General features: G+C 39.6%; 1 pseudogene; it reads right to left on the reverse strand.

The window, feature by feature from the left end:
- Positions 1-14,001: 14,001 nt before the first annotated feature.
- LOC135270231 (putative fatty acid desaturase 2-like protein FADS2B) lies at positions 14,002-57,825 on the reverse strand (annotated as a pseudogene).
- Between the last annotated feature and the right edge of the window lie 14,264 nt (positions 57,826-72,089).

Raw genomic sequence — 72,089 nt, forward strand, 5'->3', positions numbered from 1 at the left:
TGTTCCACAGGTTTCCAGATAATCAAGATCCCATAGGCAATACTGTGGCTAAGGAGAGATCAGTTAGCCCTGGGAATTTTGGGGAATGCTTAGTGATAACTATGCTAGGAGAATGTACCTTGCTTCTGAACTTGCTTCCTGATAAGTGTGGAAAAAAACACATTTCCAAATTAGTGCCAGTGCATAGTTCTATCTATGATCTCAGAGCAAAGTCAGTGCTAAGTCCAGGGGCTATGAATGGCAGCAGGATGCAGCCAGATTCCTGGGCAGAAGAGTGTGCCCCATGTTGAGGCCAGGGAGGGCCAGAAGGCTTGGGCAGGGCTGCGATTCCCACTGACCAGAGGGGGAACTTGTGGCGTAGTTTCTGGGCCTACCCATGGTTGCCTATGGACCAATCAGCATGCACTTTCTCCCATCTGAGGCCCATAAAAGCCACAGGCTCAGCCAGAGCTTGGCAGATGATGGGACAACCAGCTGCAAAGAGCAGCTACCCTCTCTGCTGATCGCAGGAGATGTCAGAGTGGCCACCAGCAGAGGGAAGCTTCCCACTCCAGGGTCTCCTCTGTGTTAGGATCTGAACACTCATTAGGACCCCCTGGCTGCAGAAAGGAGCGACCCCATGTAAGTCTGTTGTGAACTGTCATATTGCTCAGTAAAACTCCTCTGTAGCTTGCTCACCCTCCATTTGTCTATGTACCACATTCTTCCTGGTTGCAGGACAAGCACTTGGGACCCACTGAATGGTGGAGCTAAAAATGCTATAACACAAATGGAGCTGAAACATGCTCCTTACTTGCCATGTTGTGGATGAACAGAAAGAGCTCCAGCCTCTTTGTTAGCACAGACTCAGGAACTTCCTGAGCCAGGGCTGTGGTTCCCTTTATGTGAGCCTGTGGTGCCTGGCATCTCCAAGCTTCTGGGTGCCACTAAGTTCCCCGGTGCCAGCCAGGGAAGCTGCTTGCAGTGTGCCTGGTCCAGCTACAGCCTCACAGAGAGCCAGTTCCTGCACCAGCTCCTGGAGTTTCTTGTCCTGCTGTGGCAGCTGGCATGTCTGATTGCATAGTCACTGGACCCCATGCTTGCTCACATATCCCTCACCACCCTATGCCTGATTTGCCCTTGGCAGGAGTGGGATCCAGGCTGGTAGCATAAGCTGAGTGCAGCTTGCCAGGCTGAGTTGGTGGAATGAGCCCAGTGGGTCTAAGCAAAACTCAAAGGCGCCACTTGCCAGATGTTTCAGGCCAGAAAAGCAACACCCCAAGGATCCTGTAACAATATGATGAGGACTACCACCTAATCTAAGTCTTATAGAGTGGCACTATTCCACTCCATTCCACTCCACCTGGACTAATTCTGATGTACTGTTATGTTTACCATCCCCTAAAATGACTTCCCCATTCACTGTAGTGATAGATAACCACTATCTTCCACCTCACAGAAGATAATATTCTTGGCAGTATGATATTGGCAGTAGGATATCACAGCACCAATATTCTTAGAAGCAGCCTGACTTCTTTCTTAACTGTACTGTGAAGTTATCTATGCAAAGAATTGTGTCTCAAGTGTTGAGGAATAATCTGTGAAATGTGTAATTTTTCTAGTGGGGAATGATGGAGACATCACACACGCATCCACTGCAGACATTGCCCACTACTCCTCTAGGTTAAGTGACAGCTCTGCCCCTCCTCTTCTTGGTATCTATAATTCCTGCATGCCATCAGATCCTTCTGCCCGTGTGTCTTCTGTGGCACATACATACACCAAAGACACTCACAAACTTGACCTCAAAAATCAAAAGGAAACATTACTTATAAAAACCCAACAATCCTTGGAGATTCCTGATAGCTTGCTCAAACTACCTAGCTGGTTTCACATATTTTATTCCATGAACTGTGCATTGAAAAACTGACAATGTTAAGACATTGAGGAGCTGGGGAATTGACCTGCTCACCTTTATCTTATTGCTCTTTTATTCTACCCTTCTGCATATAAAATTACAGACAGGTGCTTTCTGTGTGTTTATTTACAACACTGTTCAATGTTGTTACAGGCAGTTGCTTCATGCAACTTGGCAAAGCTCTTGTTGCTGACTTACTTTTCAACCCACAAACAGCTGTGCTGGACTGCAGCTGACTCCTTTCAACTCCCATGAGAGTGCTCTGTCTACATTTCTGGTCTTTCCTTTCCACTTTCACTTGCCTATTTATTTCTTCAACAAATGTTTATTGACCAATACAATGTGGTAATAATATGCTGGATGTTGGGAATCCAATGTTGAGCAAGTATTTTCTTCAGCTTCGGGTTCCATGTTGGTGAGGACATTCATCTTTCCTGGTTGCAGGATGAGTCACACCATTGTTCAGAGCCAACGAAGAAAGAAATTAACCACCCATAATATCTAGATAGTACCAGATAGCATCTAGAAAAATGTTACAGCAGTTCCTGTGTGATTTAGCATCTCCCTAGCATCTTTACAGACAGTATTTCATTTACTCCCTTTCCGCTTGAATGGTGAAGTCAGAAATCTTAAAAGTAGTGTTGTGTCTGTATCTCTTGGGAAGCAATTTTTAGCCCCAGGAGATATTTCTATTATATTTTCCAATATTAAAGAGCTTATCTATTTAAAAAAGTAGCAATGGTTTATAATGTGAATATGTTCCCTATTTTATATTGCTGTTTAATGATTTCAATTTCTATTCTAGATTCAAGGTTTCATGCACAGGTTTGTTTTATGGGTATGTTGCATGATGCTGAGGTTTGGGATGTGAATGATCCCATCACCCAGGTAGTGAGTATAGGGATATGGACAGAAGACAGAGAAATACTGGGTAGAAGAGGGCAGTTCACTGGCAAAGTCCACCCCCCAAGGCTGGAGACCTGCAGACATAAGTGAAAACAGGAATTTCTGTTATTATACCCCAAAAGTGGCCTTCTGGTCTGCTATGCTTCCCTATCCTGAATCCATATTAGTTCTGAAACCCAGACTCCAGAGGCATACAAGGAGATGAGGAGATGACAGAAGACAAATGGAAGAAAGGTGAAGCAAAGAGAGAGAGAAGAGAAGGAACATCTGAATGCCCAGAGGAATTCAGCTGGGGGCAGTTGGAGAGGAGTTCGGCCACTAGATGGCCAAGACTCCAGGGAAAGATCATCTTCCCATTCCATCGCCCTTCCAGCTCCCCATCCATCTTGCTGAGAATCACCTCCACCACTCAGTAAAGCCCTGCATTCATTTTTCAAGCTAGTGTGTGACCCAATCCTTCTGGGATGCTGGGCAAGAGCTTTGGATACCGAAATCTGTCACACTGGCCCTCTGCCCTTGAGAAAAGGCAGAGGGTCCATTGAGCTGGTTAACACTTAAGCAGTCTATGGATGTCAAGCAAAAGGTGGTGAAATGAGTTGGTTGCCCATTAGGAAAGACAAAGAAATAGAGGTAACTCTCATTTCCCTTCCTTCTTTCACTGAAAACTCAGAGTGTGAGGGAGAGAGAAAACAAGTACCTCTTTTTCTCTTCCATCTTTTTGTCCCTGAGTCCTGGTGACCTTGGCAGGTACCACCCCTGAGTGCAAATACAACATGCACCCATGAAGAAGGAAAGGCCCAGAGAATAGGAATTATTTGCCCTCATCTATGCCTCCATCCTCTCTACTGCTGGCAACCTTTGAGATCCCTGGGCCTCATTTATGTTATGGAGCATGGCTTTCTTCCATGTGGTGGGGGGTTTAGTTAGCAGGAATTGGTCCTGCCCATTTACATTGTGACTGTTGCCTGGCTATGGATCCCTCAGATCTTGTTTTCCTTTCCATTTGGAAGCTTGGAATCTAATTTGAGACAAAAAAGGTATTTCGAGGGCCGACTGTATCTGTTTAGATTGTCTCAAATGAACCCTATTGAATTTGCAGTTATCAGCCAGCAGGGGTCGCTTCTCCATTATTTTTCCTATCCTAAGCAAAGTGCTGGGGATAGGAACCCTCTCATTTAGAAAAGAAAAAAAAAAAAAGTAGTTTAAGGGACAAACGTGGGAGATCCTGGAGGAAAAAACACCTTGCTCAGTGCGAATAGGTTCCTTTATCATTGTATCCTTCACCTGGTTTAGACTGGGGTGACCTTCTTGCCCAGGGGAAGAGAAGTTCCATTGGCATGGCAGGTGGGAAGTGCTGGCCAGCTGGCCACATGAGGCCCTAGCAGCAGTAGTGGTTTTCTGCCACTCCTTGTGGCCATTGGGCACGGCATATACATGCTGTGGACACACCCAGGCACCAAAGCCAAGAAGGGAATGGGTAATGAGAAGATATGTCATGTGCTGTGTGTCTGTGGCTGTCAGGTTGAGGATAAGGATGGCACCTCTAGAATAAACAGAAACCACATTGTTCTGAATTCACATATGGCATCACGGAAGGGGGTTAAATCCTCTAACTGGAAGTTAAGCTGTACCAATGGATGACTGTAAATGAGATCTCAATGATGAGATGGGAGACTGGAAGAGGAGACACACACACACACACACACACACACACACATATATATATATATATATATATATATATATATATATATATATATATATATATATAATATATATGGCAATGTGGTTTGTTGCCAATATTGATTCTTCCTAACCATGAGCATGGAATGTTTCTCCATCTGTTTGTGTCCTCCCTTATTTCATTGAGCAGTGGTTTGTAGTTCTCCTTGAAGAGGTCCTGTACATTCTTTGTTAGTTGTATTCCTAGGTATTTTATTCTCTTTGTAGCAATTGTGGCTGGCAGTTCGTTCTTGATTTGGCTCTCTTTAAGTCTGTTATTGGTGTATAGGATTTTTGCACATTGATTTTGTATCCTGAGACTTTGCTGAAGTTGCTTATCAGTTTCAGGAGATTTTGGGCTGAGACGATGGGGTCTTCTAAATATACAATCATGTTGTCTGCAAATAGAGACAATTTGACTTCCTCTTTTCCTAATTGAATGCCCTTTATTTCTTTTTCTTGTCTGATTGCTCTGGCTAGAACTTCCAACACTATATTGAATAGGAGTGGTGAGAGAGGGTATCCCTGTCTAGTGATGGATTTCCAAGGGAATGCTTCCAGTTTTTGCCCATTCAGTATGATATTGGCTATGGGTTTGTCGTAAATAGCTTTTATTGTTTTCAGATATGTTCCTTTGATACCTAGTTTATTGAGAGTTTTTAGCATAAAGGGCTGTTGAATTTTGTCAAAGCCCTTCTCTGCATCTATTGAGATAATCATGTGGTTTTTGTCTTTGGTTCTGTTTATGTGGTGAATTACGTTTATAGACTTGCATATGTTGAACCAGCCTTGCATCTCCGGGATGAATCCTACTTGATCATGGTGGATAAGCTTTTTGATGTGCTGTTGCAATTGGTTTGCCAGTATCTTATTGAAGATTTTTGCATGTATGTTCATCATGGATATTGGCCTGAAGTTTTCTTTTCTTGTTGAGTCTCTGCAGAGTTTTGGTATCAGGATGATGTTGGTCTCATAAAATGATTTGGGAAGGATTCCCTCTTTTTGGATTGTTTGGAATAGTTTCTGAAGGATTGGTACCAGCTCCTCTTTGTATGTCTGGTAGAATTAGGCTGTGAACCCATCTGGACTGGGCTTTTTTTGGTGGGTAGGCTATTAATTGCTGCCTCAACTTCAGCCCTTGTTTTGTTCTATTCAGGGTTTCAACTTCTTCCTGGTTTAGGCTTTGGAGGATACGAGTGTCCAGGAATTTATCCATTTCTTTCAGGTTTACTGGTTTATGTGCATAGAGTTGTTTGTAGTAATCTCTAATGGTGGTTTGTATTTCTGTGGAATCTGTGGTAATATCCCCTTTATTGTTTTTTATTGCATCTATTTGGTTATTCTCTCTTTTCTTTTTTATTAATCTGGCTAGTGGTCTGTCTATTTAGTTGATCTTTTCAAAAAACAACTCCTGAATTTATTGATTTTTTGAAGGGTTTTTTGTGTCTCTATCTCCTTCAGTTCTGCTCTGATCTTAGTTATTTCTTGTCTTCTGCTAGGTTTTGAGTTTTTTTGATCTTGCTCCCCAAGCTCTTTCAATTTTGATGATAGGGTGTCGATTTTAGATCTTTTCTCTCTTCTCTGGTGGGTATTTATTGCTATAAATTTCCCTCTCGACACTGCTTTAAAGGTGTCCCAGAGATTCTGGTAAGTTGTGTCTTCATTCTGGTTTGTTTCGAAGAACATCTTTGTTTCTGTCTTCATTTCATTGTTTATCCAGTCGACACTCAGAAGCAAGTTGTTCAGTTTCCAAGTGGTTGTATGGGTTTGAGTGTGTTTCTTGATCCTGAGTTCTAGTCTGATTGTGCTGTGGTCTGATAGACTGTTTGTTATAATTTCTGTTCTTTTGCATTTACAGTGTTAGTGAGAGTGTAAATTAGTTCAACAGTGTGGCAATTCCTTAAGGATCTAGAACTAGAAATACCATTTGACCTAGCAATCCCATTACTGGGTATATACCCAAAGGGTTATGAAACATTCAATTATAAAGACACAGTCACATGTATATTTATTGTGGCACTGTTTACAATAGCAAATACTTGGAACCAACTCAAATGACCATCAATGATGGACTGCATAAAGAAAATGTGGCAGATATACACCATGGAATACTACGCAGCCATAAAAATGATGAGTTCACATCCTTTCAGGACATAAATGAATTTGGAAACCATCAATCTCAGCAAACTGATCCAAATATCGCATGTTCTCACTCATAGGCAGGTGTTGAACAATGAGAACACATGGACACAGGGAGGGGAACATCACACACCAGGGCCTGTCAGAGGGTGGCGGTGCCAGGGGAGGGATAGCAGGGGGTGGGGAGATTGGGGAAGGATAACATTAGGAGATATACCTAATGTAGATGATGGGGGGATGGATGCAGCAAACCACCATGGCATGTGTATAGTTATGTAAGAAACCTTCACGATCTGCACATGTACCCCAGAACTTAAAGTATAATAAATAAATAAAAATAAAAGGGAAAAAATTATTTCAAATGCTGTCAAAAAGCTAAGGCCAATAATACTCATGGAGGAATGAAATTCAAGTGATAGTGAAGAAACCACCTGGCAAACGGGTCTAGGTCACACAGGCCTCCTACTCTGTTGTCTGCACAGAAGTTTGTTCCTGTCTTAAGACATTTGCACTTACCTCTGATGATTCTGCTTCTCAGGATGTCATGGCAACCTCCTTCAATATTCTCAGATTCCCCTCTGCCTGATCCCCATGAACTCATCTAGTCCTCTGCTTATCAGTCTCTCTCACATCATCCTATTTATTTTCTTTAAATGTAATCATCTTGATTTTTCTTCCATTTACTTGTTTATTGACTGCCTTTTGCACTAGAATATAAACTCCTGGAGGCAGGGCTTCTGACTCTTCATTCACGTCACCTAGATCAATGCCTGATATATGGTAGGTGCTTAATTAATGTTTCAAATGAAAGAGAATAATGAAGATATATATGAAGAATCATAAAGAGATATCTATATCTCCATTGTAACTATGTAGACATATTTTTATGTAGAGAGATCTATTTATCTGTATATCTATCTAGACAGATAGATATTTCTCTCTATATATCTCTCGATAGATACATAGACATTTCTCTCTACATATCTCTCTTATATAAGAGATATATATGAATATCTCTATATATTCTCATATGTATCTATGTATCTCTCATATGGATATATAGATATATATGATATATGGATATATAGATATATATTTATTTACACTGACCAGGCAACAAATATTATACTTATATCTAGATATATATGGATATCTCTCTCTACATACATCTGAAATTTATGGATATCTTTCTATATTTGAGGTTTATTCTGTGGGGAGTTAATAATTGATTTTTCAGAAATGATGACTACATTATGTTCTCTTAGAGATGCAGCTGCTACACAATTGTTTACTCATTCATTTTTCAACTTGTATTTTCGATTCTGGGGTACATGTGCAGGTTTGTTATAAAGGTATATTGCATGATGCTGTGGTTACTGGTGGAGTATTCTGTAGGTGTCTATGAAGTCCAATTGGTCAAGTGTCAAATTTAAGTCTAGAGTTTCTTTGTTAGTTTTTTGAATTTTTACCAATTCTTTACTGAAGAGGAAAAAGATACTTTGTTGTCTGACTTAGCTGATGTTTAGTTTTAAAAGTACCCTCAGATGAAGAGGAGGAAGGCAGCAAATCACACTGCCATGTGTGTACCTATGCAACAATCTTGCATGTTCTTCACATGTACTCCAAAACCTAAAATACAATAAAAAAGAATAAAATAAAAGTACCCTGAGAAAATTTACTTTGAAGTGCATAAAAAATGGAATAATGGATATACTGAGAGGTGGATAGATGAATAGACATGAGATGGAGCAAATTTACCGGAATAGTAATGTTGATATAAAGTGATGGCCATATAGATGTTCACTATAAAATTATTTCAACATTGCTGTATTTTCAAACTTTCATAAAGTGCTGGGAAAGAAATCATAACTGAGTATATCCTTGCCTTCAATAGAACTCAAGTTTAATCTCCTGTGCATTCTGCACTTTTCAGATTGTACCAGAAGTGTCTCTGACTAGCGAGGAAGCAGACAAAAACGTCCTTTTTTTATACTGACTAGGCAACAAATATTATATTTATATTATATGCCATTGGTAAGATTTCCAACAACAAGAACTGTGCACTCACATGGTTAATCAGAAGTTTGGGTGAGTAGTATCTTGGCTTTCTCCTACCTGCCCCACAACCTCTGACATATGCAGGCTGGCACCAGGGGATTAATTACAGTCAGAGGTGGAAGATGACTCATGGATACTACTTGTTGCAACAGGAGAAATCATTTTTTCATTTGTGACTCATAAGCCTCTGGGGAAAGGTACTGTGTCATTGCTCAAACGATTCAATGTCTTTCTATCCTGTAAGTCTCTGTGACTCTGTGGCCTTTCGTGGTTTTTGTGGATCTAGGATGGGAGGAACCCTCATTATAAGAATAACAGTAACTAGAATGTGAACAGGTGTTGCCGGCCTATAAAACCATTCCATTTGCCTTACTTCATGTGATCGTCGCAACCATCCTATGATGCACATAAGCCAGGAAATATGAAGCATCACACCTATACAAATGTGGAAGCTGAGGAATGTAGTGTGTAAGTGGCATGGCCAGCTTCGTTGTAGGATACTAAGTGAATAAACTGAAATGAGAATCTGGGTTTCTGACTTCTCATCCAGGCACTCTTACTTAATGCCCAACTAAAAATGCAGGCAAACTCTCACTACCTGATTTTGCCAAGAAGAGTAAAGCTTTAGAGGAAACAGGATCAGGGAAAGCTGTGTGAAGATAGCTATAAGGAAGATGAATATTTTCTCTGGCTTAAATACATGCCATTTCCTCGTCTTTTTACTTTGGATTTCCTGGCCTGGGAATTAAAGAGCGTTGACTGTGGAGTCAGATATTCCTGGGTCTGAAACTCTACTCCACCAATTTCTGCCTGCAATATCAGGCAAATTGCTTGGCCTTCTTAGGCCTCAGGTTTCATATCTGAAAAATGAGGTTTAGTTGTTGCACCTATGCCCAGTGGGCCTGCTTTAAAGATTAAATGGAATTATGCCCATGAAGGGTGTATATCGATACTTATTGATGGTAGATCCTTACATGTATTGGTAAGAATTTTATCTAGCAATCCTACTTCTGGGTATTTGAAATCAGAATCTCAAAGATATATCAGCATTCCCATGTTCATTGCAACATCATTCACTATAGTCACAATGAGGAAACAATCTAAATATCCGTCAAAGGGTAAATGAATAAAGCTGTGGTGTATACATACAATGGAATATTATTCAGCTCTAAGAAAGAAGGAAATCCTGCAATAGCAACAACATAAATTAAACTTAAAGACATGATTCTAAGTGAAACAAGGCAGTCATAGAAGAACAAATCCTGTATGACTCTATTTGCATGAGATACCTAAAAGAGTCAAACTCATAGAAACAAAAAACAGAATGTTGGTTTCCAGGGACTGGAGGAAGGGGGAAATGGGAAGTGCCAATGAACAGGTATAAAATTTCAGTTACGTGAGATGAATACGCTTTAGAGATGGACGTTACCGTATCATGCCTATAGAAAACAATACTGTATTGTACACTTAAAAATATGTTAATAGGATAGATGTCATAATAAGTGTTTTCACCATGATAAAATAAAAAAGAATTTTAATAATTCAAAAATAGAATATGGAATTATTCTGATATATCTAATAAAATTTAAGAATTCCAATTGGAAGAAATTACATTAACATGTTTTTGGAATCAGAAAATTCTTGTAATAAGAAAACTTTAAATGGTTTTCTAGGTATGCAATATAAGCTTAAGGGACAGACATAAAAATTAAAGAGCAGAAATTTCTTTTGGTGAGTTGTTAAACCAAAGGAAGGATTTCCATGAGAGACGTCAAGGAGGACTTTTTTTGCTATAGCCCCTTAGAATTAGCATCCATCCATGCATTCATTCCTTCCTCCGTTTAGCACATCTCTACTGAGTGTCTCTAACATGTTGGGAAATCCCTGCTTCATGGATACCGTAGGCTAGAGAGGGAGACAAACAAATTAACACACCACATATATTAATGTAAAATTGTACCCATGGTAATTGCTACAGAGCATATCACAGGAAGCTTTGACTTAGTGAGGAAGTGCTCTGGGATAGTGAGAAAAGCTATGCTGAGACGTCGTAATAGTGCTGAGATCTGAAAGCGAGCGGAAGCTTGACCAGGCGAGATGGAGTGAGGGCAAGGAGTTGACAAAATGGTTCAGCCATTGGGATCAGGAGCAAAGAGCCTGTGGCACAAAACAGTGTGGGCTGAAACAGAGAGAGCAAGAGCCAGAGTGGTACAAGGTGGGGTAGTGCCCATGGGGCAATCTTGGGGTTTGGACTTTATTATAAGAGTCATGGGAATCCATTGAAGAGTTTCAGATGGGGCTCTAACATAACTGCCAGGAGTCATTTAGTAGAAAGAAACATGAGCCTGGTTGATGAAGCCACTTTCATTCTAGATATGCCCATAAAGCAGAGCCCAATAGCCTGAAGGGTAGAAATAAAATAACCTGCAGGATCTGAATTTAACTCAGTGCTCAGTGGGATTCAAAGCTGTGAAAGCAGTAGGCTTTGGTTCTTCTCCTCTGGAAAGTGTATTGAACAAGCAATAAAAATACGGTTAATGCTTCACCAAGTGCAAATACCAGTCAGCACAGGTGAGAGAGAGACGTCAGTTGAGATAGTGAATTCAGAAAAATAATGATTTTCATTAACTAACAACTTACTAAGCAAATTAAAATTTACCCCACGGATACATTTTCCTTCTTACCGAGCACCTTTCCCCCCATGGTCCTCATTTTTGTATTTACTATTCTCTTGGTTCTCTTTCTCACGTTACTACATATTTATGTATTCTTAAACAACACATTGTTTAGTTTGCACACTTTTGTAAACCATAGAAATACAAAGGATCATAAGAGCCTATTGTGAGCAATTATACACAAATGAATTGGATAACCTAGAATACATGGATAAATTCCGAGAAACATACAACCTACCAAGCTTGAATCACGAAAGAAGAACATCTGAACAGATCAGCAGTGATTAAGGAGATCGAAGCAGTAATCAAAAACCTCCCAGCAAAGAAAAGCCCAGAACCAGATGGGTTAGCACCTTTTTGAATTTTCAATTTTATTTATTTATTTATTTACTTACTTACTTATTTTAGAGACAGAATTTCTAATTAAAAGAAACCTCTAGTTGCTCAAAAGTCTCTATGTTGCCCAATCTTGAACTTCTGGGTTCAAGAGATCCTCCTGCCTTGGCCTCCCAAATGTTGGGATTACAGATGTGAACCACCTGCCTGGCCCAACCATCTTTTTTGAACTGATTTCATGTGTCCTTATATAATCTGTCTAAATTTCCCAACTTTCTTCAAGTTACACAGTAATAATTCTGTTTGGAGATTTACAAATGGGCTATTTTTAACACTGAGGGAAGAATACATTTTAGATAGTAAATTTGCCCAAAGAGAGTCTGGTTGCTATTTCTAAATAATCAGGAGAACAAGCAGTGCTTGAGAAGCTCTCATTTGGACCAGGGGAGACAGAAAAAAACAATCAGTGAGCCCACTCCCACTTGCAACCCTGAACTGAGGCAGGAGAAATTATCTAGACATCTACCAATGGAAGGAATATGGTCTCTTGCCTGCCTATTATGAAGAGTCCTGAAGTCTAAATAGCTTTATTCTTTTCATCTCCTGCCTAACTTCCCTATTTGACATTAGCCATTACGATTTTAATAACACCTCTTCCTCCCAGACAACCAGTCTTTGTTTTCTTAACTTTGACATGCGTGACTAAGTCCCCAGGAGCTATGAGTGATTTAATGTGTTATTTTCCAGTAGGGGTTTAATTGAGAAACAAACAAAGCAAAAAGCATTTTACAGAGCTTGGAGTAAGGGAATGAATGCATACTGGTAGAATTTCAGGGAACAGATAATCCAGTAGCGCTGACTCTCTTGGAGCTGGGGAAGCAAGCTTGCACTATCGTGCATTCCCTCCCTGCAGCTAAGGTAAGCTTTAATAAAGGTATAGACACTAGAGATCAGTATGTTATCAAAGGTGTCCACTTATTCCTCTAGCACTAAAACTCTCTCTTGTGAGAAAGCCGTCTTGTCCTAAGACATGCTTACTTTGGTGTCAAGCTTAGAAAGTGCCTTGTCAATGCCTGGGATTTCCATTAGAGAAAACGAAGCTCTTTCTTTCACCAGGGTAACTTAATTACAAGGTACAGTAGTTATGCTCTGGTGGGTAGGGAGTAGGCAACAAAAGCTTACACTTAAAACACAGTATTTTCCTGTTTTTTTGTTTTTTTTTTGTTTAAATTATACTTTGGACTCTGGGGTACATGTGCACATCCTGTATCCTGCAGGATTGTTGCATAGGTACATACATGCCATGGTGGTTTGCTGTCTCCATCCCCACCCCCGCAACCCCCTGTCACCTACATCAGGCATTTCTGCCGGTGTTATCCCTTCCCATCCTCCCTGCCCCTCCACTATCCCTCCCCTCCCCTCCCCTCCCCCCCTCCCCCTACCTAGCCCAGTGAGCGTTGTTCTCTTCCCTGTGCCCAAGTGTTCTCGTTGTTCATCACCCGCCTATGAGTGAAAACATGCAGAAACACAGTCTATTCTTTAGGCAAACACAAGACATCTTTAAATATAGAACATTAACCTGCTTGATCTGTTGCTATTAGGACTAGATGTAGGAAGTTCTTTTAAGATATTTCGTAGGCATTTTAATTTTTCCACTTGGAAAGAAAATGTATATAAACATTAATGACACATATGCAGTTACAAGAATGAAGATCTGAAGTCAACATTGAAATATTTGAAGAAATTTTAATGTTAATTATATTCAGTTTTTAAAGAAAAATAAATCCACATATCTGAAAAGAAAAAAGTAAGAAAGTTTGTGCTTCAACAGGAGCTTCTTAAACATGTTTTCCTTTTCTAAGATCAATTGCATTAATTTCCAAAGTACTCCATTAGATGGTTCTCTTTTGGCCCAGTCCCTATGTCTACTTCATTCATAAAACATTTGCCTGGTTTTTGTACTTCTGGCCCTTGACTGAGATGACCTGACTAAGGTCTATTGGGGGGACTGAATTTAAGGTCCTAATGAAAAAATGTTGGGCTCCATTTCCCTTTTGTCACCCTGGTCAATGTCATCTTGTGTTTCCTATTTGCAGAGAAGACTTTTAGGGAAGGGGTTATCACATGTGATTGGGATTCAAGTTCCTAGCACAGTCAGGTATACCAATGGTGATAATTAAGTCTCAGTTAAGCAGGGAAGAGCTCCTGCACGTGCACCCACCCTCATCAGAAATGCAATTACATGCGTGTCAGGGATGACATTCGGCATCATTTTTCATAGTAAGCGTCCTCCCACAGGACTGCAGATTTCTTCAAGGCTCTGTGGAAGGAATAAACAAGATAATCAGGAGGTGAGACTGTAATGTCAAGAAAACTCCTACATGGAATTTGGTTCTCTGCCTGGTTCAGAACAATGTTGTCATTTCCAGCTATATCTGACAAATGTCATCCCCTGTTGACCAGTGGAGGGGGATGAAATACACTGAATTGTTTTTAGTGGGTAAATTCACCTTTCGTTTATGGAGAACACTGAGATTTTCTTTCATTGTAATCTTTTCTGAACCCATATACCTGTAAATCCGCCCGTCCTATATCTACCAATCAACCCTATTTTATAATATGGAGGACATTTTTCTAGGCTCTGGTGGTACAGCAATGAATAGGATAGATGTGAGTCCTGTCCACATGAAATTCCTGGTCTAGCTTGGGAGACACAGTAAATAATTTATTGGGTGGGCGCGGTGGCATATGCCTGTAATCCCAGCACTTTGGGAGGCCGAGGTGAGTAGATTACGAGGTCAAGAGTTTGAGACCAGCCTGACTAACATGGTAAAATCCTATCTCTACTAAAATTACAAAAATTAGTCAGGCATGGTGGTGTGTATATGTAATCCCAGCTACTCAGGAGGCTGAGGCAGGGTACTCGCTTGAACTCGGAAGGTGGAGGTTGCAGTGAGCCGAGATTACGCCACTGCACTTCAGCCTGGGCGACAGAGTGAGATTCTGTCTCAAAAAAAAAAAAAATATATATATATATATATATATATCTGTTACTTGAATACAATTGTGATAAAGTTCACAAATGAAGAGAACCAGGTACTGCAAGAGCATGTGACTAATTTAGTTTTTGGGGTCAGAGGAGATAGACATGAGGAAAAAGCATTTGAGTTGAGCCTTGGAGAGAGAATGCCAATTGGCAAGGTGGTGTCGGGGAGGTGGAGGTTTGGAGGGACATTCCAGGCAGAAGAAAAAGTGGCAAAGGGATAAGACAACTAGGGAAAGGAGTTTCACAGTAACTGAAGGTAGGGCCGTTATCTGGAGGACAGACAGAGAGGAGGAGAGTCGTGGAAAGTCTGAAGCTGGAGCACTGGTCAGGGATCAGATCAGATCAGGCCTGGCCTTGTTGGCCTCATTCAAGATAGTTTTTTTTTTTTTTCGATCCTAAAAGAAAGAGAAAGTTATTAAACCTAGATTATTGGCTGTTAATTTAACCAGCACAATGTTCTTTAGGCAATTGCATGTGAGGGCCTAAGATGAGTATGGATTTTCAGTTTCTGCATGCCTCACTACTCTTCATTCATCACCCCAGCCTGAGTTGCACATTTATACCCCACTGGACCTTGCAGGCATCTAAATTTGCAACACTAGACCAGATGATCTGACAGTTCCTCCCGCTACTTAAATTCTAACATATATAGGAAGCTCTGTGGGAGATAGAAAGGCAAATAATATACAGCCTTGATTTTAAGAAATTTGAAATCTAGTAGGACGGTAAAGCACTTTCACTAAGCAGCACCTAGAAGTAAAAGGTCAGTATTAATTATTATTTTGTTGTTGTTGATACTGTTCCTTATGGTGCAGTGTATCCATGCTGAGCACACAGGTGACCCTTAATAAATGGTTGTTAAGTGAATGTATCACAAGCCACTGAATAGTCTGGGGAATGGCAGAAAAGAAATGAGAGCTGTGAGCTGAGAGAAATTATTTTATTACCTGTGAATATCTCCAAGCACCCTCCACATGAGTTTATTCACATACCGCAATCCGTGCTTGGCACACAGAGACCTCATCAGGGGTGCCACTTTGTGATAATTATGGCGTGGCATTGTGGGGAACAGACTAGGGAAACAGATAAGAGATATAAAAAAATTTAGACCTAAAGAAAAACTCTGAGTTTTCTTCCTTCTATTACCAAATAAAACCATATCAGCAACGCAGACCCAACCTTGACCTTGCACAATACTGCTGTTCTGGAAAGTTCAAAAACTCTTGTCAAAATATCCTTATCTCCTAACACCTCTGCAAGTCAAGTGGGTGGTGAATGTTTGGGAAATGCAAACAGAATATTATCTTCATCAAATATGTTTATTTTTGGCCAGGTCAAATGAAGATATGGGTTGTCTATTACTTTGAATTACCTAGGGGTGCTGAAGATACCCTTCTCCTCCATCTCTGTCTCTGTTTTTGTATTTTGCTTTCTCTCTATTTATCTGATACGGTTTGGCTGTGCTTCTGCCCAAATCTCACCTTGAATTGTATCTCCCAGAATTCCCGTGTGTTGTGGGAGGGACTCAGGGGGTCCATAATTGAGTTATGGGGGCTAGTTTTTCCCATGCTGTTCTTGTGATAGTGAATAAGTCTCATGAGATCTGATGGGTTTATCAGGGGTTTCCACTTTTGCTTCTTCCTCATTTTCTTTTGCCACCACTATGTAAGAAGTGCCTTTTACCTCCCACCATGATTTTGAGGCCTCCCAAGCCATGTGGGGCTATAAGTCCAATTAAACTTCATTTCCTTCCCAGTCACGGGTATGACTTTATCAGCAGTGTGAAAACAAATTAATATAATAAATTGGAACTGGGAATGGGGTGTTGCTGAAAAGATACCTCAAAATGTTGAAATGATTTTGGAACTGGGTAACAGGCAGAGGTTGGAACAATTATGGGAAAGTTTGAAACTTCCTAGAGACTTGTTGAATGGCTTTGCCCGAAATGCTGATAGTGATATGAACAATAAGGTCCAGGCTGAGGTGGTCTCAGGTGGAGATGAGGAACTTGTTGGGAACTGGAGTAAAGGTGACTCTTGTTATGTTTTAGCAAAGAGACTGGAGGCATTTTGCTCCTACCCTAGAGATTTGTGGAACTTTGAACTCGAGAGAGATGATTTAGAATATCTGATGGAAGAAATTACTAAGCAGCAAAGCATTCAAGAGGTGACTTGGGTACTGTTAAAGACATTTAATTTTATAAGGAAAGCAGAGCATAAAAGTTTGGAAAATTTGCAGCCTGACTATGCCATAGAAAAGAAAATCTCACTTTCTGGGGAGAAATTCAAGTGGGCTGCAGAAATTTGCATAAGTAACAAACGGCCTAATGTTAATCCCCAATACCATGGGGAAAATGTCTCCAGGCCATGTCAGAGGCCTTCATGGCAGCCACTCCCATCACAGGCCCAGAGGCCCAGGAGAAAAAAGTCTTTTTTGTGGGCTAGGCCCAGGGACCTTGGGCTGCCTGCAGCCTAGGGGCTTGGTGTCCTGTGTCCCAGCAACTCCAGCCATGGCTAAAAGGGGCCAATGTACAGCATGTACACTAAGAAAAATTGGCAGAGTTTAACTGGTACATGACCTTCCTTTAGGAACACTCAACTGGCAAGGGAAAAATGCCTCAAGTGAGCATGCATGCAACTGTAGTAAACACACTGTGTGTGTGGCGCCTCCCAAGTGCTGGTGGGCCACTGTGCATGTGGACAGCTCACCCCAACGAAAGACTTGGGGAGAAGAAACACAAAAGCTGGAGTCATACCAGAGTATAAAACCCCTAGTGAAGGACAGAACAGTGAACTTGGCTCCTGCAAGTCATTTGCTTGGACCTCTTCCAAGTGTACTTTACTTCCTTTTGTTCCTGCTCCAAAACTTTTTAATAAACTTTCACTCCTGCTCTAAAATTTGCCTTGGTCTCTCAGTCTGCCTTATGCCTCTCAGATAAATTCTTTTCACCGAGGAGGCAAGAATCGAGTTGCCGCAGACCCGTACGTATTCACTGTGGCTAACACAATGAAATAAGATTTCCAGGGTACTTACAGGTATAAAATTTATTCTGTACTTCTAAGAGTCTCAGATTCACTGCAAAGTCTGTGTTCCATAGGAGTTTAGAGCAGGGGTCACTACAATTTTTCTGTAAAGTGCTAGTTGGTAAATATTTTAATTCTCTTACAACTACTCAATTCTGCTGTTATAGCATGAAAGCAATCATAAATAACACATAAATGGATGATCATAGCTGTGTTCCAACAAAATTTTATTTATAAAAACAGGCAATGAATTTAGCCTCTGGAGTGTAGTTGACTTGGCTTAGAGCAGGGGTGTCCAATTTTTGGCTTCCCTGGGCCACACTGGAAGAAATGTCTTGGGTCACACATAAAATACACTAACACCAATGATAGCCGATGAGCTAAAGCAATCACACAATAATCTCATAATGTTTTAAGAAAGTTTATGAATTGTTTTGGGTCACATTCAAAGCCATCCTAGGCTGCATGCAGTTTGTAGGCTGTGGGTTGGACAAGCATGGTTAGAGCAAAAGGCTCTATAATCAAACTTCCTAGGTTTAAAAGCTGCTTCTACCACTTACTAGTTATGTGACTTTATATGTTACTCAGCTTCCTGTCTCAATTTTATCATCTGTAAAGTAAGACTAAGTACAGTGTCTATCTCACTTAGGTATATGCAAAGCGCTTGATGGTGCCTACCCACAGGCAAGTCCTTTCTAAGGGTGAGTTATTATTATTCGAGATAACTAGGTTCTACATCAGTGTGATTTGAAAGATTCTCCATCATTACCTGACTGCTGAACCAGTCCTGGTTATCCTCTTTGCTCATTCTCATTGGTATGTGGTTCATCTGGGTAGCATACAGAATCCAAGGACTTTCAAGTAACCTTTTGGATGAATAAAAGGAGGAAGTGATGACTATTTGGGATGTTTCAGTAGCAAGCACTGGGCTTGCATAGCCCCTGGTAGAGCTGGTTGAGCATTGGAGGAAATGAAAGCGACTTAAAGGTTCCAGTAAAAAGGTGATCTTTCTTTTTCCTCTTTGAAAGACCTTTATATCCAGAGATGACACACTAAGCATTCAGCCACATGACTGCCAAATGTATAGGAGCAAAACCTCTAAAGATTTCTGTAGCTCTAGTGCGAAGATCAAAACCACTACGAGAATTTAAGGGCAGATGCAAACTGGTTGGCAGCCTGGGCTTTGTCCTCAGATAAGAGTTGGATTCAAGTTCTGTTTTGGCATTGGCCTTTGCTCTTACTTGCTCTTGCAGCCCCTTGGGCATGTAGGATCCAGGAAGTGGGCAAAAAAGGAGATTGGGCAAATTTTCTTTTTGCAAAGAGCTCGTCTTATTCAACTATTTCAGCTATTTTTTTTTTGCACTTGCTTAAAAACACCTCAATTGCAAGAAATGGGACATGATGTCATAATATAATCTGACAAAATCTAATGACAAATAGCTCTGATAGGGAAGGTATGAGGGTCATCTGGGTTACTGGAATAAAATAGTATTCTTACTTGACCCAGTATATGAGCAACACAGTCCTGAAGATTCCATAGTAAGGACCAAATGTGATGAAATGGTGGATGTAAAAGGTACTAATCCAGGCGAAGTCCTGCAGAGAAAATCACTTGAAAATTATATGCCCTCAACATGATTTCAATTCCTCTTCATTGGCCTGGGGTCCCTTCATGTTCTGGCTAAATCTTATGCCCTGTTATTCAAGGAAGCTACGTCTGGAAGGGACACAGCATTTTCACTTTCCCTCTTCTACTTTGTCTATCTTCAGAGAATGAGACACATTACTTACCACCCAATATCTTTGAAGGTACACCATTTGCATGGATTTCAGGCTGAAATACACCAGCATGAAAAGTGGGGCCCCAACTGAAATAGAACAAAAATAATGCTGAATAAATAAACAGAATGTGTTCACGTGTACTTAGTGTTTAGCTCCCACTTACAAGTGTGAGAACCTGCAGTGTTTGATTTTCTGTTCCTGCATTAGTTCACTTAGGATGATGGCCTCCATCTCCATCCATGTTGCTGCAATGGACATTATCTTATTCTTTTGAATGGATGTATAGTATTTCATGGCATATATGTACCACATTTTATCTATGCAGTCTACCATCAATGTGCATTTAGGCAGATTCCATATCTTTGCTATTGTGAGTAGTGCTGCCCCCGAGAGATACAATTTATCTATATAACAAACTTGCACATGTACCCCTGAAACTAAAATAAAAGTAAAAAAAAAAAAAAAAAAGAAAAATCACCTATAATCTTACTACACAGAGATTACCATAAACATTTTGAATATAGTCAGATATATTAATATATGTTCTAAAAAACTGGGATTATGCTACATGTAATACTGTTTTGTATACTACCTTTAAAAAGAAAATGTATCATGACCATCTTCCCATTTCTCTAAATATTTTCCAGCATCTTTTTTTTTTGTTGTTATTATAGGTTAAGTTCTGGGATACATGTGCAGAATGTGCAGGTTTGTTACATAGATAGACATGTGCCATGGTGGTTGGCTGCACCCATCAACCCGTCATCTACATTAGGTATTTCTCCTAATGCTATCACTTTCCTTGCCCCCGACCCACTGACAGGCCCCAGTGTGTGATGTTTTCCTTCTCCTGTGTCCATGTGATCTCATTGTTCAACTCTCACTTATGAGTGAGAATATGCAGTGTTTGGTTTTCTGTTCCTATGTTAGTTTGCTGGGAATGATGGTTTCCAGCTTCATCCATGTCCCTGCAAAGGACACTAATCCTGTTTTATGGCTGCATAGTATTCCATGGTGTATATCTGCCACGTTTTCTTTATCCATTCTATCACTGATGGGCATTTGGGTTGGTTCCAAGTTTTTGCTATCGTAAATAGTGCTGCGATAAACATACATGTGCATGTGTCTTCATAGTAGAATAATGTATAATCCTTTGGGTCTATACTGAGTAAAGGGATTGCTGGATCAAATGGTATTTCTGATTCCAGATCCTTGAGGTATTGCCACACTGTCTTCCACAATGGTTGAACTAATTTACACTCCCACCAACAGTATAAAAGTGTTTCTATTTCTCCATGTCCTCTCCAGGATCTGTCATTTCCTGACTTTTTAATGTTCGCCATTCTAACTGGTGTGAGATGGTGTCTCATTGTGGTTTTGATTTGCATTTCTCTAATGGCCAGTGATGATGAGCTTTTTTTTCATATGTTTCTTGGACGCATAAATGTCTTCTTTTGCGAAGTGTCTGTTCATATCCTTTGCCCACTTTTGAATGGGTTCGTTTGAGCCTTAAGGAGATCCTCTGGCTTTTGACAAAGGCTGTCTCTCTGGCAAAACTTTAGTTAGGATCCTTGGAGCCCTCTTCTCGACTAGGCCTCAACCTTAGCCTATGAGAACTGCAGACTCTCAGCACAAATGATTTCACCCACTCTCTATACTCAGAAACTTGAACAAACACTAGCATAGTTCCCCAAACTCAAGGCCATCTCTCTGGGATAACCCCAGCGTCCTTGAAGTCTTTGCCCAAGAAAGCTCAATGCTGCCAAAATAATTTACTGTTTATTCTGGCCAATATCTGACTATAGATGCCTGACCCCCCTTTTCTTAGACCATTTACTGTAAGACACTGAAAATTGTAAATCCTCTGTGTCTTCCTTTGAGATGTAGCTTCAACACTCCAGAAATGAACTTCTCAAGGGCCTAGAAACCTTTGAAATGTAGTCATCAAGAAGGATGAGACTCTCATATTTCAGTCTATTTGGGAAGATAGGAGCCTAACTTTGATAAGCACCAGTTAGCAGACACAGACAGCCTGGACAAATCTCATCAACCAACCCCTCTACCCTGACTCCCATCCTCACCCCATCTCCCAGTGTCTTTCAGTACTTCTCCTTCAGTATGTGCCACCATTTGAAAAGCCTCTCTCCCACTTATGCATCAGCAGAATTAAGCTCAGTTTATGATGAAGTCTCTCTCCCCTAGTGCAGTAGCCTGAATATAATTTGTCTTGCTGCCTTTAACAAATGTTCGATTTTGCTTCTTTTTGGCAGTTTGAGTATGACTCATTTGCACCCAAGATGTTAAGCTAGCATTTGCAGGGAAAGGTCACAATAAAACAGCTCTTGGTGGTGGCAGTGTGGTTTGTGAGGTGGGCATTTTGCAGTGAATTCACACCATTCCCCTATTTCTCATAAGCTAAGGGCATATTGCACCACTATAGACAGGAGAGGTAAACACACGCTTCTCAGGAAAGTTCAGAGAAAAAACTCCAATAGCGTTTTCTTTTGCAAACACACGTCTAGTTAGGGTGGGAACCAGCTACCTTTCAAAAATGGGGCACCAATGTTCTCATTCCTCTTTTAGGTTATACAAGAGAAGCAGGGCAGGTGATGAGGGCAGGATGGGGGAGGCTGAATTCCAACTGTGGAGGAGCCAGCAGCGATGTCAATCTCATATTTCAAATAAGTTGCCCCCTGCTATCCTCCTCTGGAGTGATGGAGTGGCCACTTGTGGCTGACACGTGGGCAAATCAGATAATCTGCAACTGTGTTTCTCAACCCCAGCACTGCTGGCAATTTGGGTGAGATGATTAATTTTATGAGGGACTGTCTTTTGCATCGCAGAATGTTTAGCAGCATCCCTGGCTGCTACCCACTGACTGCCAATACCATCCCTCCTCCTCTGTTGTGATAACCAAAAAAATGTCTCTAGACATTGCGATACATCCTCTGGGAGGCAAAATTGCCCTGGTTGAGAACAACTGGACTACAGGAAATGATTGGTTCCTTCCCTGATTTTGGTTTATTCCCCAAATGTATGAGTATGTTTTAGTTGGGCAGATTTGGGGGTTTCTTGAAAACTTTTTTTGTGAGCTGCCATGGGTTTGACATTGGTTAAGAGCAAAGGCTCTTTGCTTATGATGTTCTTTTACTGGTATAATATTTACTCAGCTACCTTTATTTTACTTTAAACTTAACCCACATGCTCACACTCAGATGTATATGTCTCATGCCTTCCATAGCTGTATGCAGGTCATGGGAGCAGACAGTTTTCTTCCACACAAGGAGCACTGCAGGTGCCTTTTATTCCTGGGCCTCTCCATTTTCTGGTGTCACACTGTAAATGCTTCGGAATTATTTCCCCATCTCTACTTTCTCCCTGCCCAAACATCATTATTATTTTCTTTTGATGGATGTTTAGTCTCTCCAGAATGAGGGATATGCAGGCCCCTTGACTGGCGGCCTGCCTTCCCTCCCTTGTTGGGTATCTTTTTCCTTCCCCATCTGCCTCTCGGAGTGATGAGGTGCCATTTAAAGTCTGTTTGCTTTTCCATCTCCCTTTGCAGATTTCCACCCCAGTGAGTCTGAAATAAGACATGCTGCTTTGCTCAGTAGCAATAGGGCATGGGCTTCTCTCTTTGAGAGCATTCCAATCGTGCCTTCTGCCTTGACAAGTATTTGCTTCAAAGAAATGGGATATAAGGAATGTGGCTCTGGGAGACCCACCCATGTGGAAGTACAGGTGCTGCTTTTCATAGTTGATGTATTTGATTTTTTCTGGCCGAACTGAATGAAGAAAGAATAAAACTAAAATAAGAGACCATACTTCTGGTCATCACACTCAAGGATGTTTGTGTTTGTGTGTATGTGTGTGTGTGCACATGCATGTGTGTGTCTAAAATCTTTCTGGAAAGAGCCATCTGATTAGTGTTCATTGGCTTTCAAGTCTGAGGCACTAGAAGAACCAGAATCAGGATGGGAGGAACTATTGTGGCGTCTTTTTGCTTTAATTAAATGTGGGTAATTCTTGCACAAATGGAATATTTCATTTGGCTATAGGAACTGTGATAATTATTTGTTCCTATGGAAATAATTTTGAATTTTTTTCTCTTTATGTGAGATGGAATGGTCACTGTAAAGGGACATTTCTGAGTTTTTCTTGTGTTTCTTCAATTATGATATTTAGGATTTTGCTCCATATTAATTTATTCATCCAACAGATGTGTGATTCATTCATCACAACCAAGAACTTTCTTTTAAATTAATTCATCCAACAGATACTAGATGGTAATATGATAAAAGATATAGGCATGGCCCCTCCTATCTGTCTCATCTTTCTTCTTTTGTGTTCTCATCATGGATGTCACACTATCACTTATTATTTTGGCACATGATGTTAGTACATATAATATTTATTATACATTATGTATAATTACTATATAATAATGCAATTATAATGTTATATTCACTACTGAGAATTTGATTCATTTTTTAGGAGTCTCCTTAGTTAATCTAGTGTACGTTCAGGGCACAAAAACAGCAAATGCTATGACAGGAGGATAGAAGTAATGGTTGTATCTCTAGTATCTAGCAGACACTCAGTAAGTGTTTACTGGAGAAATTAATGAATGAATGATTGAATGATCATTCACACTCACTCTGTATTTTTGCCTGTGTTTACTCAGTTACAACTCTGAGCAGTGTTTGACTCTTGCTTTCTCCTTTCCTTTGATATCTTTCCTTCTATGTATGTGTTTCTTTTTTTGTTGTTGTTTTGAATTGTATGGTTGGTCCTTCCCTCTCTTATTGTCAAGAATGACAAGAAATGTCATAGTGATGAAGTAATAATAGCTATTTGCAGTTATTCCCAAACCTCTAAATATTTTAGTAACAAGAAACATGGAAAAAGGACTAGTTGGAAATGCATGGGAGTGGACAAATCGTAATGGACTGATTTTGAGTGTCACCTCAAAGGAGGATTCTGTCTTCCAGGATATGAGCACAGAACATAAAAGAATTAATAAATGCTTGCTGAAGAAACTTAACATTTGAATAAAGTATTAGAAAGGCAGACAGTAAAGATGGAAGAAAGGAAAAACTCAGGGCCGAACAGATATTTTTGATGTGAAACTACTGAATTTTAGAGTTTAAATAAATAATTTCAAATAATGTCTTATACAGTAGCTTGGAACTTATATAGAACTGTAACGTTTTAGGGATGTCTCAGGAGCAGCTTCAGAACTTGGAGAGGTGGCCTCCATCATTTGTGAAGAGGCAGCCTGTGTACTGAATATAGCTCTATAGAAGGCATGTCTGAAGTCAAGCTGCTTCAAGAACTTCCCTGATACAAACTCCCTTCTCTCTGGGGGAAGGTGAGATATGAGGGACCAATTGGAGAAATCAATACCTTACAATTCTAATGATGACCATAGAAATCCACAAACATCAGGGAAGTCCAATGTGTTCGTGGAACTATTGTCAAAAGCAACTGATTTGTGATCACAGCATCAAGATTTTTTTCAAAGCAAGAAACCTTGTTTTCTATTTCAGTTAGGGAAAAGGGTGAGTCTCCCAAAGCTGAAAAAAACCTATTTTCAAAAAGTTGCACATTTTTTGGTTAAGGTACCAGATAGACAACAACTGATGAGGCTATACTGTTTTATTTTGATAAAACTCCTAGTTTTTCTAGGAGATAGCAACCTCTTCCCAAGTACTTGACTCTCAGGTACTTCACTTGAGGAGAGGCACTTTGCTTTGGTTATCCTTATATCTCCTTTGCTTAAGAGAGACTCTCTCCTAAAAATCTTGGTAATTGACATTGTCCTTTACATAATGGTTTTAAATTGGAGTTTAAAAAAGTAATCATTAACTAAGAAATTCTGAAGATGACTTTACCCCTCCTTTTTCTGTTGTTTAAGAAGTTCAAATTAGAGGTGAGATCTCTAGCTCTCTTCCATGGCATTTGGGCTATGGTTCATGTATAAATGCACCAGAATGAACATGGACTAAATACAACAGCATAGTCTCTTCTAACTGGGCTAGAATTAGTTGAGATAACTACGTATGGGAATGTACGTGATCTGGTGTTTATTGAATGTATTGACCTATCTTCTCTCAGTGAATGTTTCTCCACACCCTGGTTAAACCTTGGACAATCATTGCAACCCCAGTAATCTGGTTCCATGATCTAACATTGGCTTGTATTGCCTCAGAGAAAATGACAGGCACTGGGCAGGGACCCATCTGTCATTATCATTGCTCAAACAGAGTAATGTGAATTCCCATATTTCTTGCTGTGGGAGGTTGGACTGGGTGACCTTTAAGGTTACAGACTTAAAGGTCATGACTCTAAATCCCCTTGTATTCTTACAACCCCAGATTCAGTTATTTCAAATCTATATTTTAAACCTAAAAGAAGGAGAGATGTTCTCAGATTGTGTGTGAAGCCAGAAAGAACTTCCAGCTTGATCTTTCCAAGGCGAGTCTGTAAGCCTTTCCAGGAACCACTTCCAGGAACATTTCCCTGATGCCCAAGATTTCTAAGTGTACCTGGACAGGTTGTAAATCTCCAAGAACAAAAAGTGAGCCCATGTCAACAATATCTGGGTATTTGCGATAACTGTTCGGTTTTGCATGATGTTGAAAGTGCTGGTAATTCCACCAGTTTGCTGAAAAGCCCTGAGGAGAACAGAGGGCTCGTTACTTGAATTAATTCTTTCCTGAAATACCCTTCACTGCGAGAGTTTTCTGCATGCAGCCCCAAAGTCAAAATAAGATATTTGTGTTTCTCTAGCTTGCCTCCACTGCTGGGTCACAGTATGACTCATCAGACAGAGCTCTCATAGCTTACAAAGAAGTAATTCTCTGATCCAGAAACACAACTTCAGGCTAAAAGTTTGGTAATAAAAATCATAAAAGCTGGTTGAAAAGAAATGCTTTCTCATCCTTCTCTTATTTGATCTTCATTAAAAAAAAAATCCGAGGGTAGATGAGACAGAGAGTATTGTTTCTATTTTGCATATGAAGTAGATTTAGCTCTGAGACTTTAATTAGTTCTGGGGGAAAAAAGCGGCCCCAGGTAGTCTACTTCAATGAATGTTTCAAAGAATTAAGGATCTGAAGTGATCTCCTTGGGGGGCTTGGCTCAGATCCTTGCATGTCCTGGCTTCAATGCTCTCATACAAAAATAAATGAGAATACAAAGATTTTAGCTGATGCCAAGCTTGAGTCACCTCTGATTAGGTTGTTTGTGATTTTTTTTTCTCATAGAAAGTCTGAAATTTTAGTAGAGGAAAGAATTTGGAGTCACATCAACCAAGTTACATATGCTGGAGGTACAAATGTGGCAGCATGGTTTGTGCAGATTACCCACCCTCTTTGAGGCTCAATTCCATCTCCAGTAAATAACATGAGGATATTTACCATCATAGGTGGGCTTGGGAGTTATGAGATGATGTATGTAAAATGTTGGCATGTTGGGATATTTAGTTTTTCCTCCTTTATGTTAATTATTTACAGAAGAATGAGCAGCAGCAGTAGTTTTTTGGGTTTTTTTTTTTTTGTAGCTGGCTTTCTATTTTTTTTTTTTTTTGTACTTTAGGTTCTGGGGTACATGTGCAGATCATGCAGGATTGTTGCATAGGTACACACATGGCAATGTGGTTTGCTGCCTCCATCCCCCTGTCACCTACATCTGGCATTTCTCATTTCTCCCCATGTTATCCCTCCCCGACCTCCCCATCCCCACCTCTGTCCTGCTCTTGGCCTTCCCGCCAACAGACCCCAGTGTGTGATGTTTCCCTCCCTGTGTCCATGTGTTCTCATTGTTCATCACCCACTTATGTGTGAGAACATGCGGTGTTTGATTTTGTGTTCTTGTGTCAGTTTGCTGAGAATTATGGTTTCCAGATTCATCCATGTCTCTACAAAGGACACAAACTCACCATTTTTATGGCTGCATAGTATTCCATGGTGTATATGTGCCACATTTTCCTTGTCCGGTCTATCGTTGATGGACATTTGGGATGATTCCAGGTCTTTGCTATTGTAAACAGTGCTGCTATGAACATATGTGTGCATGTGTCTTTATAATAGAATGATTTATAATCCTTTGGGTATATGCCCAGTAATGGGATTGCTGGGTCAAATGGAATTTCTATTTCTAGGTCCTTGAGGAAGCTCCAAACTGTCTTCCACAGTGGTTAAACTAGTTTACACTCCCACCAACAGTGTAAAAGTGATCCTATTTCTCCACGTCCTCTCCAGCATCTGTTGTCTCCAGATTTCTTAATGATTGCCATTCTAACCGGTGTGAGGTGGTATCTAAATGTGGTTTTGATTTGCATTTCTCTAATAATCAGTGATGATGAGCATTTTTTCATATGTTTGTTGGCCTCATATATGTCTTCTTTTGAAAAGTGTCTGTTCATATCCTTCACCCACTTTTTGATGGGTTTGCTTGTTTTTTTTTTCTTGTAAATCTGTTTTAGTTCTTTGTAGATTTTGGATATAAGCCCTTTGTCAGATGGGTAGATTGCAAAATTTTCCTATTCTGTTGGTTGCTGGTTCATGCTAATGAGCTAATGATTGTTTTTTTTTTTTTTTTTTTTTGCTGTACAGAAGCTCTGGAGTTTAATTAGATCCCATTTGTCTGTTCTGGCTTTTGTTGCTATGGCTTTTGGTGTTTTAGTCATGAAATCCTTGCCTATGCCTGTATCCTGAATGGTTTTGCCTAGGTTTTCTTCTAGGGTTTTTGTGTTGTCAGGTCTTATGTTTAAATCTTTAATCCATCTGGAGTTAATTTTAGTGTAAGGTGTCAGGAAGGGATCCAGTTTCTGCTTTCTGCACATGGCTAGCCAGTTTTCCCAACACCATTTATTCAACAGAAAATCCTTTCCCCATTGGTTGTTTTTGTCAGGTTTGTCAAAGATCAGATGGTTGTAGATCTGTGGTATTGCCTCCGAGGCCTCTGTTCTGTTCCATTGGTTGATGTCTGTTTTGGTACCAGTACCATGCTGTTTTGATTACTGTAGCCTTGTAGTATAGTTTGAAGTCAGGTAGCATGATGCCTTCAGCTTTGTTCTTTTTGCTTAGGATTGTCTTGGTGATGCAGGCTCTTTTGGTTCCATATGAAGTTTAAGGTGGTTTTTTCCAGTTCTGTGAAGAAGGTCAGTGGTAGCTTGATGGGGATAGTGTCGAATCTATAAATTACTTTGGGCAGTATGGCCATTTTCACGATATTGATTCTTCCTAACCATGAGCATGCAATGTTTTTCCATCTGTTTGTGTCCTCTCTTATTTCCTTGAGCAGTGGTTTGTAGTTCTCCTCAAAGAGGTCTTTTACATCCTTTGTTAGTTGTATTCCTAGGTATTCTCTTTGTAGCAATTGTGAATGGGAGTTCACTTTTGATTTGGCTCGCTGTTTGTCTGTTATTGGTGTATAGAAATGCTTGTGATTTCTCCACATTGATTTTGTATCCTGAGACTTTGCTGAAGTTGCTTATCAGTTTAAGGAGATTTTGGGCTGAGATGATAGGGTCTTCTAAATACACAATCATGTCATCTACAAATAGGGACAATTTGACTTCCTCTCTTCCTAATTGAATTTCCTTTGGTTTTTTTTCTTGCCTAATTGCTTTGGCTAGAACTTCCAAAACTATATTGAATAGGAGTGGTGAGAAAAGGCATCCTTACTAGTGCCAGATTTCAAAGAAAATGCTTCCAGTTTTTGCCCATTCAGTATGATATTGGCTGTAGGTTTGTCATAAATAGCTTTTATTGTTTTGAGATATGTTCCTTTGATACCTAGTTTATTGAGAGCTTATAGCATAAAGGGCTGTTGAATTTTGTTGAAGACCTTCTCTGCATCTATTGAGATAATCATGTGGTTTTTGTCTTTGGTTCTGTTTATGTGGGATTACATTTATAGACTTGTGTATGTTGAACCAGCCTTGCATCCCTGGGATGAAGCCTACTTGATCATGATGGATAGGCTTTTTGATGTGCTATTGCAATCAGTTTGCCAGTATTTTATTGAAGATTTTTGCATCTATGTTCATTATGGATATTGGCCTGAATTTTTCTTGTTTTGTTGAGTCTCTGCCAGGTTTTGGTATCAGGATGATTTTGATCTCATAAAATGATTTGGGAAGGATTCCTTCTTTTTGGATTGTTTGGAATAGTTGAATATTGGATGCCACTCTCTTCTGGCTTGTAAGGTTTCTGCAGAGAGATACACTGTGAGTCTGATGGGCTTCCCTTTGTGGGTAATCTGACCTTTCTGTCTGGCTGCCGTTAGCATTTTTTCCTTCATTTCAATCCTGGTGAATCTGACGATTATGTGCCTTGGGGTTGCTCTTCTTGAGGAATATCTTTGTGGTGTTCTTTGTATTTCTTGGACTTGAATGGTGGCCTAGCTTGCTAGGTTGGGGAAGTTTTCCTGGATAATATCCTGAAAAGTGTTTTCCAACTTGGATTCATTCTCTCCATCACATTCAGGTACACCTATCAAACATAGGCCTTTTCACATAATCCCATATTTCTTGGAGGCTTTGTTCATTTCTTTTTACTCTTTTTTCTCTATTCTTGCCTTCTCCTTTTATTTCACTAAGTTGATCTTCAATCTCTGATATCTTTTCTTCTGCTTGGTCGATTTGGCTATTGATACTTGTGTATGCTTCGTGAAGTTCTCATGCTGTGTTTTTCAGCTCCATCAAGTCATTTATATTTTTCTCTAGGCTGTTTATTCTAGTTAGCATCTCATCTAATCTTTTTTCTAGGTTCTTAGTTTCTTTGCATTGGGTTAGCACATGTTGTTTTAGCTCTGAGAAGTTTGTTATTACCCACCTTCTGAAGCCTGTTTCTGTCAATTCATCAGATTCATTCTCCATCCATCTTTGATCCCTAGCTGGTGAGGAGTTGTGATCCTTTGGAAGAGGAGAGGCATTCTGGTTTTTGGTGTTTTCATCCTTTTTGCTCTGGTTTCTTCCCATCTTAGTGGCTTTATCTACCTGTGGTCTTTGCAGTTGGTGACTTTTGGATGGAGTCTCTGAGTGGATGTCCTTTTTGTTGATAATGAAGTTATTTCTTTCTGTTTCTTAAGTTTTCCTTCTAACAGTCAGGCCCCTCTGCTGCAGTACTGCTGGAGGTCCACTCTAGACCCTGCTTGCCTGGGGATCACCTGATGGGGCTGCAGAACAGTAAGGGTTGCTGCCGGTTTCTTCTTCTGTTGTCTTCATCCCAGAATGGTACCTGCCAGATGTTGGCTTGAGCTCTCCTTTATGAGATGTCTCTTTGGGTATACAGGGGTCAGGGAGCTGCTTGAGGAGACAGTCTGTCCCTTATAGGAGCTCAAGTGCTGTGCTGGGAGCTCTGTTGTTCTGTGCAGAGCTGCTGGGCAGGTACTTTAAAGTCTGCTGCAGTGGAACTCATAACTGCCTCTTTTCCCAGGTGCTCTGTTGTGGAAGGTCAGCTTTATTTATAAGTTCCTATAGTGCTGCTGCCTTTTTTCATAGATGTCCTGTGCTGCATGGAGTAGTCTAGTCGCAGTCTGCCAGCAGAGGTGTTGCTGAGCTGCTGCAGGCTCTGCCCAGCTTCTGTGTGAACTGCCTTAGTAGTGGTGGACTGCCTCAGTAGTGGTGGTCACCCTTCCCCCCACTGAGCTGGACTGTCCTGGGTCCAGCTGCACTTGCTGCGAAACTCTCAATCCATAGTGTTTCAGATTGCTTGTTTTGTGAGAGTCGTACCTGCCCAGGCAGATCGCCTGGCTCCCTGTCTCTGCCCTCTTCCTTTTGGTTGAATGGGTGGCTCTGTCTCCCAGGTGTCCCAGGCACCAGTTGAAATGGCTGCCTAGATTTGTGTGAGTTTCTGTGCACCAACTGGCACCGGCTGAAACTGCCGTGCTGAAAACTTATGGTGCTTTTTGGCCTGGGAGTCTCCTGGTCTGTGGGCAGTGAAAATTTGTTTGGAAATATGGTGGGCACTCACCCTCTGCTTTGTTATTGCTGGGAACTGCACTCCTGAGCTGTTCCTATTCAGCCATCTTGGATCCAGTAGTAGTTTTTATTGCTTATTTGACATAGTTCAGTAACCAGTCTATACATGTTCTAGTCCACTCTGTTCAATGCAATAGTCATTAACACATGTGGCTCTTGAGTACTTGAAAAGTGACCAAATAAAGACAGGCTGTAAGTATAAAATACCTACTGGATTTTGAAGATTCAGTATGAAAAAAAGGAATGGAAAATATTTCATTAATAATTTTGTGTTGATTCCATGTTGAAATAATACTATTTTGAACATATATGGGGTAATAAAATTGCCTTTTAAATATGATTATTAGAAAATCTAAAATGCATGTGTCATTTTAATGTAGTGCATTATATTTCTGTTGGAGCATGCTGGTCTGGATACTATACATCTATAGCAGAAGTGGATGGCTTTATTTGAAAATCCCTAAGCATTAGCACTGCCCTTCCAAAGTCTTCTTTGCAGTTCTTCCTTAGCAACCCCCATCTCATCCCCAGTTAGCACTCCTAACCGTCTCACAATCCTCTGGCCTGAGTCTCTATCGTGAATCTTATGCCTGAAATGGGCACTTTCCAAATATATATACATGTAAAATATATGTAAATATATATAATACATTATACATAATATATGTAAGTATATATAATATAATATATATAATATATGCAAGTATATATAATATGTATAATATATACAAATATATACAATATATACTAATATATAATATATTATATACAATGTATAATATATACTTAATTATATATATATCCAAGGCAGATGAGTCTTAGCTTTCCTCTGAAAGGAAGGAAATATGTATAATATATAGATTACATATATAATATATATGGGCACTTTCAAAATATATATATATTTTACATATATATCTGTATATATAGAGCATATATAATATATACTTATACATGTAATATATAAAATATATATTACATGTATAAGTATGTATATAATATATATTTATATATGTAATATATATATTACATATTATATATATATTATATATGTAAGTAAATATATATATTTATATTTATTTATTTATTATAATATATATATTTTTGAAAGTGCCCATTCAGGCATATATATATTTGGATATCTCATGGTACCTCAAGTTCAACCTTTCACAAAGTATACTTAACAATTTCTGTACCCCTTTCTAGGGCCCCATCAGTGCTCTCTGTTTCTTCCATTGAATTGCATAAGATGGGTACAAAGTTCTAGTTAGACAGGAAAAATGAGTTTGGTGTTCTATTACATGATAAGGCAAGGATCTCCAACCCCTGGGCCATGGACTGGCACCAGTCTGTGGCTTGTTGGGAACTGGGCTGTACAGCAGAAGGTGAGTGGCAGGCAAGCAAGGGAAGCTTCATCTATATTTACAGCTGCTCCCCATCATTCTCATTACTGTCTGAGTTCTTCCTCCTGTCAGATCAGATCAGCTGTGGCATTAGATTCTCATAGGAGCACGAATCCTATTGTGAACTGCACATGTGAGGAATCTATGTTACATCCTCCTTATGAAAATCTAATGCCTGATGATCTGTCATTGTCTCCCCTCATCCCCAGATAGGACCCACTAGTTGCAGGAAAACAAGCTCAGGGCTCCCACTGATTCTACGTTATGGTGAATTGTATAATTATTTCATTATTACATTGTAATAGTACTAGAAATAAAGTGCACAGTAAATGTAATGTGCTTGAATTATCCTGAAACCATCCCCCCCACACTAGTCCATGGAAAAATTGTCTTCCACGAAACCAGTCCCTGGTGCCAGAAGGGTTGAGGACCACTGTAGTAGGGTGACTGTAGCTAATAATCAGGTATTATATATTTCAAGTTAGCTAGAAGAGAGGATATTGAATATTACCACAAAGAAATGATAAATGTTCAAAGTGATGAATATGTTAATAACCTTGACTTGATAATTACACAACTTGCATATGTATTGAAACATCACGTTGTGCCTCGTAAATGCATACAATTACTGTATGTAGATTATAAATAAAAATAAAATAAAAATAAGAGCTTTTTAAAATTGCATATGACCCACTTACTCTTACAATTGTGCATTTATTCACACATTCATCATTTATTTTGAATTATGTCATAGGTGTCAGATACTTACTGAGCTAGGCATTTGGAACGTAAAGATAACCATGATAGAACAGGGTTTTCATGTTTATGAAACATACAATCTATTGGGAACAGTAGACAACTGAACAAAGACAATGTGATAAGAAGAGATTCTCCTTTTCAATTAAGTCCCCTGAGAACCAACATTTTGGCCTCTTCTGCCAGCTGACTGTACTCTTTTAGCCAATGACTGTCTGTGGTAAGTAGTGATGTGGGAGACTGGTTTTGATCCATGATATGATGGGGAGCAGATCTTAACAGATAAAGCTTAGAAAAGTGGTCAGAGTAATTATGGGTGTGATCCAAATAAGTACCTTCCTTTGACTCCTCTTTCTGAAAGCCATTATTGCCAGAGACAAGGGAAAGAGAGGATTTGGCATGCAGCTAATAATCCTCACTTGCCCTGGAATCCTCTCTTTCCCTTTCAACAAATTCTAGGCAGGAACCACGCTGTCATTCCTCATTTCCACATTAGGTCTATTCTCATTAGGTCTATTCACAGTGCAGCAGAAAGAACCCAAGCTTTGGACTGAAACCAACCTGAATTTAATACCTGCTTGGCCATCCATTTAGGTGTGTGACCTTGGGCAATTTCCTCGTCTGTAAGATGGATGAGGTTGTTGAGAGGATTACAGAAAATAACAAGCTTGACACTTTCCTTTTCCTCACCAAAATGAAATGTTTTAGGATGTCATCATGGAATCAGTATAGGCCCAATTTTCAAGGAAAATCTTAATTTCAAATGCTCGGAACCATTATGCCTATAATGAGACTTGATTCTTAGTTTTTAAAGTGTGCATACTGAGGATTATCAAAAATATGCTACAAGGAGTCCATTTTGATTTTAGCATTGTATAGTAGTCCAAAATGTATGCAGACATTTCATGATTTATTTTGGGAAGTGCTCCTTTATTGTACAAACACTGCAAAGACCAGAGTATGTATATTTTTGCACAGTTGGTGAATGAACATTCTGAACAATCTCCATATTGGTGCCTTTTCCAGGAGGTGGTGGGGGAGATAATTGACAAGAAGTTAAGTTTTAAACTTTAAAATTATGATGTATATCTAAGGTGGGGATGTTGCTGTTTATTATTTTCTTTGTCACATCCTCCCTGCCCACCTTTCCTCTCCACAGATAGTTTTCTCTCCTGCACATAGTTGAAGCCTATGTTCATTTTGCTCATGAATCACTGTTTTTGCCTGCAAAAAAGGCAGAGTACACTTGATTTCCTTTTAGAGCCATTTCCTATTTTCTTACTCAGCTCACAAGTCATCAAGGTTATATTCATTTTGACTACTGCAAATTTATTTCTGGAGACAAGCGTATCTAGAAATAGCTGTGCATAAATCTGAATCAATGGGAAAGCAGTGATTTTTTTTTTAAAGCGCCAGCATGGGTAGGGCTGATCTGAAATATTTCACATATTGGCACTGAATCAACTGCCAGTTACATCCAAGGCAGATGAGTCTTACCTTTCCTCTGACTCCTCAGAACAGAGGAAGAAAAATGTGATGATCTATTACCTGAAACTCACAATAGCTTAATAAACTGCCTCTCCTTTATTCCGTGGTAAGTATCCCTGAGTAAATCCAGAAACACCCTCATCTATCTTACACTGGTGGATAGAGGTTGGAATAGAATGCCCATAGGAATGTTCTGGTCAAATGTGACCTATCACATGAAATAACAACTTATTATTCATTCTAACTATTTTGGGCAACACATCTCCAATAAGAATCAAAATCCAACTCTGTGTTATCTGATTGACTTAAGCCTCGATCTGCTCAATGGGAGACAGGACAGATAAAAGTAGGTGATTCCAGGTACCTTGCAACTCAATGATGCTGTGATTTATCCCCATCTTCTTAATACTGCAGTGATTAAACATTTTTCTTATTAATTCTGAGTCTTCATTTTGATTATGAAAGACTGTTGCTAATATTAGTAACAACTAACAATTATTAAGCATTTCCTGTATACCAGGCACTATGTTAAACATCACACATGAGTGTTGCATATAATCCTAACAACATCTCTACCAGGTTGAAGCCTTCATCTATCCCCATTTTACAGTCGAAGAAACTGAGGTTCAAAATTGGTAAGTAATTTGTTCAAGGTGACCCAGCTAATGAGTGCCCGAATTGCCACAGAAGGCAGGTTCATTGTTGCAGGTTAGAATCACCTGGGGAACTTTCAAAAACACTGACATCTAGACTCTACCAGAGATAAATTTAGAATATCTAGAGATGGTGCTTAGGCACTAGGGCTTTAAAAAAGAAGTTCTTCCCTGTTGGGGAGAGATATCACGGGGAGAAATGCCAGATATAGGTGAAGGGGAGGAAGGCAGCAAATCACACGGCCACGTGTGTACCTATGCAACAATCTTGCATGTTCTTCACATGTACCTCAAAACCTAAAATACAATAAAAAAAAAAAAGAAGTTCTTCAGGTGGCTCCAAATGAAAGCCAGCATAGAGCAGCACTGCTCTGGTGCCTGCCCTATTCAGTATTGTGCTATGAATTCTCCACTGACCAGTTTATGGCCATTGGCTTAAATAGTTAACTCCTCTGAACATGAATTTTTCTTTTTTTTTTTAATTGTAGTTTAGGTTCTGGGGTACATGTGCAGATCATGCAGGATTGTTGAATAGGTGCATACATGGCAAGGTGGTTTGCTGCCTTCATCCCCCCATCACCTTTATCTGGTATTTCTCCCCACATTATCTCTCCCTACCCTCCCCAACCCCCACTGTGCCTCCCCTAGCACCCCCCAACTAACTGCAGTGTGTGGTGCTCCCCTCCCTGTGTCCACATGTTCTAATTGTTCAATACCCGCCTATGAGTGAGAACATGTTTTCTGTTTTGTGTCAGTTTTCTGAGAATGATGGTTTCCAGATTCATCCATGTCCCTATGAAGGACATGAACTCATTGTTTTTTATGGCTGTGTAGTATTCCATGGTGTACATGTGCCACATTTTCTTTATCCAGTCTATTGTTGATGGACATTTGGGTTGGTTTTAGGTCTTTGCTATTGTAAACAGTGCCACAATGAACGTACATGTGCTGAAATCTAGGGGTTCTATGTCCCCATGTCATGACAATTACTTGAGACAATAGCCTAATGGGGCTAGTTCCGAACCTGGCACTTGTCAGACTCACAAAATGTGAGTGCCCATCTGTGTTTCCTTATCGTTTGCTGTAAGTAGTTACTGGTCACTACTCTCTGTGGGGCTGACTCCAGCATTGTCTTCACCCTTTTATGAGTTGGCTACTTCTAAGCCACTACAGGCTGGGGAGCCAGTTAACCAGAAAGAGATATATGTATAATATCCCTATGTTAGGGAAGAACAAGTAGGCTCTGAGTCAGTGCCCATGGGTTTTTCCTAAGGGGCCTGATTTGAATGCAAGGATTTGGTTTAGTGGAAGGCTCAGAGGTATTTGCTTCCCTTCTAGGCAAGAGTAAGTAGTCACTAAACCCTAGAAAGTTCTAGAAAAGCAGATATTAAGTTTAACCCCTAATACTACTGATGGGAACACAGAAAGCCAGAGATAGAATGTGATTTATTAAAGATCACAGGATGAGCACTGTCAGAGCCAGGGCTGGAAGCCACGCTTGAAAGTCCTGCACTGTCCACTGGTTCACTCACTCATTCATTCATTCCTTCATTCAACAAATGCTTATTGAAGGCCTCCCATGTGCCAGGCATTCTCCTAGGTGCTGCACTGCAGTGGTGCATAGGACAGGGTACCTGCTTTTTGGAGGCCAAGTAAGCGGGGATAAGACCAGCTGTCATATCTCTACCTGCTTTTTCCAGCAGTCTGGATTTTGCAATCCTCCACTCTTGAACAGAGCCATCTGGCTTTTCCTGATAAGTCTTTCTCTTCACTTCTATCTGGTCTATATCTTTCCCTTTATTTCTTCATAGCCCCTCACCCCTCCACCCCACCCCTAGGACTAATCGGGCTTGCTGGTTTCCCCTCGCTTCCCAGCAATAAATCTTCAAATCCTTTCTAAGAATATTCCCACTTATGATTTTACAAAGCACATCTTCATTTTTCAAGGCACACACTTTCTTCTGCGAGGTGGTTCCTTAGGGCAGGGGGTTGCCAGGGATTTGGCCAAAGAGTGTATCAGGTTAATACAAGATATAAGAGCTTCTTAAATAGAACCAAATGTATCCTCATAAAAAATTTAAAATTCTCATGTTAGCACCTATTTTATAATGTGTAATATATTAGAATATATATTGTCTACATTGTTAGTACACTTACATTTATTTGTGGGGTATCATAAACATTTTTTTTTTTTTTTACTGATATCAATGTACAAACATGGAATCACTTCCTTAGGAATTCATGTTCAGGAATCCCCCTCATGTTCCCTGATGTCCCATACCTTGAAATGGCCGATGACAAATTTATGCATCATGTGGTTCCACTTAGACTTCTTAAACATGGAAAGGTGTGCCGTGTCATGCTGCAAATATGAACTCTGAGTCTAGCAGAGATGAAGTTACTATTAGAGAAATTGAGACCCTAAGAAGAAATCAATAAATGAGTCCCATAGTAGATTCACAACCTTATTTGAGAACACTGGGCCCAAATTCTTACTCGACCTCCAGCCAAAATTAGTTTTTATTTCTTACACATATCCTGTTGTTTCCAACTTTTATGCCTTTGTTCTCTCAGCCTGGAATGCTCTCCTTGTCACTTTCAAAGGTTTCCAGTATGGAGTGCAGAAACCAAGGTCTTTGGTGTCAGACAGATTTGAATTCTAAACTATTCTTCACCACTAATGAGCTTCACGACTCTGGGCAATTTACTCAGCAGCTCTCACTTTCAGTTCTTCATCTGATAAAAGAGGATACTAATACCTAACTCATGGGGTTGTTGTGCTACTTACATAGCTATAAAGTGCCCAGCTTATGTTAAGCACTAAACAAATAGTTATTTCCTTTCTTGTTTCCAAAAGTCACTTTTCAATAAATAAAAAAAGATGATTTAAGAAAAAAATTAACATACAGAATTCTGCAATGTAGAAACACATTGCAGTTAATTCTCTATGAAACCTTTTCCAATGATTCTAATGAGAATTAAATGCCCCTTTCTGCTCCAACAGTACATGCTGGTTCCTCTCCTTGGCATTAATATGATTGAATTGGGCCAGGCAGTGTGTTTAGCTGTTTGTGACAGACTGTCTCCTCCATTAGATGACTTCTTTCTCAGGAGCAGGGAGCATGTTGACTTTTCCTTTGTATCCACAACATGGTATCATGCTCATTCAGAGATTCACACTTCATTCAACAAGGATTTATCAAATGCCCTGCTAAGTGTCAGTTGTTATTTGTCATTTATGGAGGAACTCACATGTTCTTATTCTCATGCAGGATATCATTTCTGCCCTTGAAGAATTCAGGGTCTGATGTATTGATATATGTTGGTTGGATGTGTGTTGCATGGCTAAGGACAGAACTTTAATCACTGAAACGGTGGGGATAAACCAGGGCAAATAGCAGCAATTGTCGTTAATTAAACATTTACCATAGGCCAGACACTGTGCATTGTATTTTACACATTTGCCTGATTAGTCCTCAGAATAATTCCACATTACTTATTATCCTCACTTTACAGAGGTGAGAACCAATGAAATTTGGTAACTTGCTGGTAAGTGCCTGACATTGATGAGTTCCTTGCCAGGAAGTGTCAGGCAGCCGCTGATACCAGTCTAAAGAGAAAGAAGAAATTCTGAGTCTTTCTATGAGGACGCTATCTGGGCTTAGTATATCAGCTTACCTGAGAAATTGTGAGGATAAAGGAAATGAATATCGTAACAAGCCAGCCATTGCCAAAATGATACAGTGTTAGCCATTCCAGCACTTCCAAAATTAAGATCTGGGCAAGGTGAAGGAAGAAGAACCCCAGGTTGGCATTGAACATGTTCATAGCCTCTACAGTCCTCTGCAATTCTCAGAAATCTTTCACCAACTGGGACTATGAAATAAATATTCAAAGAGTAAATTAACTCCTTCAGGGGAAAGGGAATACAAGCAAGCATAATTAATAATTTTGTATACATGTCCTTTATTAATAGAATTTTATTAATAAATTTAATTGTCCAGAATTAAAACCCCAAAACAATGAACCAGCATATAAAATCTTTAAAAAAAGTGTATGAAATTTATTGTTGTTTTCTGCAGAAGTGAAAGATGAATAATGACTTGTAAACTGTCCTAAAACTGTTATGGAATTCAGAATTAGATTTTTGCAGGGGAGAGGGAAGGAGAGGAGGGTGCAGTAGAGAGATACATACACCTAACAGTCGCCTTTTAAACCATCAGGTGTTGAGTGAGCTCTGGTTCTGTTTTGGGGAACTTGGTCATCTCTATGGATCCGTGTTTCCATAGTTTACAAGGTGCTTTCCAGGTCTTCAGTTGCTTAATGTATAGAAAGGGTTATTTTGTAGAAGATGGTGATTAATTGAAGAACAATGTAGTTCACTTAGATTAGTTATCAGGATGAACTTTCTGAGAGCTGCTTAGTGAATCCCTAGAAACAAGGCAGGGTTTCCAGTGGCATTAGTGTGTGTGTACTTGGTGGAGAGGTCTCGTATGAGGGCACTGTGTGTATGTGCATGTGTGAGTGTTCATGCACAATATTAGCATTGGTTTACAAGCTTGACACATCGTACTGGGGAGCACACAAGAATGGAAAGAAGTATCTCTTGGCTTACTGACTACAGTGGATTTGAAACTAGGACAGTTGGGAAAGTGACCAGGTTATAAGAAAGATAACAGGGTTGTTCAGATGTAAGAAAGGAGAAACATTAGGGAAAAAAAAGACAAGAGCTATGAAAATAATTCTAGAAGCCCAAAATTTCAAAATTCACAGAAGTTTCATAACTTTCAAAGGATCCATTGCCTGGCAGAAGTGTTAGATAGGCTCATCTCCCAAACCCCCATCAACCTTAGAATTATTGTAGCCACAGATTATTTTAATAATTATCTAATATTAATTTGTTATCTCTAGGATGCCTCCAGCCTGGTCATCTTTTGCAAAGCATTTATTGCAGAGTTGAGGGAGTTCATCAAAACCCAGAAGAGGGACTGGCTTGAAATCAACAAGTCAGTGACAGATGGTGGACTTAAGCCCACACCTGACACCCAATTTTATGCTCAAATACTAATTTTCTATATATAGCAACTTGAATATTCACATAAATGTATTAAAGAAAACTTATGGTAGACCTTTATCTCCAGGGACCAAGTCTTAGATAATGATTATCTGGTAGGTCTCAGTCATTGGTGGGATTTTACTTTTCTTACAGAAAAAATTTAGGCAAAACAATAAAGTTTTGCATCACCTTCCCTTTTAAATGTAGGGCCACCCGACTCAAATAATGGGGACATATCTGAAAACTTTAAAACTACTAGTACCTTCATAAGTTCATGATTATGATAATATGTAGAATTTATTTAACATTTACTATGCTCCAGACACTGTTCTAAGCACTTGAAATGACTTTACCTCCTTCAATTGTTTTCCCAATAATTCTCATAAGATTGGTACCATTGTTTTCAGTCTTATATAGGGGGAGAAACTGAGCCACAAGAGGTTTGGGAACTGGCCTAGACTCACGTGATTTGAGAATGGCAGGGTTGGGGCATGAGTGCAGGCTGGATATCCTCACAACCCACTCTTTGGAACAGAGCTGTGTTGTGGGATAAACACAGGCCTAAAGAGTGAGCTTAAGGGTTAGTCTCAGATTTTCACGCAACCAGTTCCATGTCCTCAGATTAGTCCTGCTTCCTTTGTGAGTCTGTTTCTTCATTTTTTTAAAAAAGAATAAAATCCTTGCTCCCTCTGCTTCGCAGTGGTATATGAATTCATACACTATACAAATTATTTTGAAGGGCTTAAGAGTCAAGCAAATGTAACTGTTACAAAAAATAAATTTCAAGAAATGGAATTGATCCAAGATGGCTGATCACTAGCAGCTCGGGCTCGTAGTTCCCAGTGAAAGCACAGAGAACGAGAGGACGCCACACTTTCAGACGAATATTTGTTGCTCATGGACCAGGAGATTCCCAGCAGAGGAGCCCCAAGTGTCGCCAGGGCGACTCTTGTGGCCGGCGTGGCGGTTTTGCTGGTGCCTTAGCGTGCCAGTTTTTGGTGCAGAGTCCGGAGATTCCCAGGCAGAAAAGCACCATCAATCTTAACACCGCTGTTTTGGCCGGTGCAGTGGATTGCTCAGATTTCGGCGCTGGGAATCAACAAGTTGGACGTCTGCTCAGAGACCTAGTTAGAAAGTCGGTAATTACAAAGACAACAGATGGATAAATATATAATGAAGGGAAGAAATCAGCCTAAAAAGGCAGAGAATACTCAAAATCAGAATGCCTCTCCCTCTACAGGGGGTCGCAATTCCTCATCAGTAACGGAACAAGGCTTAATAGATTACGAGTGTGTTCCAATAACAGAAGCAGGTTTCAAAATGTGGGTGTTAAGAAACTTCTGTGAATTAAAAGAACTTGTTCTAACCCAATGCAAAGAAACTAAGAACCTTGAAAAAAGGTTTGACGAATAACAAGAATGGACAATTTAGAGAGGAATATAAGTGAATTGATGGAGCTGAAAAACACAACACGAGAACTTCGCGAAGCATGCACAAGTTTAAACAGTCGAATTGATCAAGTAGAAGAAAGGATATCAGAAGTCGAGAACCAGCTCAGTGAAATGAAATGAGAAGACAAGATTGGAGAAAAAAGGATGAAAAGGAATGAGCAAAGTCTCCAGGAAATATGGGACTATGTGAAAAGACCTAATTTACGTTTGATAGGTGTACCTGAATGTGACGAAGAGAATGAATCCAAGTTAGAAAATACTCTTCAGGATATCATTCAGGAAAACTTTCCCAACCTGGCAAGGCAGGGTAATATTCAACTCCAGGTAATACAGAGAACACCACAAAGATATTCTTCAAGAAGACCAACCCCAAGGCACATAATTGCCAGATTTATTAGGGTTGAAATGAAGGAGAAAATACTAAGGGCAGCCAGAGAGAAAGGTCAGGTTACCCATAAAGGGAAACCTATCAGACTTACAGCAGATCTCTCAGCAGAAACGCTACAAGCCAGAAAAGAGTGGGGACCAATATTTAACATCCTTAAAGAAAAGAACTTTCAACCCAGAATTTCCTATCCAGTCAAACTAAGCTTTATAATCGAAGGAAAAATTAAATCCTTTGCGAACAAACAAGTACTTAGAGAGTTCACCACCACCAGGCCTGCTTTACAAGAGCTTCTGAAAGAAGCACTATACATATAAAGGAACAACCAATATCAGCCTTTCCAAAAATATATCAAAAAGAAAAGAACATTAACACAATGAAAAATTTACACTAACTAATGGGCAAAACAGCCGGCTAGCATCAAATGCCAGTATTAAAGTTATATATATTCTAATCGATAAAAAGCCAAAATCCATTTGTATGCTGCATCCAGACCCATCTCACATGCAACGATACATGAAGACTCAAAACAAAGAGAAGGAGGAAGATTTATCAACCAATCAGAGAGCAAAAATAAACAAATAAATAAAAAGCGGGAGATGCAATTCTCGCCTCTGATAAAGTAGACTTTAAAGCAACAAAGAGCAAAAGAGGCAAAGAAGGACATTACATAATGGCAAAAGGATCAATGTAACAAGAAGCTAACGATTTTATAGATCAACGAGACAGAAAATTAACAAGGACATCCAGGACTTGAACTCAGACCTGGAACAAGTAAACTTAATAAACATTTATAGAACTCTCCACTTCAAATACATAAAACATACATTACCACCTCACACCTATTCCAAAAGTGACTACATAATTGGAAGTAAATCACTCCTCGGTAATCGCATAGCATTTCATGGGTTTAAATGAAATATTGGTTGGCTGCTCGTTTGTTATTTTCTTCCCTTATTCCTTCCTGTTTACATCAAGTATAATTATTGGTATAAAAGAGGTTTTCAATACCCATTACTAAACTGCATTCTAGCCTGGGCAAGAAAGCAATACTCCTATTCTCTCTCTCTCTTTCTCTTCCTTTTTCCTCTTCTTCTTTATTCTTTTTCTTTCTTTCAAAAAAAAAAAAAAAAAGAAATGGAATCACTCAATATTGAGTAAAATTCCTCTCAGTGTTATGTAAAACCATCCCAGTGAATTTTTAGTCCTATAGAGACTCTGTCCTTTAGAAGACAGTATTCATGTAGCCAAAATATTAAAGAAAGAATGGCATTCATGCTTGGGAGTACCTAAGGGATTGGAGCCAGAGAAAAGTGATCTGGAGTCTCAGCTCTTTGATACAACAGCTGTCGGACTTTTAGAAAGTAATTTATTTTCCCTGAATGATAATTTCCCCAAATGTAAAAAGGCTGTAGTTAGGATACAGTTACATCTTTCAATCAGTAGCTATTTTTGGAGTTCCTACTACATGTTGATCCCGTGCAAGTAGGTCTTCAGGACACAGGGGTAAGAAAAGTAGACATAGTCTCAGCTCTTATGCAACTTAGTTGGGCTGGGAACATAGACACAGGCATAACACATAATTACAAGCAGTCAATGAAAAGGAAATTATTATATCTGTAAGTTGCCTGGCATGAAGTAGGTGCTTAGAGACATGAAATTACTGTTTGATGAAGGGCCAAAAATTCCATTCTTTTGCTTCACAAAGGTTTAAGAGTTCTGATGATCCAAAGAAAAAGGTTTTGTTTGGAAATACGTGGAATCCACCCATTGACTCTAGTGTGTGCCCACCGTGCATGACAGCGTCAGAGAAAAAAGTTAATTGGCTTTAAAATATGCCTTGTTTCCATCCTTCTACACCCCTGGATCCTGACACCTCACTCACATTTTTTGTGTCTTTCCTGGCTGGGCTCTCCTGGGGCAAGCTCTCCAATGAGCAGTGGCTTCAGGTACAACTGCACAACATCAAGCTCTGGGTGCATGGCCCTGAAATCCTGTAAATCAGAGAGACCTGTTAGAGGCTTCGAAGAGATATGCTTATCCACGAATTAGTCCCCTTTCTTATTTTGTCCTGTGCTCAGTCTGGGAATCAGCACAGGCCTCATTGTAGAGGATTTGCTTGTAACTCCAAGTTGATGTTTCAAGTTAATTGATCAAAATTATCCCTGGAAACTACCTCTGTGAAAGCTTCCTGCTGGAGACCCACCTACTACATGCATTGCTTCTCTAGGTATGACCAACACAGTCAGGTGATCCTGGAGCATTGATGAGGTCACTATTTTATTTTATCACCAGAAGAAATAGTTGAGTTTATGGGTTGGGATGATTCTGTATAAAAGACCAGCATCAGCCTTAGTGTGAAAGTTGCTCACACTATCTGAGACAGTGTAGCAACCAAGATTGACTATGCAAGTTATATCTTCCATTGAGGGCTCTCTCTGGGTTCCTGGCCAACACCCAGGGGAATGAGACCCCTTGGATTCGTTAATTCTAGAGAAGGACAGCTTAAACTTGATGATTGCTTAAGGCAAAGGCATGTGAAATCATAACAGCACAGCCCTAGAGACCTGGGTGGTCTAAAATAGTACACCTTTGGCTAAGTTTGTCACTGAAAGAATCTCCTCACTCTCTATTAAAAAAAAAAAAAAACTTTGGTGGTCTGTGCAGGGACTTGGTGACAGCCAGGAGCAGAATAGAGGTGACAAACTATATTTTTCCATCTCAGGTGCATGTTAAGTAGCAATTCCATATGGCTATGAGAAGCAGTGATGCTTCCTATATCCTGCTTATGTTTGGAAGAAAGAGAATCTTCTCTTTCAGGAATTTAAATTGTTTTCAGAAAGAAGGAAAATTCTCCAGGAGGGAGATGCCAGACTTGGTGCTATTATGGTTTGGGGATGGGAGTAATTAAAAATGAAGAAAAATAACCAAAGTTGTAAATTGTATATATGAAGGTCATACAAATTACTCTGCAGTGGTGGTGTTGCATAATACTGATTATGAAAGTGGACCCTGGAGCCAGCTTTCCTATATGTAAATTCTGGCTTTGCTACTTACTAGCTAAGTAGTTGTAGGCAAGTCTGTTGAGTAGCCTGTGATGATGCTTCTATATTCTTTTCCCTAAATGGGGGTGATGATAATAGCCACTCAATTCATAAAGTTCTTATGAGGATTAAGTAAATTAATAATAATACCAAGTGGCATTTACTATGTTTTAAATATACATCAGACGTATTTCTTACATGTATACCTCTGCTGATAAGAACTCACTATCTACCTTCTCTTCAATACAGCGGTTCAGAGATTTCCTTCCTTTACCTCAATACCTAATGTAGACCGAACTCTGAATTATATTAGTGAATATAATGAGTGCTAAATCTTCAAATACTGAAGCAACTTCAGATATATCTAAGTACATATGAGCCTACTTATTTTTATAGTATTATAATATTATATTATAATATAATTACTTATTATAGAAGTAAGAAGGTGTTTTTATAATGAACAAGATTAGTTAGAAGGGTACAATATCAAGTCTTTAGACTCATTTCACCTCTGGTTCCCCAGATGTGATGATGTAAAATGGACTTTTATCTGTTAGAATCAGTTCAGGCAGTGATGTTCCAGTGCTTCTTTTGTACAGATGATGTCACCAGTGTCCATTCTTCTTCTGTACACTCCCCCAACTCCCTTGGGAAATGCTGGACTAAATAATTTCAAAGGTGTTTAGATTTTTCACATTTATGATACTAAAGCTTAAGTCCCCTAACCTGGAAGAGCGAGTCAGTGAATCAGAGGGTGATTAAAACATCTCGTCATGCCCCATACTGAAAAATCATGCGCTGCTTGTTTCAGAGCGGGTTAGGATGGAACACATCCTGATGGATCAAGACCAAAGTGTAGAATGTAATCTATTGCAATGTCATTGTACTCTGAGCAGCTATCTAGAGTCCTAGCACAGTGTGCTGACAATAAAATTCTTCTGTGTTCATTGTTTCTTCAAATACCCAGGAAAGTTCGTAGGTTAAAACTGTGATGATACATATGGGAATGCTGCAGAGATTTTCAGAATAGTAAATACTGGCCTGCTTTGTGGAACTCTTTCCTGCGTTAACGGGGCAATACAACAAAGGAGTGGGTAGTCTTAGAATAGTCTATTCGAAAGAATTTTCAAACAGAATCTAGATGCTAAGTTGTGAAATCCCCTTTGCAAGAGATCTGCAAGAATGAGTCCTGTTACTAACATTCTTGGGCAAAATGTGTTTCTGTTGAAGGAGGAAAGGGGATACAATGAAGAGGAGAAGGGATAGTGTCAGTGTTTATGAAGCACGTCCTGGGTACAAGGCATTCTATGGGCCAACTCATAGTCATCATTTTAGTTCTGTAAGGTTCTACCACTTTCATTGTACAGATAAAGACACTAAATTTCAGAGGAAAGAAGTATCTTTCCCCAAATGCCACACTCAATAGCAGAGCCAGGATTTGAATTCAGGGTTACGCAATTCTAAAGGCTTAAAGCCCAAAAGGTCCATTGCAGCCTTAAAGTCCTCCCAAGAAAGGAGTGATGACAGATTGGGGATGATGCTAAAATCAGTATGTATCGATCTGTTTGGCAGTTGGTGGTGGCATCTCCCCACCTTAGGTTTGAGTCATGTAAAGCACTTTGCCTCTAGCTCCAACCTGCCTCCCTAGATTCACCTTCTCTATACCGTTCATGGATCATCTTCTCTACTGGAGCCTCCCCATTCAGTATGCATTCCATGGCCTTCTGTAGTCCTGGGGCTTTACACTTCCTGCTCTCTTGGCCTTCACTGTCTCCTTCATTTTCTTTCTATAAAAGCTCCTCTCATCCTTCAAAACCCAGATTAAACATTGCTTCTCCCAGTCACTCAGGAAAATAATTCATGGTTACTCCTGGGTTCACACGACACTTTGTTCCTAGAGCTTTTCAAATTACACTATAATGAATCTGTGTACTCACCCCTCTGTTTTAGTGGTTTGTGAATTTTTTAAAGATGAACCATGTACTATTATTGGTCAATGTATACCTAAAGTTGATCACCGTGCCTGCAGTATAGCATGTGATCAATAGATGCCTGATGAATAAGGGAAAGGGTGAATGAATGAATGGATATAGCATTTCTGTAACAAGGCATTAGGATAATCAAAGTGTAACACTAAAAGTATACAGGTGTGAAGTGCTGCTGTTCTTCCTATCCATGGCATCTCTGTTTTTGGACCTTTTTGTGACTTCAACATCTCAAATTTTCATGTTAGCCTTTTTCCTTCTCAATCATCATCATCTTTACTATTTAAATTATTCATAAATTTGTGCCATAGCTCATCTCAAACTGATTATTTCCAAAATAGTAACAGCATGGAGAAGATGTGATGATTACTTTGCTTTCACAAATACCTTGGATAAACTGCTAAGTTTTTGCTGTTATTTGGTGGGAGATGGAGTCATGTGCTTTCCTGTAAAAGCAGTATGATCCCCAGTGGAAGAGAAAAGTATGTTAAATCAGAGGGTGTGAGACACAATTCTGTTTTTACAACTTAAATGGTGTATACAGGCTGTGCCCTGTACAAAGGCACTCGGCCAAGATGGTAAGTGTGGCCTGACTTCCAGTGGACACTCCGTTTGCTGAACCTTGTTCCTATAAGGCTGCAACCACCCAAGGAGTGTGCCTTTCCTAATTCACACTAAGGCATAGTTTAGGTAGCAGAGGAGTAGAAAGTAATTTCACACACAGAAATTACTCAATTTCTCCTAAATGTAGATAATACTACCTAATCTTTTTCATGAGCTCATTAATTCTTTCATTCATTTATTCAGTCATTCTAAAACCTATGGAAGACCCAGCCTAGAGGTTAAGAGCTTAGATTTTGGAATCAGACATTAATAAGTAGCCATGATTGTATATGATTATTACTTAGTTCATTTGAGGTGGGTTGAAATTTCTCAAAAGAAATTTACTAAAGAACAAACATGAATTTAGAAACCATCCATGGAGAATGTTGTATATGTAGTCATAAAACAAGATAACTAGAATATAGACCTTGATGTACTCACTACAAAAAAGCTCACGAGACTGTTCTATATCCAGCTATAGATGAAGACCCCTGCTTTCACACCTTTGGACAATTCCTCTTCTGCTTCCTTCTCAGATTTCACCTGCCCTAAGGCAATGGCTAGAACAAGTCTCTACAAATTTCATATGGACAGTAAGTTCTAAACAGGCCAATTTATGTGGAGAAAGCATCTTTGCCCTTGTCCTGGGAGACAGCTGCTTTGGAGTGGGAATGATCACAGAAAGTCACCATATTCCTTTTCACCAATAGGGATAAGCAGAGGGTCATCTTCCCACTGCAACTCATTCTATTCTTTGAACACTTTCATTTATTGAAAACTCTTTCTTATATTGAGATATTTTTCTATAATGCTTTCTCCTGAGCTCCAGCCCAGTGGAACTCAACTCTCCTCTCCCCTTCCTCTTCCTTCCAAACCTGTGCATTCTCCTGGGCTTCCCTGTAATAGATATCATCACTCAGTTGCCCAAGCCAGATATCTATAAATCAGTTTAGACTCCTCCATCCTGGTAGTTTATCCAGTCACTCATCAAATATTAGAAATTATGTCTTCTAAATATCCTCCCTACCCATCTCATCTTCTCCATTCCTGTAGCCAACACCTTGCTGGGGCCTTCAACATGTTCCCTGGACTCCACCCTGCTCTTCCTTCATTTTGGCAGGCTCTTCTGGATTTTATCCTTCTCTTAACTGCCATACTCATCTTCCAGAAAGTCAGTGTCTCTTCATGGTCCATTTTAATCTTTTATCACTTGAACTTCTTTCTCTCTCCTCTCTTCCATCTATTTTACAACTAGAACTATCGTTTCTAAAAACTCTGAATAAACTAGGTATCAAAGGAACATATCTGAAAATAATAAAAGCTATTTACGACAAACCCACAGCCAATATCATACCGAATGGGCAAAAACTGGAAGCATCCCTTTGAAATCTGGCACTAGACAAGGATACCCTCTCTCACCACTCCTATTCAATATAGTATTGGAAGTTCTAGCCAGAGCAATCAGGCAAGAAAAATAAATAAAGGATATTCAATTAGGAAAGGAGGAAGTCAAATTGTCTCTTTTTGCAGACGACATGATTGTATATTTAGAAGACCCCATCATCTCAGCCCAAAATCTCCTTAAACTGATAAGCAACTTCAGCAAAGTCTCAGGATACAAAATCAATGTGCAGAAATCACAAGCATTCCTATACACCAATAACAGACTTAAAGAGAGCCAAATCATGAGCAAACTCTCATTCACAATTGCTACAAAGAGACTAAAATACCTAGGAATACAACTAACAAAGAATGTAAAGGATCTCTTCAAGGAGAACTACAAACCACTGCTCAACAAAATAAGAGAGGACACAAACAGATGGAGAAACATTCCATGCTCATGATTAGGAAGAATCAATATCATGAAAATGGCCATACTGCCCTAAGTAATTTATAGATTCAATGCAATCCCCATCAAGCTACCAATGACCTTCTTCACGGAACTGGAAAAAACCACCTTAAACTTCATATGGAACCAAAAGAGAGCCCGCACAGCCAAGTCAATTCTAAGCAAAAAGAACAAAGCTGGAGGCATCACAATACCGGACTTCAAACTATACTACAAGGCTACAGTAATCAAAACAGCATGGTACTGGTACCAAAACAGAGATATAGACCAATGGAACAAAACAGAGGCCTTGGGGCAATGCCACACATCTACAACCATCTGATCTTTGACAAACATGACAAAAACAAGCAATGGGGAAAGGATTCCCTATTTAATAAATGGTGGTGGGAAAACTGGCTAGCAGCATGCAGAAAGCAGAAACTGGACGCCTTCCTGACACCTTACACTAAAATTAACTCCAGATGGATTAAAGACTTAAACATAAGACCTAACACCATAAAAACCATAGAAGAAAACCTATGGAAAACCACTCAGGACATAGGTATAGGCAATGACTTCCTGACTAAAACACCAAAAGCATTGGCAACAAAAGCCAAAATAGACAAATGGGACCTAATCAAACTCCAAAGCTACCACACAGCCAAAGAAACAATCATTAGAGTGAATCGGCAACGAACAGAATGGGAAAAAATTTTTGCAGCCTACCCATCTGACAAAGGGCTAATATTCAGAATCTACAAAGAACTAAAACAGATTTACAAGAAAAAAACAAACAAGCCCACTCAAAAATGGGTGAAGGATATAAACAGACACTTTGCAAAAGAAGATATAGATGAGGCCAACAAACATGAAAAAATGCTCATCATACTGGTCATCAGAGAAATGCAAATCAAAACTACATTGAGATACCATCTCGTGCCAGTTAGAATGGCGATCATTAAAAAATCCTGAGACAACAGATGCTGGGGAGGATGTGGACAAATAGGGACACTTTTACACTGTTGGTGGGAGTGTAAATTAGTTCAACCGTTGTGGAAGACAGTGTGGTGATTCCTCAAGGACCTAGAAATAGAAATTCCATTTGACCCAGCAATCCCATTACTGGGTGTATATCCAAAGGATTATAAATCGTTATTATAAGGACACATGCATGCATATGTTCATTGCAGCACAGTTTACAATAGCAAAGACTTGGAACCAACCCAAATGCCCATCGATGATAGACTGGACAGGGAAAATGTGGTACATATACACCATGGAATACTATGCAGCCATCAAAAACGATGAGTTTGTTTCCTTTGTAGGGTCATGGATGAACCTGGAAACCATCATTCTCAGCAAACAGACACAAGAACACAAAATCAAACACCGCATGTTCTCACTCCTAGGTGGATGTTGAACAATGAGAACACATGGACACAGGGAGGGGAGCATCACACACTGGAGTCTGTTGGGGGGAACTAGGGGAGGGACAGCGGGGGGTGGGGAGTTGGAGAGGGATAACATGGGGAGAAATGCCAGATACAGGTGATGGGGAGGAAGGCAGCAAACCACATTGCCATGTATGTACCTATGAATAATCTTGCATGTTCTTCACATGTGCCCCAAAACCTAAAATGCAATAAAATATATTTAAAAAATTTGGATGATGCAGGAAAGAGGCAATGATCACTGATTATTACTTTTCTTTTACCAACAGCTTAGAAATGCCAGTTGATTGTGATGCGAGGATGAAGGCGGGAGGGATGCTGTGCTAGGGATACATTTTCATGTATAGCGGGAGGAGAGGCAGTTATGCAGTAAGGGTAAAATGCAGACTCCTTAGCTCAGCACACAAGATCCTTTCTCTCGCTGTTCTTTCTCTGTTCTCTCCCCCTATGTCTTTTCTCTCTTCATCTATCTGCCTTCTCCTCATAGCCAGTGATTTCCTCTGTGATAACCATTCACATTAGTTAGCATGTATTTTCGGCCAATATTGTGCTAAGTAAAGGATTGTCCAGACTGGGGTGCTCATTCTGACAGGGTGCTTACTCACGCCGTGAATTATATTTGTACTCCATTTCTGTATACACCCTCCTTTTCCCCTGCCCCACCCTGCCTCTGCTGGCTCTGCTCATCTGAAACCACTCAGAATGCTCTCTTTTGGTGCTGCACGCAACTCTCCCTTTCTTCCACGTACCAGTCCTCCAAATAGTTGAAATGAACTCTGCCATGATTTCCTGTAAGCTTTTGTCATTCTTCCCCATTATGTTGGACTCTGACTTTTATGAGAAAGAACTTTAGTTTCTGAGTTTCTCTACTAGAGTGTGGTGTCCAGAAATAAAGAGTGGGCTACTCAGCACACAAGATAATAAAACTGCTTTCATTGTTCTTGTTATGCTGCCTCTCTGAATGCATCATAAGGTTGCAATTATGGTTTTTGTGGAGCTCAGAACATTCTGTTGTTTTATATAAAACTCGTGTCCAGCTATTTATTCATATATATTTACTGTCATCGAAGTGTTTTGTAGGCCAGGTAAAGTGGTTCATACCTGTAATCCCAGCACTTTGGGAGGCCGAGGCAGGAGGATGGTTTGAGGCCAGGCATTTGAAACCAGCCTGGGCAACATAGTAATACCATATCTCTACAAGAAATTTTAAAAATCTAGCTGTGATGGCACACACCTGTGGTGTCAGCTTCTGGGGAGGTTGAGGCTGCAGGGTCCCTTGAGCCCAAGAGTTGGAGGCTGTAGTGAGCTATGATCATGCCACTGCACTCCATCCTAGGCAACAGAGGGAGACCCTTTTCTAAGAAGAAAAATATGCTTTATAATCCTCATTTTAATGATTGCAAAATTGCTTATTGTATTATAATTACAATCTATTAATCAAGCCTCCTTGTTGGACTTACAGGTTGTTTCTGGATTTTCCTAGGTGAGCTCTTACAGATAAAAAGACTGTGGCCATAACTCTGGTTATTAGCATAGTAACATTATTTTTATTTTTTTAACTCCAAGGTATTTATTCAAAATAATTAAAATACTGTACACAAATGTTTATTCCATCACTATCTACATGATCCAAAATGTAGAAGTAACCCAAATGTGCATAAGTAGATGAATAGGAAAACAAAATGTGATCTACACATACGATGGAATATTATTCAGTCACGAAAAGGAATAAAGTACTGGTACATGCTGCAACTACAGATCAGTCTTACACCTAGAAGATTTCGGCATGACCTGATCACTTTGAGCCAACTCTAGCCCCAGCCTCGCTCTCGATATGCTAAGTGAAAAAGCCAGACACAAGTAGTAATATACATGATTCAGTTTTATTTATATGAAATATTCAGAATCAGTAAGTCCTTAGAGGCACAAAGCAGATTGGTGGTTGCTAGTAGGTGGGAGTAGCAGGAGTAGATAATGGCTGCCCAATGGGTATAGGTTTTTCTTTTGAAGTGATAAGAAAAAATTGGAACTTGATAGTAGTAATGGTTGTACAACATTGTGAATGTGCTAAATACCACTGAATTGTATACCTACAAATGGTTAATTTTATATTATGTGAATTTTACCTTAATTGAAAAAAACACTACTTTAAAACAAAAACACAATGTTAAAATCATACAAAAATTCTGCTTTCTTAAAGTGTCAGATTTTATACATCACCTTTAGTTATTTATGTTTTTTTAATCTAACCAAGAATTTGCTACTCAGAAGGAGGTACTATGGCTACTTAGTATGCATCTCATTTCGTTTCCATCTGGAAAAACCCCATTCACTCTGATAAACCACTCAAACATTAATCTCTTTAAAGTTGTAAGTTACATTGCTTACTGGAGAGAATTCATTATTGACTCTTTTTGATCCCTTAATAACTTGGACATATTTTAATGTCCATATTATATGATATTTGAATCTTTGCATGTGACATTAGTTTTAAATCATATCATTTGAAAATACTGGGTAGCTCATATGTGCAGTAAAAGGAGCTTATGTACCAATTTTGTTTTATAGATTTATTTTTCTTAGTAAAGTTCCTTGGAGAAAATGATAATCTATCTCAGAAGAATGAAGTAATAATAAAATACAAGAGTGCCATTCTTTGAGTATCTAATCTGTACCAAGCACCACAGTGAGCACTTCATTTGATCTCTGCTGACTTTTATGGCAATGCTGACAAAAGTATTATTATCTTCAGAGCTGAGGCTTCAAGAGCCTCAGGACATTCCTAGTAAATGTGAAGCCCAGATGTAAAGCAGACCTGCTTCGTTCCCATGAAGCTGGACTCCTAACAAGAATTTTGGAACAACTGACTGCCTGAATGAATGAATGACCCTATGGGATGGATTACTTAGGTACCATCATTCACCTTTTATAAGGACAATGAAGACCTAGAGAAGAGTTACTATGTATATAAGAAAAGAGTGCTTGCTCAGGGCAGGTGCAGCCGTGGGCCTGGGGCTGGCACACTTTGGCCCACATTTGCCACTCAGAGGCTCACCCTTCAAATACCTCAAGTTATAGGGTGAGCATTTGATCTCAGGTCTTCTGACTTTATGATCTTCCCTCCTTCATTAGAAAGCATGATGCTTCATTATATAGCTCTCTGTTCCCAATCAGACAACACCAAAAATAAAAAGGATTTGTAAGCTGGTGGTGAACAAACAAGAAATAATAATTATATTTCGGAGGATAAGGATGCCGGTAATAAGACTAATAATAGCTACAATTGAATGAACTTTTACTAAGTATCTGGCACTAATGCCAAACACTTTACACGCATTGGTTCTATTTGCCATAAATTACTCAGATAGGTAATTTAGCCTCATTCTGCAGGTGAGGAAGCTGAGGCTTGGAACATTCTGATAATGTTCCTAGGTTTACATAACCTATTCCAAAGCTCAGGCTCCCTGTACTCTGAGTCGTGGAGTACTGTTGATTGTTCTGGCCACTCTCTCTTTCTCCTTAAGCCATTTTCTCTAGGAGAATCTTTTCTCTGGACATTTATTTATTTATTTATCTAAAATCTAAGGTACATGGCTGAGCAGCTTACGATTTTCTTCCTTGACATACGTGATTCCTAAGGTGGCATGGGTATTTTCCCCCAAGATTCTGATGGCTTCTATTATATTAATCAATTCCTCCTTGTTGGCTATAGCTGGACACAAACTCAGGGTTTTTCCTGACTTCTGGAATATAAAAATAATTAGCAAATTAAAACTTTATCATCTATCTGGGCTGCCTCAAACTGAGTGAGGCTATCAGTTATTTTCAAGGTGATTGAAGGCTCATGTTTTTGTGAACACATCCTCTGAGCTAGTTCTGTGACTTGTGTTAGCAAAACCTCATCTGAATTTTCTGTGAGTTGTGGAAATGAGGGGATGGGATAGGTACGGATCTGTAGTGTTTTACGTTTTCTGTTTGTTATTTTTATTTTCCTGTTGTTCTTACACATATGCTCTACACCTTCTTCTACCCTCTGCTCTCTGATTTCTGGGCACTGTGTACAAATTCATCCTCATTTTCCAAAGAAAGTTGAACTTTTGTTTTAAAAAATATCACATCTGAAAGAAGTGGTGAGGCTGTAGCAGGGTATACTCAGAAAAGCATTCATCTGACTCTAGAAACAAGATAGGAAGATGGTAGAAGAACAAGAACCTAGACAGAGAAAAGGGATGAGAAATTGGTGGAAAAAATAAGAATTGAGAAAAAGAGATGCTGGTAGCATCAAAATATGAAATATTGCAGGTATTTGTGAATTCTGTTATTATTAGTGCAGCACCATTTATAAACTTGTAATTAACAAAATAGTGTTTTCAACCCAATCTTTAAAACCAGTTAAAGAAGTTATATGCTAACCTGTAAAACTAACAGGAGCCACAAAATGTTTAAAAGCCCACATTTAAATTTCTATTCTGTCATATATTAATTTCTGATCTTGAGTTAGTTGTTTGGTTCCTCTAATTCTGTTTTGTCATCTGTACAATGTGGAAAATAAAAGTCCCGGTTAAGAGAAAATCGACTTCTTTATGGACTGTTTTATTTTTATTTATTTATTTATTTATTTATTGCATTCTAGGTTTTGGGGTACATGTGAAAAACATGCAAGATTGTTGCATAGGTGCATATGTGGCAGTGTGATTTGCTGCCTTCCTCCCCTTCACTTATATGTGGCATTTCTCCCCATGCTATCTCTCCCCAACTCCCCACCCCCCGCTTTCCCCCCACTCCCCCTCAACAGACCCCAGTGTATAGTGCTCCCCTCCCTGTGTCCATGTGTTCTCATTGTTCAACACCCGTCTATGAGTGAGAACATGCAATGTTTGATTTTGTGTTCTTGTGTCAGTTTGCTGAGAATGATGGTTTCCAGGTTCATCCATGTCCCTACAAAGGACGCGAACTCATCGTTTTTGATGACTGCATAATATTCCATGGTGTATATGTGCCACATTTTTCCTAAAAGAGATTCCTTAAGACACTTAAGATTTTGAGACACCTTCTTATCATATATTAAGTGGAAGTTTTATTTTTTTACAATCTGAGTAATGAGGGCTTAAGGATCAAACCAACATGATTTCAAAATTTGGGCACCATTACTTGCTGGCTGTGTGACATGTTATTTACCTCCTTGAATGTCAATTTTCTCATCTGTAGTATGAGAATAATAGTCACCTTCCTTGTAGGTTTAAGTGCAGTGATGCATTTGAATGTGTCACTAAAAGTGGGCTGATCACCTGTATGAAACTGAATGAACTACGGATGCAAAAGAGCTCTTCAAGCTCTTACAGCCTAGGTAATTGTAGGCTTTCATCGTTGTTCACAACATTTTCATACCCACTCCATGGATTGCTTTCTTTCTTTTATACACTCTAATTATTTGAAATTTATAAGAGTCATATAAATTTTTATTTGGGTTCAGTTTTTTTTTTTTCCACAGATTTTACTCACACATTTGTCACTTTCTTCTTATCAGACAGTGACTCAGCTTCAAAACAAAGCAAAAAAAAAAAAAAAAAGAACAACAAAGCAAAACAAAACACCAGAATATGCAAACACAGTACTCACTGGCAGCATCTGAACTCATCCCAAACCAGGTGCAGCTCATAGCTAGACCTTGAGGCTTAATTTACTTCTAAAATTTTGCTAGAGAGGGAACCGGAAAAACTGGTTTAGGAGGAGATGAGTGATCGTGGAAAGCTTTTGGGAGGAGAGCCAAGATGTCAGCCACCCAGCAGCTGGGGGAAAGAAACCCGGGAGAAGGTTGCGGGGAATGCTTGGAGTCTCTTACTGTAACATCTTCCCCAGCATAGAGGTTGAGGACCCGGCATCCACCTGGATGCTTGTCTCCCCAGCTGGAGACATTGTAAACCTTGCGACTGATGACCAGCCACTGGTCGGCCTCCTGATTATGCCTCTGGATCTCCTGCCAGGTGTACACGTTGAGGATTTTCCCATTTTCCTCCTGCTTTGCACAGACCTCAGCTTCCTCATTTGCTATGGGTTTTTGTTTTGGCTGATGCTTCTCACCTGGGGTATGACTGATTCCTTCCTACAATGCTCCCATTGTCTGCAAACTTTTCTTCAAGTTTCATTGTCATTGAATCCCTAGGATTTCTGGGTTAACTCTTGCCGTTTCTAAGCCTCACCTCTGATTGTATCATAAAATGACTGCCTTTCTCCCTTTTCATTCCGTTGCAGTATGATGCCTACACTGAAAACTTTTCAGCCTAGTTGTCTCTTCACACACCTGATAGTGAGCATCTTCCTAGCCTCTCACTTCTCTGCCTGTCCTGAATCTTTTCTACCTTGATGAAGCCTAGACCACCTTGCTTCCTCCTTTCTCTCTTCACTTCTCTTCTCTCTGCTGTCTAGCTTCTTGGAAGCATGCTCCTTCATCATTAAATGCCCTTTAGTAAAGGGCGTAGGTCAGTCACACTCTGGCCTCATGTTTCAGCCTGCCCTGAGGAAGGAGGGACTAAGCTGTGGTCCTGGTGATTCTCCTGCACAGCATCAAGATGTGTTGGGTTCACTAGCTCTCTGATGTGCCTGTGATCAGAGACTTTTAGATGTGCTAATCCAACATATAAGCAAAAGCTTTCAAAATCTCCAGGATGACACGAATTGGAGTTGGGAAATGTTCTTTTGATAGCGGTTATTTCTCCCGAGGCCTTTTGATTCCTTCAAACTTTTTTAAAAGAAAAGTTTGGATTACGATAAGTTAAATAAGCCAGGAACAGAAAAGGAAACATCGCATGTTCTCACTTATTTGTGGGATCTAAAAACCAAAACAATTGAACTCATGGACATAGACTGTAGAAGGCTGGTTACCAGAGGCTGGGAAGGGTAGTAGGGGCTGGGGCTGAGATGGGATGACCACCACAGAATAGGTACAAAAGATAGAAAGAATGATTAAAACCTACTATTTGATAGCACAACAGGGTGACTACAGTCAGTAAGAACTTAATTGTACATTTTAAAATAACTTAAAGAGTATACCTAGATTGTTTGTAACTCAAAGGATAAATGCTTGCGAGGATGGATACTCCATGGTCTCTAATGTGCTTATTTCACATTGCATATCTGTATCAAAATGTCCCATGTACCCCAGAAATATATACACCATGTACCCAAAAACATTACAAATAAAAAGAATAAAATAAAGGTTTGAGTTTCATTTTACTAAAAAAGCAAATCAACATAAACTGATTTTCTCTCTTGTAATTTCCCCTTGAAAGCAGTGTGAATCTGTCAGCACACATAAAGGTAATCAAAACTGATTGCAAAACCACATGATGGTTTGTGAAGCCGTTGTTATATGTTTTATCTGACTCTATCCTCAGATGCTATTATTGCCCCATTTTTCAGCTGGGAAAACATGGACAGAAGGCCTCTTAGGTAACATGCCAGGATCACCTTGTGAGTGAGAAGTGAACTGTTGCATTCATCTAGACTTTCTGATTCCAAATCTCCAGCTCTTTCCCTCTGTTTCCCATACCTTGATCTAGACATTTGTAATAATAACTCTGTGATTTAGAAACAAAGTAGAAGAAATAATTTTAGATTGGTGGGAGGGAGAAGGATCTTAGTCTTAAGAAAAGAGGCTATGTAAAATATAAAAAATACATTCTCGTATTTGGGAATCTATACTAACTAAATCATCAGTCTTTCAGTCCAAGATTTATGTACAAGGAGATTTATTTCAATATTATTTGTAATTGTTAGAAATCAGAAATGCTCTAAATATTTAGCAATAAAGACTATTACTATATAATAAAGAATGTATATACTCAAACACAAATATTAAATAGATATTAAAATTTTATTAAAATATTAAAGTACAAAGTATGTATATACGGAATATTATATAAATATTAAAAATGAAGTCTTTAATGGCATGGCCTCCTGTTTGCCATAGAAAAAAAAAATAGTCAATAAATCATATTTACTGGAGGATGTATGATCGGAAGGAAATATGCCAAAATATTGGCATTATTTTTCTTTGCATTAGAGTGTTATTCAAGATTACTTCCTTTATTTCTTGTGATACTTTCCAAGTTTTCTACAAATTAGTATATGTTACTTTTATAATGTAAAAGGCAATTTCTTTAATAAAAATAGGGAATCAAAGAAAGAAACTGATTCTGAAACTCGGGTCATATTTTGGCCTCCCCACTATTAGCTGTGGAAGATCAGGCAAATGACTTCTTTAGGCTTTCATTTCCCATCTGCAAAATAAAAGAATGAGCACAAATTTCATCAATACATTAACTCAGGTGCTGTCTTATTAACAGAAATCCCCTGTACTTTCTATGATTTCTGAATGGAAATTTTATAAATCCAACGTATGCACAATTGAGTATTTGCAGGTCCTAGGCATAAATTCAAGACAGCTCCAGATTTCAGTGTAAATGAGGTTTTAGGGCAAGAGTCTGGTTAGAAGTTCGGTGGGGGCAGGTCAGGGGCTTGCCAGATGAGTTGCCTGGCACTGGTTCATGTCACTTTTATGCTACTTCCTTCTAAAAAGCTGTGCATCTTTATATGAGGCATTCATCCTCTCTAAACCTCAGTTTCTTTCTCTATTCAATTAGGTGTGATACCTATTCTGCCTATCTTAAAGGGCCATTGTGAGGCTCAAAAGAGACAATGAAAGTACAAGTATGGTTTTAGTGGCAAAATCAGTCATTAGGTTAATAATAGTGTTAATGCCATTCAGAAAGTAATGGCAAAAACAGCCATTACTTTTGCACCAACCTAATATTATTATGATAATTGGGATTTTACAGTGAGTACAAGATTTTCTCCATTCTCCATAGAAACTATTCCAGCTGGATCCATTGTGTCACACAGAGAAAAACATAACCTTTCTTCTTAGCTACAGACTCATATAGAATGTTGGACTGAACATGAAGGATTCTTCTGCTTGGCTCCCTACTTACCTATCTGTTTATAGTGTGCCTTGAGCTCCTCGAGGTCTACATTATGTAAATGTATGTGAGTGTAGCTATTATTATCAGGGGCTGATCTGCTCATTATTATCAGGGGTGATCTGCTCCCCAGACGGGTTCATTAAACTTGGGGCATATCCTGGCTCTGTGTGTATGAACACAGTGTAAACTGTAATACCATTTTTCCCAGGGCAACTTTTCTGAAGTGCTGCTTTATAATTTCAACAAAGTTTGTTTGAAAAACACTCCAGTTAGCTACTGGTGCCTTGGCTTAAAAGAGTCTCAGTGTCTCAAAGCAGACATTCAGGAAGGACTGCTTTAGCTGCGCTGTCAGTCTGCTACTGGCTGGCCCTGGTCCTGCCATGGGCAGGATTCAAGTGGGGCAGTGTGGCCCTGTTTTCACATAAGCACAAAGCAATCATTTACTTCTGTGGTCTCAGCTGCTGCCTTATCTAAAGGGGGAGAAGGAGAAACAGAGACCTATTCTCAGGAACACCCCAAACTGTGCTCAACTAGTCAAATAAGAGACAGGGAGTGGTGGAGAAAAGTGCAGGGGATTAAATTCCAGCCTCCAGGAGGGCAGGGTTTTCTGGCTGTTTTGTTTAGCACTGTTTGCAGAGGCTGGCATAAAATGAGGTCCTAACGAAATGTTTGTTAAGTAAATGAATATTTGTTAAGTGAATAAATAGCTGGGTTTGCAGTGACCTTTAGCTGGTCTCTTAGGTACACTATTTGCAGAAAGAAAGTGAAGAGAAGAGACACTTGTCGTGCATCCCTCATGTTTACTTACCTCTTAATTTTACTTAATTCTCACAATAATGGTGTGTGACAATGTACTTAATTCTCACGACAGTAGTGTGTGATAAGTGTTAATGCCATTTCTCTCAAAGGAGAAATCAGATTCAAAGAGATTAAATCTCATGCAAGGAGTTAGCTAGCTTAAAAGGGGTAGAGATGAAGATGGCTTCTTAACATTTTTTTCCCTAAATATTCTCTAATATTTAAGGAAAATAAATGGATGTTCTAGGGTTCAAGCTTCAAGTGGCTTCAAGTGACTGTTTTACTTTAAAACAGTGACGGTTTTACTTTAAAACTACATAGCCATTTTGCTTCCTGCTCAGTAATACCCAGTTCAGCCTCACTTCAATTTTGGGAGATACCGTAGGGTTATTCTGTGGTTTCATGAGGTCCTTGGCCCATGGTCCCTGATTTAATGAGCCTTGTATAATATCATCTGGCTTCCAGGAGGCAGAGGCTATGTTTGAAGGTATTTTTACACTGTTCCTATGTACTCATTGTGGATGCATGGGGTCAAGTTTATGGGCACATATGATTGCAACATGATGATGATACTGAAACAGACTCTATCCCCACAATTGATATCTAGAGCCTTCTTCTCTTCTTTCCCTTCCCTCCTTCTTCACCTCTCCTTATACCCTTCTCCTCCCTATCTCTCTTTTTCTTATTCTCTCTTCTTTTTTTTGTGAAACCTTCAGAGAATAATACAGTATCTCTCTTCCCCATGTCTCTTCAGATAAGTGAAAAACTGTATTGTTATCAAGATCTCAGTAGTACTTCTCCGAGCCCATGGGTAAAACTGTGTGTGTGTGAAGAAGGGAAGATGTAACTCACCAGAATAAGTTTCTCTACATGCAAAATCTAGACCAGTATTGGTGTGTAAAGATAGGAATCCACGATGGTGATTCATATGGTATGGGAAGAGGGGAGGTTGTGAAGTCTTTCTGAAAATATGTGTTAAAATATATTTATTGGCTATTTTGAATGCTAGCAGTTTTACCTTATTTTAAGTAGAGCTAAATATATACTCTGCAGCTTATTATCATAACAAAAGTGACCTTTTATACATTCTGAATTATGAATGGCAAAATTAACATTCTGATGAAATGGACCATAAAAACTGTCTGTGTAAAAGAGTTAAGTTTTGACTTGTGAATGATCAGGTGATTTTAAAGATAAATAAAACATTTTTATTTCTGGAGAGTTTTTGAAGTCCATAGTTCACAGTCATTTAAGAACAAAGTAATTTGGTTTAATTTTCCCCAACATTTTATTTTTTTAAAATTTTAAACCTAAAGAAAAGTTGCAAGAATTGTAAAATGAATACCTACATATCTAACATCTAGATTCACAAGTTGTCAAAATTTTTTTTTTTTTTTAATTGCATTTTAGGTTTTGGGGTACATGTGAAAAGCATGCAAGGTTGTTGCATAGGTACATTTGTGGCAGTGTGATTTGCTGCCTTCCTCCCCTTCACCTATATCTGGCATTTCTCCCCATGCTATCCCTCCCCAACTCCCCACCCCCCTCTATCCCCCCCTCTCCCTCCCAACAGACCCCAGTGTATAGTGCTCCCCTCCCTGTGTCCATGTGTTCTCATTGTTCAACACCCACCTATGAGTGAGAACATGTGGTGTTTGATTTTCTGTTCTTGTGTCAGTTTGCTGAGAATGATGGTTTCCAGGTTCATCCATGTCCCTACAAAGGACGCGAACTCATCGTTTTTGATGGCTGCATAATATTCCATGGTGTATATGTGCCACATTTTTCCTGTCCAGTCTATCATCGATGGGCATTTGGGTTGGTTCCAGGTCTTTGCTATTGTAAACTGTGCTGCAATGAACATTCGTGTGCATGTGTCCTTATAGTAGAACGATTTATAATCCTTTGGATATATACCCAGTAATGGGATTGCTGGGTCAAATGGAATTTCTATTTCTAGGTCCTTGAGGAATCGCCACACTGTTTTCCACAATGGTTGAACTAATTTACACTCCCACCAACAGTGTAAAAGTGTTCCTATTTCTCCACATCCTCTCCAGCATCTGTTGTCTCCAGATTTTTTAATGATCGCCATTCTAACTGGCGTGAGATGGTATCTCAACGTAGTTTTGATTTGCATTTCCCTAATGACCAGTAATGATGAGCATTTTTTCATATGTTTGTTGGCCTCATGTATGTCTTCTTTTGTAAAGTACCTGTTCATATCCTTTGCCCATTTTTGAATGGGCTTGTTTGTTTTTTTCTTGTAAATCTTTTTTAGCTTGTTGTAAATTCTGGATATCAGCCCTTTGTCTGACGGGTAGGCTGCAAAAATTTTTTCCCATTCTGTTGTTTGCCGATTCACTCTATTGACTGTTTCTCTCGCCGTGCAGAAGCTGTGGAGTTTGATCAGGTCCCATTTGTCTATTTTGGCTTTTGTTGCCAATGCTTTTGGTGTTTTGGTCATAAAGTCCTTGCCTACGCCTATGTCCTGAATGGTTTTGCCTAGGTTTTCTTCTAGGGTTTTTATGGTGTTAGGTCTTATGTTTAAGTCTTTAATCCATCTGGAGTCAATTTTAGTGTAAGGTGTCAGGAAGGGGTCAAGTTTCTGCTTTCTGTATATGGCTAGCCAGTTTTCCCAACACCACTTATTGAACAGGGATTCCTTTCCCCATTGCTTGTTTTTGTCAGGTTTGTCAAAGATCGGGTGGTTGTAGATATGTTGTGTCACCTCCGAAGCCTCTGTTCTGTTCCATTGATCTATATCTCTGTTTTGGTACCAGTACCATGCTGTTTTGATTACTGTAGCCTTGTAGTATAGTTTGATGTCGGGTAGTGTGATGCCTCCTGCTTTGTTCTTTTTGCTTAGAATTGACTTGGCTATGCGGGCTCTCTTTTGGTTCCATATGAAGTTTAAGGTGGTTTTTTCCAGTTCTGTGAAGAAGGTCATTGGTAGCTTGATGGGGATAGCGTTGAATCTGTAAATTACTTTGGGCAGTATGGCCATTTTCGCAATATTGATTCTTCCTAACCATGAACATGGAATGTTTCTCCATCTGTTTATGTCCTCTCTTATTTCGTTGAGCAGTGATTTGTAGTTCTCCTTGAAGAGGTCCTTTACATTCCTTGTTAGTTGTATTCCTAGGTATTTTATTCTCTTTGTAGCAATTGTGAATGGCAGTTCGTTCTTGATTTGGCTCTCTTTAAGTCTGTTATTAGTGTATAGGAATGCTTGTGATTTTTGCACATTGATTTTGTATCCTGAGACTTTGCTGAAGTTGCTTATCAGTTTCAGGAGATTTTGGGCTGAGACGATGGGGTCTTGTAGATATACAATCATGTCATCTGCAAATAGAGACAATTTGACTTCCTCCTTTCCTAATTGAATACCCTTTATTTCCTTTTCTTGCCTGATTGCTCTGGCTAGAACTTCCAGTACTATATTGAATAGGAGTGGTGAGAGAGGGCATCCTTGTCTAGTGCCAGATTTCAAAGGGAATGCTTCCAGTTTTTGCCCATTCAGTATGATATTGGCTGTCGGTTTGTCGTAAATAGCTTTTATTATTTTGAGATACGTTCCGTCGATACCTAGTTTATTGAGAGTTTTTAGCATAAAGGGCTGTTGAATTTTGTCGAAGGCCTTCTCTGCATCAATTGAGATAATCATGTGGTTTTTGTCTTTGGTTCTGTTTATGTGGTGAATTACATTTATAGACTTGCGTATATTGAACCAGCCTTGCATCCCCGGGATGAATCCTACTTGATCATGGTGGATAAGCTTTTTGATGTGCTGTTGCAATCGGCTTGCCAGTATTTTATTGAAGATTTTTGCATCTATGTTCATCATGGATATTGGCCTGTAGTTTTCTTTTCTTGTTGAGTCTCTGCCGGGTTTTGGTATTAGGATGATGTTGGTCTCATAAAATGATTTGGGAAGGATTCCGTCTTTTTGGATTATTTGGAATAGTTTCAGTAGGAATGGTACCAGTTCTTCTTTGTATGTCTGGTAGAATTCGGCTGTGAACCCATCTGGACCTGGGCTTTTTTTGGCTGGTAGGCTCTTAATTGCTGCCTCGACTTCAGACCTTGTTATTGGTCTATTCAGGGTTTCAACTTCTTCCTGGTTTAGGCTTGGGAGGAGGCAACTGTCCAGGAATTTATCCATTTCTTCCAGGTTTTCTAATTTATGTGCATAGAGTTGCTTGTAATAATCTCTGATGATGGTTTGAATTTCTGTGGCATCTGTGGTGATATCCCCTTTATCATTTTTTATTGCATCTATTTGGTTATTCTCTCTTTTCTTTTTTATTAGTCTGGCTAGTGGTCTGTCTATTTTGTTGATCTTTTCAAAAAACCAGCTCCTGGATTTATTGATTTTTTGAAGGGTTTTTCGTGTCTCTATCTCCTTCAATTCTGCTTTGATCTTAGTTATTTCTTGTCTTCTGCTAGGTTTTGAGTTTTTTTGATCTTGCTCCTCTAGCTCTTTCAATTTTGATGATAGGGTGTCAATTTTAGATCTCTCCTTTCTTCTCATGTGGGCACTTATTGCTATATATTTTCCTCTAGAGACTGCTTTAAATGTGTCCCAGAGATTCTGGTATGTGGTGTCTTCTTTCTCGTTGGTTTCGAAGAACATCTTTATTTCTGCCTTCATTTCAGTGTTTATCCAGTCTACATTCAGGAGAAAGTTGTTCATTTTCCATGAAGCTGTGCGGTTCTGGGTTGGTTTCTGAATTCTGAGTTCTAACTTGATTGCACTGTGGTCTGAGAGACTGTTTGTTATGGTTTCTGTTCTTTTGCATTTGCTGAGGAGTGATTTACTTCCAATGATGTGGTCAATTTTAGAGTAGGTGTGATGTGGTGCTGAGAAGAATGTATATTCTGTGGATTTGGGGTGGAGAGTTCTGTAAATGTCTATTAGGTTTGCTTGTTCCAGGTCCGAGTTCAAGTCCTGGATATCCTTGTTAATTTTCTGTCTCGTTGATCTGTCTAATATTGACAATGGGGTGTTGAAGTCTCCCACTATTACTGTGTGGGAGTCTAGGTCTCTTTGTAATTTTTTAAGAACTTTCCTTATATATTTGGGTGCTCCTGTATTAGGTGCATATATATTTAGGATCGTTAGCTTTTCTTGTTGCATTGATCCCTTTACCATTATGTAATGTCCTTCTTTGTCTCTTTTGATCTTTGTTGCTTTAAAGTCTATTTTGTCAGAGATGAGAATTGCAACTCCTGCTTTTTTTTGCTCTCCGTTTGCTTGGTAAATCTTCCTCCATCCCTTTATTGTGAGTCTTTGTGTATCCTTGCATGTGAGGTGGGTTTCCTGGATACAGCACACTGATGGGTTTTGGCTTTTTATCCAGTTTGCCAGTCTGTGTCTTTTGATTGGGGCATTTAGTCCATTTACATTTAGGGTTAATATTGTTATGTGTGAATTTGATCCTGTCATTTTGATGCTAGCTGGCTGTTTTGCCCATTGGTTGATGCAGATTCTTCATTGTGTTGATGCTCTTTACCGTTTCATGTGTTTTTGGAGTGGCTGGTTCTGGTTGTTCTTTTCTATGTGTAGTGCCTCCTTTAGGAGCTCTTGTAAAGCTGGTCTGGTGATGGTGAAATCTCTGAGTTCTTGCTTGTTCACAAAGGATTTTATTTTTCCTTCACTTATGAAGCTTAGTTTGGCTGGATATGAAATTCTGGGTTGAAAGTTCTTTTCTTTAAGGATGTTAAATATCGGCCCCCACTCTCTTCTGGCTTGTAGGGTTTCTGCTGAGAGATCTGCAGTGAGTCTGATGGGCTTCCCTTTGTGGGTAACCCGACCTTTCTCTCTGGCTGCCCTTAGTATTTTCTCCTTCATTTCAACCCTGGTGAATCTGATGATTATGTGCCTCGGTGTTGCTCTTCTAGGGGAATATCTTTGTGGTGTTCTCTGTATTTCCTGGGCTTGAATATTGGCCTGCCTTGCTAGGTTGGGGAAGTTTTCCTGGATAATATCCTGGAGAGTATTTTCCAGCTTGGATGCATTCTCTTCGTCACATTCAGGTACCCCTATCAAACGTAGATTAGGTCTTTTCACATAGTCCCATATTTCTTGTTGGCTTTGTTCATTCCTTTTTACCCTGTTTTCTCTAATCTTGCCTTCTCGTTTTATTTCATTGAGTTGATCTTCTACCTCTGATATCCTTTCTTCTGCTTGGTCAATTCGGCTGTTGAAACTTGTGCATGCTTCATGAAGTTCTCGTGTTGTGTTTTTCAGCTCCATCAATTCACTCATATTCCTCTCTAAGTTGTCCATTCTCGTTAGCATTTCGTCAAGTCTTTTTTCAAGGTTCTTAGTTTCTTTGCATTGGGTTAGAACATGTTCTTTTAGCTCACGAAAGTTTCTTATTATCCACTTTCTGAAAGCTGATTCTGTCATTTCCTCACACTCATTCTCCATCCAGTCTTGTTCCCTTGCTGGTGGGGAGTTGTGCTCCCTTGTAGGAGGAGAAGTGTTCTGATTTTGGGTGTTTTCATCCTTTTTGCGCTGGTTTCTTCCCATCTTTGTGGATTTATCCACCTATCGACTTTGTAGTTGCTGTCTTTCTGATTTTGGTAATTTTAAGTCTGCAGCAGCAGAACTCATAAACCCCCTTTTTCTTCCCTCCCGGTGTTCTGTCCCGGGGATTTAGGGAGTTATGATTTTCCGCTGTCTTGTTGTTGCTTTCCCTGCCCACAAGGTGGCAGCCTAGTCGCACTCAGCCTGTAGAGGCTTCACTGAGCTGCTGTGGGCTCCGCCCAGCCTCCTTGTGAACTTTCCTGCAGTCTTGTTTATATGGGCGTAGTTAGAACTGTTTCCGCTATGATGGCCCGCCCCTGTAGTGACGGAGTCTCTGTAGTGGCGGGTTACCTTCATTACCTTCGTTGAGGCAAATTGCCCTAGGAACTGCAGGGTGTGTCCCAATGGAGGGCGCCCCTCCCCCACAGAGCTGGGCCGACCCGGGTTCAGTTGTGTTTCCTGAGGCGCTTTCTTTGCCCAGGAGTCTCCTGTCTTGTCTCCCTGTTTCAGCTCCCCTTGCTGGCTTATTGGGGACTCGGTTTCACTCACTCTGCAGGAGGAGCCACTTCCCTTGCCTCAGGGCACAGGCCGAGCGGTTGCGCCAGTCAAACCAGCCACGCTGGCGACCCGTGGGGCTCTTTCCCCTGTGAATCTCCTGGTCTGTGGGCAGTAAAAATCCGCTGCCCAGTGAGCCGTTGCTGAAGCGGCGGCTCTGAGATTCGTGGCGCGTTTTTGCCCGGGGAATTTCCTGGCTTGACTCCCTGTTTCAGCTCCCCTTGCTGGCTTACAGAGGACTCAGTCGCACTCACTCTGCAGAAGGAGCTGCTGCTCCCTGCCTCAGGGTGCAGGCCTAGCGGCGGCCGCGCCGCTCAAGCCAGCAGCGCTGGCGACCTGTGGTGCTCTTCCCCCTGTGAATCTCCTGGTCTGTGGGCAGTAAATATCCATCTGGAAATGCGGCGTCCACTCACCCTCTGCGCTTTCTCTCGGAGCTGCATTCGCGAGTTCCTCCTAATCGGCCATCTTGGATCTCCCCGCCAAAATTTTACCATATTTGCTTTATTTATTTCATGTGGCACATGTTATCAATCAATCCATCATTTATCTCTGTCATTATTCACATTTATCCATTCATCCTTTGCTCTCTGTCCATCCATCTATATTCATTCAGTCAACTATCCATTCATTATTTTTCTAATTCACCCAAGAGTTAGTTGCTGACATTGTGACACCTCACCCCTAAACACTGTAGAGTATATTATTTTTTTACAGATAATTAATATGTATGATATTCATTGAGTGGATATCTAAGAGGTGTATCTTCAGGGTAAATTTCTAATGTAAAATTGCTGAGTCAAAAGGTAAAAATATAGGCAATTTTGTTATATGGCCTTCCGTAAGGATTATATCATCTTATACTGTTAGTAGCAATGTATGAGGCTTTGCGCTTCCTCTGAGACGGAGCCCAGTGTTGTCATATAGAAGATGGGTATATACTGTGTTGCATGGGATCTTTAGGAGACAAGGATGCTTGCCAATTGGCACTGTGGCCTTGGATGCTTTGGGGAAGTTTGCCATGCTGAGTCAGCAGTACTGGAATAGACTGCTGGAACTAGGAGCACATGTGGTTGAAGATTGTCACTTAAAAATAATTTTGTTAAAGCCAGTGATAAAAATCATCCTTTCTATTAGTGTAGACTACTCCTATCACCCTGTCCTTGGAGGGTCACTGCCTGTGTTACACCATGTCCTGGCTGGGTCCCTGGCAGATCCCAGAAAAAACCTGCCTAGCGTCAGACTGCTTCTATGTGCTCAGAAATCAAGCTCTTGAATTCTTCCAGGGACCAGATGGTCTCTAAGAACTTTAAATGTGTCTATGTATTCAGAGATTTCTTGTAGTCTCAATATGTTCTGAGTATAATAAAAAATAAATAAAGTTACTAGCCAGGTACAGTGGCTTAAGCCTATAATCCCAGCACTTTGGGAGGCTGAGGTAGGCAGATCATGAGGTCAAGAGATCAAGACCATTTTGACCAACATGGTGAAACCCAATCTCTACTAAAAATACAAAAATTAGCTAGGTGTGGTGGTGCACACCTCTAGTCCCAGCTACTCAGGAGGCTGAGGGAGGAGAATTGCTTGAACCCAGGAGGTGGAGGTTGCAGTGAACTGAGATCGTGCCACTGCACTCCAGCCTGGCAACAAAGCAATAGGCCAGTAAATGTCCATATAGGGCCAGTCTAAAAATGAGCCAAATTTACAGTGTGCCATCCACCCTTCTTATTTCTTATGATACCTTATTTGGCACTGGTATACATAGTAAATAAAGAAAAAATCAATGTCAGAATTTGAAGAGCCACCAAGTTTTACATCTTGCTTTACAAGAGATAACTGGTGGTCAGAGAAAGTAAGTCACTAGCCCTAAGTAAGACAGCAAGTGAATGGGAAAAGCGGGAATTCTGGGGGTTATGAAGAGTAAGAAAATGCATTTAGTTTAATGCCTGGCACAATGAAAAAACTATTGAATGCTAACTCGTAATAAAATAGTCTCGTGTAGCAGAATATCAACAGTGATAAGGATGACCACCACAGAATGAAGATGAGGCATCTTCTGTTATTTCTTTTCCTCTGGTACCCTGAGATCCTTAAACAATAAAAGGGCAGTGATTAATACCAAAAATACCTGATTCGAGAGCTTCTTGCCAACATTTGGGGCCTGGAACTCAATTTAATATGATTCAGAAAAATAGGAATCTATTTGCTTATGGCTGACGGTAGAAGGTAAATTTTTCAAGGAATTTAGAATACAGGGAGGTGGGAATAGCTAAGGAATGTGGAAGAAGTGGGATAAAGGAAGAATAAGGGTACTTCAGAGAGTTGATGCTGTCGAGTTCAGAAAATACATGAAAATAAGCTGAACTACTTTAAAAACTGGATTTTAGTTGTACTGTTTTGCTTTCTGCTTTGAGACTGGACCACGTCGTCACTTTATTTTTAAACTAGCTTTATTGAGGTATAATTTATATTCAGATATAACTGTTTAACAATTCCACAAATGCTAAATTGCATGTATATAAGGTGCACAATTTGACATATGTATAAACCCGTGAAGCCATCAGCCTACAGGATAGTGACTATCTTATTGCCTCCTAAAGTCCTCCCATCCCCCCTGTAATTACTCTCTCACCCCTCCTCCTCACCCTCTCCTCATTGCTAGGCAACCACTGATCTGCTTTCTGTCATTTTTTTTTCTAGAATGTTATATAAATGGAATCATATAGTATGCATTTTTCCTTTTTGGTCTGGTTTCTTTCCCTCAACATATTTTGAGATTTATCCATGTTGCAGCATGGACATTAAGAAACATCCTGGCTTTTTAAGTGCCACATATTTTTAAAAAGTCCATCAAACAAAGTAGGAAGGATAAATCAGTATAGAAAACTGAAGACCAGGAGATTAGCTAGTGAATTTCCCTGGGAAGAGATCACAGGAGGAAAAGGATGAAGAGGGTGCCAATTTTACACTTTTATTAGATATGACTCTCACACTAAATTGTTTTTCTGGAAGGATAATTTTCAATAGGCCACATCCTTACTAAAGTCTTTTAATGGATATTTCATTGCTTATAGGATAATTTCTAAATCCATTAGCCTGATAATTACAACACTGGCCCCAGCCCATCACTTCCTGTTTGCCAACACAAAGTCTCTCCTTCAGTAAAAGCATCTTACCAAACACATTACATTTATACCTCTGTAAATTCCAGCTTTCTTCTGGTCCTTATGCTTCCTCTCTCTTTTGTTCCAAGGTCCAGCTTGGATTGCCTCTTCTCTGAGAAGCTTTTCTTAGTCATCAGGCTGCAAGTGGCTCTTTCTCCCTGATTCAATAACTTGTACTATATCTTTGTAAGATTTGTTTATATCAATAACGATCCTGTGAGTTGAAAGACAAGTAGCATAGATCAAATTGATTTAATGGAAAATGGAATTTACTGTTTGACAAAATGAAAATAAAAGAGATATGTATTGGCTCTCAAAACAGAAAAGTTCAGGATTACACGTCTTCAAGCATGGCTGGTTCTATTGGGCAAAAATTACTT

The sequence above is a fragment of the Aotus nancymaae genome, unplaced genomic scaffold (genome assembly GCF_030222135.1).
Source record: "Aotus nancymaae isolate 86718 unplaced genomic scaffold, 86718_ANA_hifiasm-v0.15.2.pri h1tg000059l, whole genome shotgun sequence".
NCBI lineage: Eukaryota > Metazoa > Chordata > Mammalia > Primates > Aotidae > Aotus > Aotus nancymaae.